This window comes from Diplotaxodon limnothrissa, linkage group LG10, assembly GCF_057381915.1.
Source record: "Diplotaxodon limnothrissa isolate DT_005_m linkage group LG10, D_limnothrissa_male_GT1.1, whole genome shotgun sequence".
NCBI lineage: Eukaryota > Metazoa > Chordata > Actinopteri > Cichliformes > Cichlidae > Diplotaxodon > Diplotaxodon limnothrissa.
The window spans coordinates 23,097,316-23,169,404 of NC_140605.1; the positions used below are offsets into that span (position 1 = coordinate 23,097,316).

The following is a 72,089-nucleotide window of genomic DNA, read 5'->3' on the forward strand; positions in this document are numbered from 1 at the left end:
TTACAAATTGAAATCCAAAGTCCAAATACCTACATTCAAAATTCAGATAAACGCTTGCGAAAAAAGAAAAAAAAAAAAGCACATTTGAATTGAAGAATTGTGTGAGCCTTCAGCATTTGCTTTGTAAAATGAACAACAGCGCCTCCCTATGTTTTCCCTCCCAAGTTCCTTTTTCAGTGCCATGGACATATCCTCGCACAGAGAGGTGATGGAATTAGTGGGTGAAAGGTTTTTGGTTTACAGTTAGTGTAAATGAATGCATTTATGCATGCTGCGCTAGTTTTTCATTTGCATTTGCAAAGTTTCCGGACAGACATTCCAAGGCTTGGATTGTCACTTTTCTGTTTCTGGGGAAGTTTTACAAAGAGGGATCTTTTTTCTCTTTTTTTTTTCCAATCAAATTTTTATGTCATGGGGACAAAAGTAGTCGGCACTATACATGACCATTATACAGAATTCAGTTACTGCATGGTGAAAGTGTTGCAGAACCAAAGAGGGACTTGTATATAAGAAGTCTGGGTGAGAATGATGTAGTCTGCTGGATCTCAGAAAGTCCAAATCATTTTTGTATTTTATTGATTGGTTGATTGATTTACGACCTAATGCCTTCAGCAGCCTTTTATTTTCCTTTGGAGCTCATCTGTCCACTTTTAACCAACCCTGCTGTAAGAAAAACTGCATTTCCAGGCATATTGCTTAACTGTTGTGTCCGCCCTACCACTGAGAAAATGATGCCATTACTTTTCTATTTCAGTGCTAATTCTAATTTTCATCCATTTTAACTGTAGCTTAAAGCAACATAGCCACAGAGGCAATCAAATGCAGCAGATAAATTAAAAAAGTAAAGTCACTAAAACATTTATACTGGAATTGATTCTCTTTCATTTGGTATTAATGCACAATCTCATCCTGCATTCAGTGCTTTTAGTGCTATTAATGCCTTTCTACGGGATGCGGTGTCATGTGGGTTTTTTAAAAGCACTTTTAAACTTTTAATTTTGCTTTAACACAACACCCACACCTCACAGGTTTTGCACAAAAATTACTGGAAATGAAATTCTTAGAGAGAAAAAAGTGACTATTTGGGTTTTTTATTTTTATTTTTTGGTTTTATCGCTTGAGAATTAAGTCACCAGGTTTACTATCAATTTAGCTGTAAAGTCGCACAAAAATTCCTATAAAGTACAATCATGCAAACAGACACACATACACACACGTAGAAAGAGAGGAGGTGTGCCCAGCTGGGACATCAGCAGTCACCCAGAAGTAGGCCATGTCGGCTGCGTCTTCATAAATACATGTGGGCACTACAACACTCCCCACTGTGGTGCTATTTAAAGAGCAGACGATTGACCACCTGTAAGGAGTTGAACCTGCTTGTGCTGACAAAATTAATTTCACCTTAGCTTTCTTTGTCCCCAAAGAGCCCTGGATTCACTGGTGTAGTCTTCCGAAACACACAGCAAGACCGTCACCAGACACATTCATCTATGGTTTGTGCACCGTGCCTGCATTTCCGGTCACAATGTACAGTATCAACATAGGTTTGAATTATTTCAAATAATTTATTTCATTTAAGTCCAGAAAATCAGTTTTTGGAAATTGTCTTTTGCAGGATTCTGAGTTATTCTGTTAGGGTTATAATGTCAAACTTACTGGGTTTTCATAAAACATGCTTGTGCAGTAGTTGCAATTTCCAAATTATGTCCTTGCTCTCCATGTTTTTAAAATCATTTTAGTTTCACATTAACAAATTAAAAATATACACAAACATTCACTCTGCGAGCACAGCGGCAACATTAATAATTTATGGTTTTTCAGAGAGAAACATTATATCACAGAGATTTTTAATTTTTCACTTGAAAAAGAAAGCGACTTGGTGAGCACTCCTCTTCCTTGATACAGATCAACTGGCAGCACAGTTATTTTCTTCCTGTGCAGTGCAGAGAAAACTATTAAAGGGAAATTTTCAGGCCAGTCACAGATGGTTGAAATAAACAGCATACTACTCCCACTTCCATCTCTCATTACAGCCACACCGAATGATGCCAGGCCTTAGATGGGAAATCTGCAAGTACAGCAGGCAGACATTCAATGCATAAATTCAGCCGACTCAGAGAGGATGAGTATTTACCAAGAGTTTCTATGAAAACCTTAGTTATCTCTCAACGTGTACTTTAACTTTTTTTTTTATTTATGTATAGACAGCTATTTATTATTTGCAAAATTTCACTAGGAAAAAACTCAAGCATGTTAGCACGGAATTCTGCAAGAGAGCAGTCATTTCAGTCAGATACACGAGGAAAGTGATTATTGGTGTTCTTTAAAACATTTTAGTGTTAGCATCATTTTTGAATTAATCGTTGCTACCAATAGGGAGCCATCAAGTTTATTGAATCACTGTGAAATTAAAGGGCCTGAGAGCAATGTGTGCAGTTTTGCTTGTATGACTAATGATGTGGGCAAATAAATCTGTGCAGTCACATTGCAATAGCCTGACTTCACTTTAATGACAAGTAAAATCAGGTTCTATGGCATATGTAATTTTTAGGGTTAACATTCAGTTTAAGGTTAGATTAAGAGTTAATCAGATTGTGGATAGGGTTAGAGTTAGGTTAAGTGGATTATACTATATGGAAGCTAATGTCCTCTGAGGTGAGACGTGGCTGTGTCTGTGTGTGCATGAATGATTTTCTTAAAAACTAAACCGATTAGTCATAAAAGTCTGACCACACACAGGTGAAGTGAATAGCAATGATTACCTCTTCATCATGGCAGCTGGTAGTTGGTGGGATGCATGAGGGAGCAAGTAAACCTTTTGTCCCCACGGGGCAAGCATAAGGATTTTGGCGAGTTTGACAAGGGCCAAATTGTATTGGCTGGACAATTGTCTCAGACCATGTACACCCGTATTCCCTGATGCTCGTGACATCTTTCAGCAGGATTTGTGCACTGCCACAAAGATAACATGCTTCAGGAATTGTTTGATGAGCACAACAATGAGTTTTAGCTAATATCGTGACCTCCAAATTCCCCAGATCTCAATTTACTTAAGCATCCATGGGACATGCTGGACAAACAACTCGAATCCATGGCATCCTGTAAGTTGCCCACCTCGTAACTTACAGGATGCCACAGCAGACCTCCAGGGGTCTAGTGAAGTCCATTCCTCATCAGGTCAGGGCTGTTTTGGCAGGAAAAGGAGGACCAACACAATATTAGGCAGGTGGTCATATTGATCCGTGTATGTATGTAAATGTGTGGGAAATGTGAAAAAATACAGCTGGTGGCTTCTATTTTGCATATGACCAGAAGGTGGAATGGCAGAAATTAAGAGCCTGCTAATTGCAAAAACCTTTTATTTTGATGTTGACAATCACCCTGTGGCGAAACACTGCATTAAACAGACTAAAACACTTTTGTCCCTATTAATAGTTCAGATTTTTAAAAAGTTGTTATACAGCTTATCAATACTAAATCATCTAAAGTGGAAAACTCTTTTTTTCCTTTTGTTTGTTTAATTTAAAACCATGGTCCACAATTGTAACAGTCTGAAAAAGGGAAGGCTCTATTTTAGTTAATTGAATTATAAAGATCTTTGTTTCATTATTGTTTTTATTTATTCATACACAAAACCAAAAAACAATAACTTCCTGATACTCCGACTCAATTAGATGATCCATGCAGGCTGACTGAACTCTGTCCTGAAAGTGTTTACTCTCCAACACCTGCTGCTAGGACAGCAATGAGTCATCATTCTCAAATGTGCCTTTAAACATTGCTGAGCAATTTTTTGGCTTGTTTTAGAAGTACACTAATGGACTCATTATCGTTAAGGAATATTTTGTCTCTCTGATATCAATCTTCAAACATCAATTCAATGAAGTCCTTGTGGGAGTCGGTAACAAGTCCCGATGCCCCAGATTTGGTATCTAAACAAGATATTTTTAGCTGGTTCCAACAAACAGATCTAATGTGGGAGTCAGTTGCACTGAAGAAGTAGATTGAACTGTTTGACACAATCATCATATCTCATAATACAATGTCAGTAATGTGACCCACAAACAATCTTGAGCAGAGAGTAATCCTCTGTGGTTCAAAATGTCAAGACTGACAAATTGAGGGCATGTCTATGAATTTTGACAGTTTTATATCCTCTTGCCAATGGAGCAATATAATTTCAGCAACATGGGTTTTTTTTTTTAGTATTATTCATTTCAGCAGGTTAAAAATGACTTTGGTCTTGGTTTGTGTCACTTTGTTGCTCTACTCTTGAAAACCTCTCCTTATCCACTCTCTGCACAAGGCCATGAAGCTATTCCCTGCTAAACTAGGCCCACTGCTCTCCCTGGAGACATGGCTAGTTACCAGGAAGCCCACTAAACATTAAGGGCTCTGGCAGCCAGAGCAGAGTGGCTTGGTGAGGGACAGACGAGCAACTTCTGGAGCCAGAATTAGAAGAGGACTGCAAGACACCACAGAGAGCTGGGAAGTTGAACGCCTCAGCTTGTCTTTTGGCCAGCAACATAGCAGCAGAGCTGTCATCCCACTCACTAACATTGACGCTGCAGGTGTCTTGTGTGTGTGTGTGTGTGTGTGTGTGTGTGCTGCACTACTTTTTGTACAGGAGAAGGCATCAAGGAAGCGGGTGGATCCTTGCAGCCAAGTCTAAACAGAGCATCAAAATCTAAGATCCAAAGATATTTTAGATGCAACCAACTGAGCCAAGGCTTTGTACGAGTGTATCTGCACAGAGATGACTGTAGGTCTTACCGCTAAATTAAGATCTGATCAAGAACATTTCTATAATAGTTTCCTGTGTTTGTTCTATACACCCAGTTGACACACATCCTGTGTGATGTTCAGTGTTTACATAATTGTTTTGGGTTTTAGCTTGAAATCTACTCAATGGGAACACACTTTGTTACAAACAACTTGCTAATACCAGGTTTAACCCCAATTCTGCCTTCAGAACTGCTTTGATTGTCCATGGCATCAATTCAACAAGATGCCTTGGTCCATATCAACATGATAGTATCACACAGTTGCTGGTGAGTGTGTAGATCGTTTGAGTACAGTTAACTTATCGTCACAGTCAAGAAATCACTTTGAGATGAGATGAGCTTCGAAGCAGCCATTAGAAAAAGAGCATGTTGTGGACATAAAGGGAGGGACGTGTTTAAGAACAATACTCAGATAAGCTGTGGCATAAATGGTGCACAGTTGCTACTGAGAGGCCCAGAGTGTGTTAAGAAAAGATCACAAGCCTGAATCATTGATACAAAGCAAGATGGATCCATGCTTTGGTTTTGCTGGCACCAAATTCTCATCTTACCACCTGAATGTCATATAAATCGAGACCATCTGACCAGGCAATGTTTTTCCAATCCTCTGTGACATCCATACAGAACAATGTTGGTGAGCCAGTGTGCATTATAGCCTCAGTTTCCTGTTCTTAGCTGACAGGAATGGCATCCAATGTGGCCCATCTGCTTCAAGGTTGTGCATTCAGAGATGTTCGTCTGCATACCTTTTGGTTGCTGAATTACTTCCCATCAACTCGGAGCAGTGTGGCCATTTTCCTCTAATCTCTAACACGATGCATTTTCACTCAGAGAACTGCCACTCACTGGATATTTGCTCTGTTTCTTTTCTCTTGGACTGCTCACTGTGAGCCCTAGAGATGGTTTTGTAGGTAAACCCCAGTAGATCACCAGTTTCTGATACACTCAGACCTGCTCGTCTGGCACAAACAATGTTCAAAATGACTTAAATGATCTTTCATCCTTATTCTGATGCTTGGTTTGAGCTTCAGCGGGTTGTTTTTACCATGCCTAAGTGACTAAATGCATTGAGTTACTTCCAGGGGATTGGCTGTTTAGATATCAGGAGAGTATACACTGCATATTGTTCCAGCAAGAATTCACTTGTGTGGTTTCTTCTAGACCAGTGTTTACATTTTAATAATAATATTAATAACTTATATTATGAATATATAGGTATTATTGCATCTGCATTTCTTTGTTTATTTCATACATGTGCTATGAGATTAGTTTTTTTGTAGATACATTGTATTTCAAACTCTTAAATGATAGATGGTATTTATTATTGCATTCGGTGTCTCACAGATGCAAATGAGTATTTCCAATTTAGATTTTGATCCATAGTTTTAATTTAGGTGTCCTGCTGTTTTTCTAAGTATTTTAGGGGGTTTTTTTGTTTGTTAGTTTTTTAGCTTTTTTGAAAGTTTGGTTTGTGCTGTCATTGCATAAATATATTTATGTTGAAGGCCTCGTTTTTTAGAGGTCTACCACAGAGAACAAGATGAGATACAAAAGAATTACAAGACTGCGTCACAGTTTGGAGCGCAACACTTACCTTCCATTATTTGTGATTTTCACTCATTAGAATCGGTGTGTTTTCCTCTAACTGTTAAGGGGGACTGTGTTAGAATGTTACATAGTACACAAGTAGACAAGCTAACTATATGCTTCACAAAAAGTGATAAACAATCCATCCATCCATGAATTCACCATCCAACCACCTTCTAAAATTTTTACCTTGTCAGCGTATTCCCCAAGATGAACTAGAGCCAAACCAAGTTGGCCAAGAGGAGAGATACACTATGTTCAGGTCAGCGCTCTATCTAAGGCGCAGCTAATATATATATATATATATATATATATATATATATATATATATATATATATATATATATATATATATAAAATACAATGTATCTACAAAAAACTAATCTCATATATATATATATGAAATATTAACAACGATCAGATATTTAAACATGTCCAATAAATTTCTCAGTTACAATACCCTCCCAAGTTTTAACTTCAGGGATACTGTATCAGACAGATTTCTGTTTTCCTTTTCACAAGATGTGCTTAAGGCAGTCTGATCATAACTGACTGTAGAAATATAACTGAACTTATTAATTTATTAATAAGTTCGGTTTAGAATAAGTTTAGAATAAGGAGTATTGCTGTTAAAAATGAAAATAGTAGCCAGACCTTTCTCCTAAAGTTCTTTTTCACTTCTTGGAACAAATGTAGAAACTTTGCACATGAAGAGATAATCAAACTTCTATGCAGTGTTAACACCAGGAGGTTTTCAGTGTATCTTACAGTAGCTGGCGCTTGATTCAATTTGCACCATGTGGGACTCAGAAAGCAGTTGGCCAGGATCAAGTTGTGGGTGTAGTGAAAGGATGGGAGGGGGTGGAGGATCTGACAGCTCCACAGTGAAGGAAGAAATCTCTGTTCATTTGTTAAAGAAGAAAAAAAAATCCATTGAGTCAGACTGTGTGTAAGTGCATACTCACTCATCTTCCTATGTGGATTACATCAGACACAGATGAGCTTTAGTAAAATGTACAGAGCAGCCATGCAGTCAGGTTGATGCCATGTGCTGTACATCCAAGGAAATTACAAAGGATATTCAGGAGAAAGTTACATACAGTAAAGTCCATATTTCTTAATACAGGCAGCAGTGTGCATAACAAAGCGTTGACAAAAAAAATCAAATCAAAAAAATCTGAAACAACAGAAACAGTGGAAAATAGAAGCAAATGGTCAGTGATCACAATGGCAACATTTTCTCTGTTTTAAGAAGAATATATCCTGAAGGTGAATACTGATACCAAGCAGCTTACGAGAGATATCTGCAATGAGGAGAATCTTCCCACATCTGCACCAGGCTCTGCATGTCTGAGGCAGCTCCTTGCACAGCACAGCAGAGTTCTCCAAGCCTAAAGGGATGTTGACCCTGTTGATTTGGCAAACCATGCAGATGAGATGTTGCTAAGCATCCGCTCTCTCTCTCTCTGCCAGCACAAAGGCCATGGGAACACTGTGGAGGGGTAGCTAGCCCTGCTGGTGTACTGGTGTGGTGTGTATATTTGCCTCTCCCTGTGTGTAAGAGAGTGTGTGTCTGTGTGTTACATCACAATCTCTCTCTCGCTCCTGCTTACAGACTCTTGGGATTAAAGGGTGGTTTCCACAGGTCCTCAGTGTGTGACAAATCTCTTGATAGGGCCAAATCTCCACAAGTCCTTTGAACTGTAAAACCCCTTTAAAGGTATAGCATCCAATTTTGCTCTTCAGCTGTTCATGCTTTGATGCTTTAAATGTGTTTCATTTGTCTTTATATCCAATCCAGCACTATGTAACTTGGATGCAGTTCAATATTACAGTAGAATGGGCGAAGAAGCATTCAAGTAGTGTATGAAGCCCTCAGCAGACACAGTGAAAATGAATCATTTCTGTGTGTGAGAAAATGAAGGTGACAGTTAGTAGAAGATGTGGGTCTCAGTTCGCTTCTGCCATCAATAATTTCCTCAGAAAGACAGAACATCCAGTGGGGAGTCACCCCACACACAGAACAAGTCAACAAGAATTACAAATCTTGGGAACGATTGCAGCTTTAGACGCAGTTTACAATGCAGTTCACTCTCTGTGGAAGTCAGGAGTTGCAGTACAACTTTATTAATTTCATGTTCTTATCTCGTTCTGCTGTTAAAGCACAGACCACGCTGATTGTTTCTGGCTTATAATTCTGGCTTTCATACTTTGTTTTTTTTTTTCATTAATGATGTGAAATCTCATTAAGATATTACCAGTCCAGTTGGTGCTTATTAGCATTGAAGACAAAAATAGTAAGGCTCAGGTTTTTGTGTCCGTCCCTCAGAATGAGCCAGTGTTTTTATCTCTCCTCCTGCTGAAAGTCAACAGTCACACAGAGAGAAATCTCTCATTATGGGACACATATTTATTATTCCATTGGCAGTAATTATAATACTGTGATGCATGTAATGAAAGAGACATGTAGCTGTTATTTCTCCTAAATGACACTGATGCGTTTGAAGGAAAGAAAGGTCTGAAAGGTTAGCTATCATGGTATATGAAGTGGTACTTGTACTTTACTACTATTCATACTGAGCACTTGAAGTGCTTTTAAGCACTTTTAAGCAACAAATAACATTCACACATTTGCAAATATATCCCAGATATACTGATTATTGACTTGGGATTCAGTATCTCGACAAAGGAGACTTTGAAATGTAGGCCAGAGGAGCCGAGGAATTGACCACTGACCTTCCAATTAATAGATGACCTACTATCTCCAGATCCAAAGCCACTGGTCATAAACTTTTCACCATAAACTTCATTACCAAATCCCATGTGAGTAACTGTGGTAACTGGGAATTCATGGCAATAAAGGGCAAGACAGTGAACAACATTCAAATACCGACGTCTCTCCTTTAAGCTGCATTCATATAAAAAGAAACACATGCATCTCAGCATCAGCTCACTGGGCTAAAAATAATATATGTTCATCATATCTCAAAGTGAATGGAATCATCATGCTAAGTAAAACTTACTCCAAGTAAAACTTGGAAGGATGTCTGTGAGGGAAGCATAGAAATAAGAAGGAGAACCAAAGCCATGCAGCTATTCATAATATGAGGTTTATTTTAGAAGCTCCTAAATCTGTTTTGACAGGTAGAACACTCGTGGGTCGAATGGTGCTGTCCCTGTATGCCAACCAGAGACAGGAAGGAAAAAAGCTGGCAAAAGTCCACACTACACATTAAAATGCTTCAATTCTTATCTCTCATTTTGCAAACAAAGGTTTACATTGAACCATAGCTACCTTGCATTTGTGTAATACAGATCAAGAAAGCATTGAGAGCTAACCTCATACTTCATTGGTATATCACAGAAGACATCATATTATTACATATTATATTGAAGATAATTCGTGCTGACTAACTCTCTTTTTTAAAAACCTCAAGAGGGTAAAAATCTCATTTCGGAATAAACTTCTCAAACTCTTCAAGTCTTCTATTGTCATTTTAGTGCTTGTGTAGCTAACTCATAGAATGGAGAAAGCTGCTCCAGCGAACCAGATGCCTACTAATTTATGATCTGTGCAGCAGTCATATAGGGCGGGAGGAAATGAATTCGATGAATTAACTGAAGTTAACCTTGTAAATATTCTCAAGATTCATTTCTTTAGAGCTCTGTGTGCTTTGTGAAGCCCCGTCATTTGCGTTAAAATGTAACTGAGAATGCAGTTTAGCTGTAATGGAAATTAATTTTAGGAGACAGGATTAGTTCTGTGCTCGTTAAAATGTTCAGTATGCATTACTGAATAGGAAAAATACCTACCATCTGCATAGTTTTCTTTCAGGGGAACATATTATAAGATTTATAAGTTTTTCCTTGCTTGATGCAGGTGAAATCTTAATCGGGGGTGTAGTAGGTGGTTGAAGACGAAGGTTTGCTTCAGTAGAGGAAATTCAATGGTTTTAATCCACTCATCCAGGCAGGCAGTGACAGCAGGATTACAAGAGAGACTTTTTATAAGAGGGCAATTATGACAGCATATGGCAATACAGTACCCTAAATTCAATTACCCTCTCTGGCACTTTTCAATTTTCTTTAATTAAGTGGATTAAAAAGAAAGGCATGTTCCTCAAGTTTAAAGATGATTAAAAGTCTAAAGAAAGATGAGAGGCAATGAAGGGGAAGCAACTCATTTCTGCTTATGATTAGTCATGGGTGTTTGCTGTAAGAATTCATGTTCCCTGCATCAAATTGATTTTGTTCTTCATAAGACAGAGAAATGATCCATGCCAGGGCTGCACAGCATGAGAAGGGTTTTTAATGAAATTCTTTTGTTGCTGTTTTTTATGCACTTTGGTTGATTGTTTTTTGGGAAAGGAGTTGACCTGTTTCTTGCACAAAAATAGCCTGTAATAGATTCATCCTGGAGCAATCTTGAAGCAAGTGATGAAAACATACACTGACCAGTGACTCTGTTAGGTACGTTTGTTCAACACAAATGTTTAATCAGCAAGCAAAGGTTGATTGGTGGCAGCAATTCAATGTATTTATCCATGTATATATGATCAAGATCGCCCTCTGAGTTCAAATCGAACATCAGAATAGGGAAGAAAAGGTTATTTAGGTGATGTTAAAACTTTAAACGTGGCAGGGTTGTTAGTACCAGAGGGGGAGGGGTTTAGTATTTCGGAAACTGCTGGGATTTTTTTCCAACGCCACCATCTCTAGGGTTTACAGAGAATGGTCTGAAAAAGAGAAAATATTGAGTGAACAGCAGCTCTCTGAATGAAAATTCCTTCAAGCTGAGAGGATGATGACAGTAACTCAAATAACCGCTCGTTGCAAACAAGGTGTGCAAAAAAGCATTTCTGAATATGTAAGACATTAAACCCTGAAGCAGATGGACTACCACAGCAGAAGACCACACTGGGTGCCACTCCTGTCAGCAACGCACACGAGTATTTAACGACTGAAGACTGAATATTTGTTGCCGGGTCTGATGAGTCTTGATTTGAGCTAATTTTAGGATCAGAATTTAGTGTAAACAGTATGAAAGCATGACTTCATACTGGCTTGTGTTAGCAGTTCCTGCTGGTGGTATAGTGGTGTGGCGGATACTTTTTTGCTCATTTTAGACCCCTTCACACCAACTAATTATTGTTTAAACACCAAAGCCTAAATGAGCATTGTTGCTGACAACATGCAGCAGTGTACCCATCTCCTGATGGCTGCTTCAAGCAGAATAACCATGCCACTTCACAAAGCTAAAAAACAGAAAAAAAGGAAATGATTTTAGCATGACAGTGAGTTTACTGTACTCTAATAACTTCCACTGTCAGCAGATCTCAGTCCAATAGAGCACCTTTGGGATGTGTTTCATTGTATCGTGGAGGTATGGCAAATGCTGGGATCTGAGCATTGTTTTTACCAGGGAGATAAAATGTGACAGATGGTACCAGATCAGTAGATTTCTTCCGCACAACCTTGGCTAGACAACAGTTTTGTTACAATATTGACCAAAAAAGGCTTTTCTGTATATTATTGCCTAAAGACAGAGGGGACTTGCTATGTCTGCCGTGAATAATGATAAATCTCTGGTTCATGCACTTCTGTAGCATTTTTATCATTCATCATTCTGTAAAGAAGAATGTAACTCTAGGCTAGGTAGGGAGCCAGGTGTAATTCAGCTGCCTTTCACACTGCACCAGTTAATTTATGTCAAAAAATTCACATATTTCCTATTATGATTGCCAGGAGTGTTTTTTGTGTCAGTGAAGCAGAAATAATCCAGTTTTAATAAGCCCTGGGTAAGAGATCAAGATAGTAGTAATGGAAGGAGACTGTTTAATAACAGTCATCTGAATTCATATCAGTTTTATTGTTCCTGTTGGCTTTTTCTGTTGTATTAATTCACTATACTGGTCTTGACCACTCTAAAGATAGAGAGCACTGGAATGTATAGGCACCAATAATGTGTTTTTCTTCTTACATTTCTACATTTGTGTGTTTCCATGTCCCACATGTCAAACCCATGTGCATCTGCAATGTTCACTCAGTTCCCATTTCCTCCCTTCTCTATTTCCTCTCGGCAGAGGTCATCAGCACATTACTTTCCATTATCTGCCGTCATCATCAAAGAGGATGGGTTCGCCGGAGTATTTCTATAGCGGTGCAGTCCTCCTGCATAAGCATACTGATTGATCTGTTTCTCAACAAAACCTGCTACCTTTGTTCTTACCATGAGCTCAGTGCTTGTCCTCTTAAATTATCTCACACTTCCTGTCTCTATTTGGTATCACTAGAGAATCATTTACTCAGGATATGAGTCAGAACCTAATAGGGTTACATACCAGATGTAAGTACAATAAGCAACACTTGAATTCATAAGAAGTAAAATTCGTTGTTTGTGAGACTTTGTTAAGCAAAGCTATACAAGGAATTTATCATTTTACATTATAAAAATGTGTTCCTGCTCTATTTCTGTGCACACTTCTAATTCTTTCCTGCAGCTCATCTTCCATTTTGTATGGGTCACTATGGAAACACAATTCATCAGCTTGTTCCCATGATATTTGCACCATCATGTTTCAGTATATATATATATATATATATAGTCAGGACGCCAGGTCAGGGGGGCGATATCATCACCCCCACCCGAGATTGGGTACATAGCCCCAAGTGCGATAGGAGAAGGACCGTTGAGTGCGAGAGGAACTGACCTGAAAAATAGGATCATGGCCAAGCTTGAAACCTGGATCCCCCGTAGCCGGTTACCAAGATTACGTGAAGTACCCTCAGAAGGTCTGCTAGATGATGTTAATGCAGCACTACGGGCAATACCTACAACCACGATTACCGACACTAACAAGCTGATCTACAATACGGCAGCAGTGATCAGTGAGATGCTTGGCTACAAGTTGAACAGCGACAAGGGGCAGTACCCTCCATGGAGAAGGAGGCTAGAGGGCAAGATCAAAGTAGCACGGAGGGAGGTTAGCCAACTAACGGAGTTGCAGCAAGGTGCGACAAATAAGGTGCCTAAGAAATACAGCAAGCTGTCCATACCTGAGGCCTTGGAAACTGCCAAGCAAAGACTCACAGCCTTGGCCAGCCGCTTGAGGAGGTACACCAGAGAGATAGAAGGCAGGAGAATAAACCAGCTGTTCTCCACAGAACCAGCAAAGGTGTACTCTCAGTGGCAAGGGAACAATAAGAGAACAGCACCACCAAGGCTGGAGACGGAGCAATACTGGAAGAGCATATGGGAGAAGGACACAACCCATAACGGCAATGCTCAGTGGCTAGTGGATCTGAGGGCAGACCACAGCGACCTCCCTGAACAGGGTCCAGTAACCATCACAGTGGCAGATATCCAAGAAAGGGTCTCCAGTATGAAGAGTTGGACAGCACCAGGGCCCGACATGGTTCACGCCTACTGGCTGAAGAAGCTGACTGCACTCCACGAGCGTCTGGCAGCACAAATGAACCAGCTGCTAGTTAACGAGAGACACCCGGAATGGCTAACTGAAGGCCGGACGGTCCTGATCCCCAAGGACCCCAAGAAGGGACCGGTCCCCTCCAACTACCGACCAATAACCTGCCTCAGTACTACATGGAAGCTCCTGTCAGGCATCATATCGGTTAAGATGAACAGGCACATGGGTCAATACATGAGCAGGACACAGAAAGGAATTGGCAAGAATACCAGAGGCACAAAACACCAGCTACTGGTAGACAGAACAGTCAGCCGAGACTGCAAGACCAGACTGACCAACCTGTGCACTGCCTGGATTGATTACAAGAAGGTCTATGACTCAATGCCCCACAGCTGGATACTGGAATGCTTAGAATTGTACAAGATCAATGGGACCCTAAGAGCCTTCATCAGGAACTCAATGGGGATGTGGCGTACAACACTAGAGGCCAACTCCAAGCCCATAGCACAAGTCACCATCAAGTGAGGAATCTACCAAGGAGATGCTCTGTCCCCACTGCTGTTCTGCATAGGCCTGAACCCCCTCAGTGAAATCATTAACAAGACTGGCTACGGATACCGACTACGGAACGGAGCAGTTGTCAGCCACCTCCTGTACATGGATGACATCAAGCTGTATGCCAAGAGTGAACGAGACATCGATTCACTGATCCAAACTACCAGGCTATACAGCAATGACATTGGAATGTCGTTCGGACTGGAGAAGTGTAGTCGGATGGTAACAAAGAGAGGGAAGGTAGTCAGAACTGAGGGGATTGAACTACCAGAAGGCAACATTGCAGACATAGAGGACAGATACAAGTACCTGGGGATCCCGCAGGCGAATGGGAACCACGTAGAGGCCGCTAGAAAAGCTGCAACCACCAAGTACCTGCAGAGGGTCAGGCAAGTCCTGAGGAGTCAGCTGAATGGTAAGAACAAGATCCGGGCCATCAACACGTACGCCCTGCCCGTGATCAGGTACCCTGCTGGGGTAATAGGCTGGCCAAAGGAGGAGATAGAAGCCACTGACATAAAGACAAGAAAGCTCCTTACCATGCATGGAGGGTTTCACCCCAAGTCCAGCACCCTGAGGCTGTACGCTAAGCGGAAGGAAGGGGGCCGGGGACTGGTGAGTGTCAGCACCACAGTCCAGGATGAGACAACGAACATCCAAGAATACATTGGGAAGATGGCCCCAACTGACCGAGTGTTCAGTGAATACCTCAGGCAGCAGAAACCCAAGAAAGAGGAGGGATACGAGGAACCATCATGGAAGGACAGGCCCCTGCACGGTATGTACCACCGGCAGATAGAGGAGGTGGCTGATATCCAGAAATCCTACCAGTGGCTGGACAAAGCTGGACTGAAAGACAGCACAGAGGCACTAATCATGGCAGCACAAGAACAAGCTCTGAATACAAGATCCATAGAGGCTGGGGTCTATCACACCAGGCAAGACCCCAGGTGCAGGCTGTGTAAAGATGCCCCAGAGACAATTCAGCACATAACAGCAGGGTGCAAGATGCTAGCAGGCAAGGCATACATGGAACGCCATAACCAAGTGGCCGGCATAGTGTACAGGAACATCTGTGCCAAGTATAACCTGGAAGTCCCGAGGTCAAAATGGGAGATGCCCCCAAGGGTGGTGGAGAATGACCGAGCTAAGATCCTGTGGGACTTCCAGATACAGACGGACAAAATGGTGGTGGCTAACCAACCGGACATAGTGGTGGTAGACAAACAGAAGAAGACGGCCGTAGTGATCGTAGCGGTTCCGAATGACAGCAATATCAGGAAGAAGGAACACGAGAAGCTGGAGAAATACCAAGGGCTCAGAGAAGAGCTCGAGAGGATGTGGAGGGTGAAGGTAACGGTGGTCCCCGTGGTAATCGGAGCACTGGGTGCGGTGACTCCCAAGCTAGGCAAGTGGCTCCAGCAGATCCCGGGAATAACATCGGAGATCTCTGTCCAGAAGAGCGCAGTCCTGGGAACAGCTAAGATACTGCGCAGGACCCTCAAGCTCCCAGGCCTCTGATAGAGGACCCGAGCTTGAAGGATAAACCGCCCGCAGGGGCGTGCTGGGTGTGTGTGTATATTATTTAAAAATAAATTGATAATGATAATAATAATTTACTAAGAGGGAAAATTGCATGATTGTTTGACATTTCAAACTGACTGAATTTATCAGATAGCCACTACTACACACTTGATCTTTGGATATGGTGCATATGTAAATGCTCATATCAATACAGCAACAAAATCATTGTGTATAAACCTCTTTAATCCCTGAGAAAAAAGTCACCGCAGCCCAGAAAACACAGAAACTAACAGTAATTGCCTTTATTTGCGAGGTGTGTAAACCGAGAAGTGACTGAAGTGTATACAAAGTCAAAATATGTATTCCTTGGTCTTCTGTTTTGTTTGTTTTTTTTCTTCCTTTTGGTAGCAAGTGATTTTTATGGACGTGTAGTACCATCAATCGCCGGCAGGATGCGCCAGATATTCTGCGAGCAGGAATTTGTCAGTGGTCCCAACAATTTCCTGTTAGCGACGGCTGGTCCCGGAAGATTTACCTTTCTCCTGACACGTAGCAGCCGCAGCGAAGTTGGCAGGGCTCTGGGCAGAGTTATCACACAGCACAGGTAAGAGTTTGCATGACCGTGGTGTTTCATAGCGTGAGAATAGTGATTAAGTTTGAAATGTTGGATTGAGTAGTAAGCCGTCGCTGATATTTTGTGTAAGTTAGGTCTGTGTCGGCTATTATGGCTAGCATTAGCTAGCCAATTAGCTGCAGAGTTAACGGTACGTTAGCCTCCCAAAGATTAGTAGCTCAGTGTGTACCGAAAGCACCAGTTATTCATCTACGTGTCCGTGGTCGTAGCTGTTGAACCATTTTATAGATGGAACAGTTACTAACAATAAGCCAAGAAAATGCTTGAAGCATACAGCTTACGGAATTGGTTTGTTTTGTTAGCCGCTTTAGCACTGATGCGTTTAGGGACCCAACTAGCGTTAATTGTTGTGAGGCTTATTGTTATATCTTATTGTTAACAAACAAATGGAAGGTAAAAATTTTGTTTTTTGTTTTTTTTTTTTTTTAATATGACTACTACTGTCACGTGGCGTTGTTTGTGCATTTAGGCTTGAAATTTGGTCGCTGCGCATTTGTGTACGATGACGTGTTTAAAGGTGTCAGGTAATTAACACAAAAAGATTAAACGCAACTAAATGCAAAGGTTGACATTTCGGATAACAACACTGAGTATTTCTAATTGATATTGATAGCTTACGAAGGAAGCTGGCATTGTTAAGCGAGTCTATGCTGTGCAGTGTAAGAGTGTTTTATCTGTATATAGAGCAGACGCATTAAAATAACTTTTCACGCTGATCGACTGTGTTTTCTTTTACTTTCAGAGTAAGAGATGTCGGGTTTTGACAACTTTAACACAGACTTTTACCAGTCCAGCTACAGTGTAGATGACCAAAGCCAAGCCGGCTATGGCTACAGCAACACTGACAACCCCTACAATAAGTAAGTGTATGAAGCCATTTTTAATTGATAATTTCTCAGCTGCTGGTACACTATTACTGGGCCATTTCAGGTGCTCAAAACTAATCTCCAGATCTTTTGGAAACTTGTGTATTTGACATGTAGTGCCATGTAAAAGTATTTTTCGCCTTCCTGATTTCCTAGTTTTTGCATATTTGTCACACAAATCATCAAACACATTTTAATATTAGACAAAGATTACCTGAGTAAATACAAAAGAGACGTTTCTAAAGCTTTTTTTATTTATTTTTTTTTAATTAAGTTTCCAGTTACTTATTATTGTGTATTTCCCAGGCCATATGGTCAATATGATTACTCCCAGCCCATGGGCTACTCATCCCCAGGAGTAATGCAGCCCCAGCAACCATACACCGGACAAATCTTCCAGCCCACACAGACCTACACACCATCAGCATCACAGTCCATGTACAGTAACAGTTTTGATGACGAGCCACCGCTGCTAGAAGGTATGTCAAGCACCAAGACTACATGCCGATGTGTTATGTCTGTCTGTCTGTCTATCAGCAAGATTGAGCAAAAATATTTCATTCCAGTCTCAATACTATAGAAAACCAGAGCAAAAGAGTAATCCATTAAATTATCTCGATTGCATTCTGTGAAATGTATCTCAATAGTTCTTCCAGTTATTCTTTCTTTTTAAGCAAGAAAGCTGACTAGTATGGTTGTTATCATTTGCTGAGAAAAATCATTTTACTTCTTGTTTCATAATACTATAAATTGAATGGCTTTGTTGAATTAAATCAGCTACTGCAAGTACTGTTTGTCAGTCTTTGATATGATTTCAAGGCAGTGTAGGAGGAGCTCCAGTTGAAGTCCCAACATGCAAAAGTTTAGCATTGTTGAAATCAGCCTTCAGTATCATCTCTGATATTCAGCAGAGAAACTGTCTCTCAAAGCATGAAATTAGAGTTTCACTCGCCTGTTGCAGTTGCTTCCAGACTCAGAGAATTTCATGACTACAAAACGATTTGATAGAATAAAAGCATTGATGGATCAAATGATGGAGTTCGGCCAAGTGTCTGCGTAACTGGCAGGCTTGATTTTTCTGACTGTTCTTGGCAGACCTATTGTTTTATTTTGCGTCTACTTACATGCTTGAGAAAGACTGCAGACATTTATTTATTTATTTTTAAGTGTTTCTGACTGTAGTGTTTGTAGATATTTGGTTCCAGTACTGTCTGTAGTCTTACAGTACCTTATCCCCAAAACAAGTATAAGTATATAAATCTGTACTCTGGGAAATCAGCACATTGTGTTTGACCGGTGTCAGTTGAAATTTTTGGTGTTAGTTTATCAAAATCCGGGTTAAAGACCTGAACTTGCATCTCTGCATTCAGAAATATACTTCCGTTATCTGTCATTTGACAATGATGATAATTTGTTTATGTGTAGCTGCTCCACAAACGCACAATATGTGCACTTGCCCACCCAGATGCATTTATATTGCAGTGTTGCTTATATGTGGAGATGCTTACACAAAACTATAAAAAGGCAGATTCAGTCTAATACAATTTACTCTGATGACTGATGATTACTCTGACCACCATCGATCCTGAACGTCGACTATTGGCACTACTTTACTTGACTTTGTCCTGCAGTTAAAACTGGATTCATCATATCTTCTCTGTACTCTTCTGTAATATGATCAGAATTCAGGGTAGAAAAAAAATAATACTGAACTGGTAATGTTTCATTGTGAGTTTCGTTTTAAGACTGAGCCATTATTTAGTTGGAAAATCTACAATTACGATTCAGATTTCAGGTGTGAAGACACACCTGAAAGCATTTCATCGAAGAAATCCCCGGTTGAGTATTTGTGGAGGACAGATGTGTTTGGAACCAATAGGGCCTGGTGTTTTTATAGAAAATAGTATAGTATAAATATCTGAAATGTCTCATCTCTTCTTCTCTTAGAATTAGGAATCAATTTTGACCACATCTGGCAGAAGACTCTGACGGTTCTCCATCCAATGAAAGTAGCAGATGGCAGCATCATGAACGAGACAGACTTGGCCGGGCCTATGGTGTTCTGTTTGGCCTTTGGAGCAACACTTCTTCTGGTAAATCATTTGGTTGATTTTTAGGTGAAAAATAAAAAGAAGATAAACTGGTAAAGACGAGTAATAGTACTTAAAAATAAGAAAATATTGGCTACTACATTAATAAAAGTGCCAAGTCTTAATTATAATTTGGGTAGATTGGTATCGATGTGTCAGAGGCTGTGTAGTCTTTTACATTACAAACTGTTAGCACTATCAGTAATGAAATTATCAGTAAAGTAAGTGTTCTGGTTTTGTTCAGTTGAACGTGCTCAAGTTATGAGAAAACTATGAATCTTTGTTTACCATGCACCATCTTTTTTTATGAGACTTATGCACAAGGCCTTCATCATGAGCTTCTGCTTCATTAGACTGTACCAAATTCATAGCTTTGATATCCACAGTAATTTTGTTTTTGTTTTACTTTTTTTAGTTTGAGTCTCATTATAATCTTGTGATCACAATCTCCTAGTGTGATCATTGAGTTAGATCTCAGTGTAAATGGCTGCTTCCAATCAAATCTGAGTCATGCAAATGGCTTTTTATTTATCAGCTATAGTTGAAACGGCACACAACTGCTGTGTAGTCAAATTATTTTTGTGTGTTCTGGCAATTAAATTACTGTTAAAAAACAAAAGCACAGAGCATATAACTGTACAAACTCAATGTGTGAACTGTTGGTGGGTGTAGTCCATATCTAATTGTGTGGATCTTTTTTTTTCCCCCTCCTCTCTGTTTACAGTCAGGTAAAATCCAGTTTGGTTATGTGTATGGCATCAGTGCAATTGGCTGCCTTGGCATGTACTGCCTACTCAACCTCATGAGTATGACAGGCGTGTCGTTTGGCTGCGTGGCCAGCGTGCTGGGATACTGCCTCCTCCCCATGATCATTCTCTCAAGTTTTGGAGTTCTCTTCTCTTTACAGTGAGTATACAGGAAAACAAAAAGGTTTATGATTGTTAATGTAGCCTGCAAATCTGGCAAAAGGACTTTTAAAAAGATATAGTATTTATTTACTAGATTAATATACAATCTACTAGTTTAAAATAAAGAGTTTTGTCGTATTATTGTAGTACAGCCCGTAAATAACATCAGTTATTAGTAGTAAGTCTAACTTTCTGCTTATTTTTGTGTCCTCTCTAGAGGCATGATGGGAATTATACTAACAGCAACAATTATTAGCTGGTGCAGTTTCTCAGCCTCGAAGATCTTCATCTCAGCGTTGGCCATGGATGGGCAGCAGCTGTTGGTTGCTTACCCATGCGCTCTGCTTTATGGGGTTTTCGCACTCATCTCCGTCTTCTAAAAACCGCAATTCATCAACAGTTTCAAATAACTGTTCCCCAGTTTCTGTAATGTCGGCCTAATTGGCGTAAGTGTAATTAGTGAAATTATTGGCTAATAATGCTGTTACTACAGAAAAGTGGGCGCTCCTGCCTAAATTGGTACCAGGATTTTTTTTCTGTCTTCTTTTATTGGCCTCCACCTTTCCCCACATTACAACTTGACCATTCGCAAGCTGGACTATATGGTGTCACACATGACTCCTCGTCGCCTTCCTCCCCTGATATGCGTCTTACAGGAGAAGACTGTCAACAAGCGTGCTGGGAGGGGGGATTTTCTGTGGACCGAGTTGAGCCTTAAATGGTCTTATACAGTCCTGTGATTTTTAAGGACATTAAGGGAACAAAGTGTTTTGGACACAGGTGGGAAAAAAACTGCAGTTTTCAAGAATAAAAATGAACCCTGCAACCTAATCTGAATTCAGCTAAAATCCCATTTGTCCTGATTTTTGTAAAAGCTTTTATGAGCGTTTTCTGCCTCCCATATATTTAGCAACAACAAGACTAAGGGAAACACCCACTTTCATTCTGCACAGGACTACATTAACAGCGAAGGGGTCGTCTCCTCCGCAACATCGCATTTTCTTCGCAACCGAAGAACCACAAACTTTATCAAGTGTGTCAGTTTTTGAACAGAAAGACAGCTGCTCTGCTACATCTAATGTATTTTATTATATTCTTTGGAGATTCCTTTGAGTTCTGATGCCTTTTCAGGAAGACAACAACAGTTTGCACAAAAACACTGCTCCCAAACCAAACCAGTTTGATCAAATGCTCAGAATTAATATTGGTAGAGATGCTGTATGTCTAGGTACAGAAGTGTCTCTATAGGTTTTCGTTCTTGTATGTATCCCTTTTCATCTCTTAAATCTTTATTTTTAGAGACGACTCACTTAATGCTTTGATGTGTCATCTGTTGTTCATGTCTTCTTATGCACATTAAAGTTGTTTTTGAAGGTTACCTGCTGTGTGGGTAAATGTTTCGGTGGTCACCCTAAGAAATTCTACGACCTCTATGAAGACTTAAAAAAACATTTTATTTGGGCCACGGACCCACTGTTGTTTGTTGGCTGGCAGAGAAAGAAACATTCAACATTCTCCTACAGTGCTAAAGCTTGGCCAAGTGAGGGCACTGTCAGCCTACAACTACAGACCCTCAGCTTCAGGTGTAGCCCATCTGCTATGTGGTGTGTGGAGGACATTAGAAAGATTACACTGAAATCCAATTTGTTCTGAAACAATGCCACATGTCTGCAAATGCAAGAACCTGCAGCTTCCTATTGAAATAATGGGTTCAAACCTGTTCTTTTCTTCACTCTTTTAGCTTTTCTTTGTTTTATACACACGCATACAAAGAGCATCCTTAAATGGATAATAACCCACTTTAGATAGATGAATAATTCAACAATTTAAAAAGGACCCTTTTTTTTCTATTCCAACAAACTTAACACCAAAACAAACTTAGCATTTCAAGAAGACCTAGTGGGAGAAGTCTGATCAAAGGCCCCTTCATATAGACATTCTGTGTATGTGTGGTCTTAATTTGAGTGTCAATTTCAACCTGTACTTTCATAACGTGTCAAAGCTATTAATGGATGGAAGACTGTAATGTTGCACTTTGATGCAGATGTTCTCAGTTTCTCGATTAATAAAAGAGTCATTTCAGGAATTTTTAACTCATGTTCACCGCATTGAGTGTCTCGGGTGCTCCAAATTATTATGCAGTTATGCATCGCCTCAGCTCTGGGGATCAATGAAGCCTTCTCTGTACGATAGAAGCGAACAGGATGTTGACATTCAAACATTCTAACGTACAGTATTTGCTTTCAGGCGGTTTCCAGAGCTCATAGATTTCAGTGCCTTGCATCTCCATTCACTCAGAGGTTCACTGTTACATTTTCCTCTTGGGCTTAGTTTTTTTTTTTCCTTCTTTCTGTCAGTAGTTGCTGTGGGAATACTCTGCGCCCGTGGCAGTCCTGTGGTAATGTTAAGGAAAGGAAGTTGATACGTCTCATTTCCTATTTGTAAAGTAGTTCCTCAAAATCATTTTAGTCACAATTTAACTGTTTTGTCTCTGTTTTTGAACATCAGTTCACAGATGGATACAGAATTCACTGAGAGGCAATAGTCACTCTTCTAAATACATTTCTCTACAGTTTCCCAATTGCAGAATTGCAACACTCTGGAACATCGAAATTCCTCTGGAAAACCCCCAAAATGTAAAAAAATAAATAAAAAATTAAGTGTGTATCCAACAGAGGCAAAAAATATTTAAACACCACAAAGTTGAGATTCCTAAAGTCTAATAGTTAAGAATTGTCAACAAGATCAAGTACTGTTTAAAAGAGAATCCAGCTTTTCCCTTTTTCTGGACTGGACTGGACTCTCCCAAACACGTCACTATAAGACTGGACTCTCACACACGTCACCACACGCACCACCACACATTTCCTATAATCCTATAATTCCTATAATTTATAATCCTTATCTTTATAATCTCTTCTGCTATTTGCACATTCTTTACTGTAAATTCCTAAGTTAATTTGTAAATTTTTGTAGTAAATTGTAAATATTGTAAAACTTTTCTTCTGTCATTTAATGGTCGGGCATTGTACAGCTACAAGCATTTCACCCCCATGTCATACTGTGTATGGTTGTGTGTGTGTGACAAATAAAATTTGAATTTGAATTTGAATTTGAATTTTTCATCGCCTCCTGAATATTTACACTCAGGCGCCTCCAGGTGACAGTGTTGAGTTACTGTCCGTATGACTCACTGGATTTTGTGTTTTTCATGTATTCACTGGTTACAATATGAAGTATATATCCCCTGGAGCAATGACTGCATTGTCGCTTCTTTTCACATTTAGTCATAAAATTTATGTCTCACTCTAGCCCAAGATCATCCGGTAGCCAAACACACCCATCCCATTTTACTCTGTACTCTGACTTTTTTTTGTTCATTTTTCGTTTTTGTGATTGGCTTTTAAACTTTCGGTTTGTTTCTTTTGTAATTACTTAAGTGCCTCAAGTAGGAGAATATATCGAAATCCAAATCTTTTTCACCCACGTAAAGTTCTTATGAATAAATAAATAATTGTTTGAAATCAAAACCATTTTATTTTACGACATGGGCGCAAAGTAATATTAATCTTTGTATTCACTGGAATAGATATATAGTGCCACTTTTGCTGCTTCTGTTGTGCCAGTACTTGTACAGCTAGTAAAATATTACTAATTCTAAAATTCATCTTCACCTTCATGCTGTTTTAGGAGTAGCTTATCATTCTGTTTGTCTCTGAGGAATAAGGCCCACCATTATGTCATCTAATGTTGGATAATCTCACCTCCATCTGGCTGGCCTGGGACACAGTCTGTTCTACCCAGCAAGCATGCCTGGCTGACCAGTGAGCTGCAGATAATATTGAAACTGTCCCCAAGAAAACACCCCATTTTACACAGAGCTTGAGAGAAATACATAGAGCGATAAAAGCTTCTGAGATTACGAAAGAAGGGGAAGAAACTATTATGGGGAAACCACTTAAAGCTCATTGTTTCAGAAAGATTGTGATAATATTGCGGGTCGCTTGCAGGCTGAATTGCTGTAAATCAGGATGCATGTGGCATTCGTGCAGCCTTGGAAAACAAAAGTCAGCATTTCAACTTTTTCTTTTAAAAAAAGCCACATTGGAACCTGGAATTTGTTTTCCATTTCCTTCCTGCAGTTAACTTGGTTAGCATGTGCAGTGCCTTCATGGGAAGATTTTCATTACTCAGAATTAAAAACAAAAGGAAATCAAAGAAGCCACAAAATTGTCATTGTTGGATTTTTTTTTTTTTTTTTGGGGGGGGGGGTGCAAAGTTAAAGTCACTGTGTAACTCCTAACTCTATTTATTGAGAATGTCATTTCTTTTCTTGTCTAAATGAAAATGTTCATACATAATTGAGTTCATGCATCTACTTCTATAACAATTTTTTTTTTTTTTAAATATGTTTAAATATCATATTTTATGAGAAATTATTTTTATTTTAAGTCACTGACAGCAGCAGATTTTACTGGATAAGAGGTGTAGCTTGTGTAAGCAATACACTCCAAAAGGCCTTGGAGCAGTGAGGCTGATAAGGATGTCATCTTCAGTGAGGTGCCAGAGAAGCGACGGGTGGAAATGTAACAATTTGTATTCAGCAACGCAGTGCTGCCTTTTAATGCATCTGCAAAGCCAACAGCACATGAATATTCACTGAGCAACTGTTAGCACAGCACTGAGTGTGATATGCTCCTGCACTTCATTAGGCTAATTGTACCCCTCATTGTACTGTGGACTCTTCTAACAGTTGATTCAGAACTCAATGAACTAATGCAAACACTGCAAGGCCCGATCAGCCGAGTCTGGCTAAGATGAAATATGGATGTGTATGTGAGCGCGTGCATGTACTTCAGTGCATGCTCCTGTGTATTCATGAGTCTAAGTGTAATTTGTGTACAAGCACTCCTGCACAAGCATGTACTTCTGTGTGCATATTGCATATTTGTGTATTCTAAGCGACATGCTCACAGGAACTCCTAATTCTTTATGTAAAAAGATCTTTTTTTGAGAGCAAGGACAAATGCATGCATAAGCTAAACATATTTTAAGAGACAAATGCATTTACACATCAACATACACTCACCACAAACCTTATTAGGACTCCCTTTGGTCTTCAGAACTGCATTAATTCAGTTCATGTTGCAGATTCGACAAGGTGCTGAAAACATTCCTCACAAATTTTGTCTTATTTAATGAATCATTTCAATGTAAACAGCCATCTCCTGGAAGTTTTCAGTCTTTTGAATATGTGGCTTTACAGCTGAAGGCCCCATCCAAAGTTGTGTTTCTTAATGTTTACATGTTTCCCAAATACTGCACAGACTTTTTAATGATCTCAGTGAACTGCTGTCTGTGATCTGTGTTGATTTTGACTGTGTAATTATTGTTGGGGTTTTTAACATCCATGTGGACATCCCTCAGGACAAAGGGACTAAAGACCTGAGTAACACTCTGGGCAACATTGGGCTGACTCAGCATATAACAGAGGCCACACATAATAGAGGACACACTCTTGACCTACTGATCTCCAAGGGCCTAAGCATTTCAAAGGTTACTGTAGGGCTGCTCGATTATGGCAAAAATGATAATCACGATTATTTTCACTGAAATTGAGATCTCGATTATTTGACGATATTTATTTAACCCTTTAAGACCTACCATAAAACCAAGTCCGCCAGAGCTTTTTTTTTTTTTTTTTACATGCTGTAGTGCCATTTTTGGGAGCATTTCAAGTTGTTATACATCAATACAACTGTTATAGCCCATATTTTAATAATATGTATGCATTAAGTCCATAGTAATTACATTAATTACAAAAAAGTGCAATAAACTACAAAAAAATTGAAAATCGTTTTTGTTTTGTTTTTTACATATATTTCTACTTGGGGAAATTTAAGAGGCTTATCCCTCAAAACTTTAAATACAAAAAAGTTGCAAAAAATAGTTTCCCACCACAGTAAATTTATTTTGAGTGTCTTCATAGTTTTATTTTGGAGATACAGCAATTTTTATATACTGCAGGAAAAACAAAAGACAATCCTATGATGCAAATTTGCAAAGAAAACAGCATGTGCATCAAAATAAACTATTTCCAGCAGTGCAATTCGAGTTCTAAGCATCACAGAAACTATTCAGAAAAGTCAAACATGACTTATAAAAACACCAGTATAGGCTTTTAAGGCCTACAAGTAAAAAACTACATTTTCCGTGAAAATGACGTCGGTTTTGGACAGGAAATGGCGGACATGCGATAGTTCGCGTTGACATCTAATCTCTAAGGCTAAACCCTACATACCACACAAAGATATGGAGAAACTCATTCATGCTTTCATTATGTCAAGACTGGACTATTGTAACTCACTCTACTTGGGTCTACAATCTTCTCTTCTGCAGCGTCTGCAGCTGGTCCAGAATGCCGCAGCACGTCTCTTGACCGGCACTAGAAAGTTTGACTCTATCACCCCTGTTCTGAAAAATTTACACTGGCTTCCTATCAAATATCGAATTGATTTTAAAATTCTATTGTTTACTTATAAAATTTTGAACAATATGGCACCTGACTACTTAGCTGATCTCCTCTGTCTGTACAGCCCTCAGAGAGCACTAAGATCATCGGGCCAACTGCTCTTGGTGCAACCTAGGTCTCGGCTGAAGACCAGAGGAGACCGTGCCTTTGCCGTTGCTGCACCCAGGCTATGGAATACTCTCCCTCTTCATATTCGCGCGTCAGATTCCATTCAGTCTTTTAAATCACGTTTAAAAACGTATTTGTTTGATCTGGCATTTAAGGCGAATTAGGGTAATTTACATCTGGCTCTGTATTTAGATTATGTAATTATCTTATTTTATATATTTGTAATTTATATTTTATTGTGATTTTATTTGTACTGCGATTTTAATGGAAAGCACTTTGGTGTACTTCGGTCTTAAAAATGTGCTATATAAATAAATTTTGATTGATTGATTGATTGATTGACATCTTTTTCATTGTGGGAAGTGTTACGAACAGCTGATCGGATTGGCAAACCGTGTTTCTGGAATATTATTTTTTTGTTCCTGCAAGCGCTTTTTATGCAATTTTTGCAAAGCTTTATGTGGAAGGAAACCGTGACCGAGGACAGGCTGATGGCATAAGATGTAAGTACAACTCCTCTGGCGTCATATGCAAAACAAATTATTGCGCTAGCTTACGTGGTTCCGGTTCTACAGGGATTTAAAGGGTGAACAATAACAATGTATTGAATAATGACTTTAAAAAATAATATAAAATAGTGTGCAAATACTGATAACAGTGCAAATGTTTGCAATATAAAAAATAAATGAAAAATGTAAACATCTATGTCTAGTGAACTTTGCAGTGTTGCTCTGTGGTTCAGTTACGACACTGTAGCAAAGTGTACACACTATGTCTACTTGATCCACGTCAAGTAGAACCCATAATGTTTCCACACCACTGAAGTTTTTTTTTTTTTTACCTCTCTTTTCAACCAACGGCAGTCACTCTCCTCCCCAAATAACTTCTGCTTAGCTTTCCGAGCTTCCCTTGGGTCTTCTTAATTGTTGTGATACGTGTTGGAAATGCAGAGAGGTGCGCTCGATTTGCCACACGGAGCAGCGCGAGAGTAAAGCACGAGGGAGGGGCTAATAATCGGCTCAGTCATTTTTAATGATCGTTGAAAGCCCAGATCGTAATCGTGATTAAAATTTGATTAATTGAGCAGCCCTAGGTTACTGTGTCTGATGTGGGCCTGTCTGATCATTACTGTGTTTTCTTTGAAAGTAAAATTTCAGCCCACACAAATATATCAACAGCAGTGATCACAAAACGGTGTGTAACTGAAAACAGTAGTGAGATATTTAACCAGGTCTTCCCCTTAACACCTGACCTGTCCAGAGGTTCGGTCAATGAGCTCGTCAATAGCTTCAATGCTAAAATGTTAAATCTCATGGACACCATTGCTCCCATTAAGGTGAAGGTTATCTCTGGAAGGAAAAAGTCTCCATGGAGAAACTCCACACTGGTGAAAAATGAAAACGAGAGTGTAGGAAAGCTGAGCGCAGATGGAGAAAAACAAACCTCCAGGTTCATTATGACATCTATAAAGAGAAACTTCACAATTATAATTTACAACTGAGGATTGCAAGGAGGTCCTACTTCTTTGACATCATCACCAAAAACAGTCTGTCTGTGAAGGTTCTCAGTCATCCAGGTCATCGTAGTCAAAGGAGCTTGCAAAGAAAAGGTCACCAGAGAACTTCAATCTATACACCCAAAAACCACAAACCAGGCGAGAAATTTGGGTGTAGCGATGGATGCAGACCTAAACTTAGAAAAACACATTAAGACAATAACAAAATCAGCTTACTATCACCTCAAGAATATTTCAAGGATAAAAGATTTGATTACTGTAACAGCATCTTTACAGGTCTACCTAAAAAATCAGTCAGACAACTACAGCTCATTCAGAACTCTGCTGCTCGAGTCCTCACTAAGACCAAAAAAGTGGACCACATCAGTCCAGCTCTGAGGTCTTTACACTGGCTGCCTGTCAGTCAGAGGATAGACTTTAAAGTTCTGATGCTGGTCTATAAAGCTCTGAATGGTTTAGGACCAAAATACATCAGTGACCTCCTGACCCAGTATGAAACTTCCAGATCCCTCAGGTCATCTGGATCCGGTTTTTTATCAGTTACCAGAGTCAGAACCAGACACGGAGAAGCTGCATTCAGCTTTTATGCTCCTTATATCTGGAACAAACTCCCAGAAAGCCTCAGATCAGCTGAAACACTCAGTTTATTTAAATCCAGGTTGAAGACTCACCTATTCTCAGCTGCATTTGAATAAAACACCAAATCCACACTGTTATGCTTAAATTTCAAAACTTACATTTTAACTACTGATTTTATCTACTGTTCTGATTTTATCTACTGGGTTTTTTTTTTTTGTTTTTTTTAATCAATTTCAAATCATGCTTTTTATTTGTTTTTGTTCTTTAATGTCTCTGTAAAGCACTTTGAATCACCTTGTTGTTGAATTGTGCTATATAAATAAACTTGCCTTGCCTTGCCTTCCATATTGACCTGATAGAATCGCACAGTTGCTGCAGATTTGTTAGCTGCACATCAATGATGTGAATTTCTCATTCCACCACTCCAAACGTCCTCTGTTGGATTGTCATTGTCGTGTTCAAAAAGCCAGTTAAAGATGTTAGAAGCAGTCATCATTACACTGCGGTCATAAAGGGATGGACATGGTCAGCAACAATACTCAGGTAGGCTGCGATGTTTAAACTATGCTCAGTTGGTACTAAAGGGCTCAAAGCGTGTCAAAAAACACTATTACCACCAGCCTGAATTGTTGCTACAAGGGAGGCTGAATCCATGACTTCATGTTGTTTATTACACATTCTGACTCTACCTTCTGAATTTTGGAGCCTGTTTGAATTGTAGCCTCAGATTCCCTTTCCTAACTGAGAGAGTGTTCCCGTCAGGTCCACTTAATGGCTCTGCAATATGTGACAGTTGCAGGAAAATCACTAATAATTTCTTAATTCATTAATGAAGTTTTCAGTAAATTGCCATTCTAGTAAACATACAAAAAATTCAGGTTATTTCTAGAGATGGCACGATACCACTTTTTTATGTCCGATACCGATACCGATATCATAAATTTGGATATCTGCCGATACCGATATGAATCCGATATAGTGTTGTTACGAACTTGTATGTCCATGTGTTTGTTTGTGCAGGTGTTGTGTTTTTTCTATGTTAATTTAGCTGTGCCAGGGCCCTGTTCCGATTGGTGCGTGGATATACTGCCCCGGCGTGATTGGATCCAGCTGGAGGACCCGCCCATTAAAAGGAGGCTGGAGTGCTACAGCGGGAGAGGCCCTCGCGTTTCTCCTCATCACCCAGCAGTAGTCCTGTGGTAGCCGCTGGCTGCAGTATACGCTTGAAAGTTGTGGAAGTGGAGTGGGTAGGGGTGAGCTGCCATTTCTTTTGATCACCCGTTTTCTCCTGTTTTGAGTTAGTTAAGGAGGTCAGACTCTGTCTTTATTTTTGACTTTGTCTTGGTAAGGTCAGGGGTGCGGGATTTGTGTAGGTTTGTTTTGTTTATTGTTTTGGCCTTGGCTCACCCTGAAGTGTTGACACTCCCGTTTTGGTTCTCTTTATTCACATTGTAAATAAATCACCTCATATCTAACGGATTGGTTTCGTGTGACTGCTTGGGTCTTGGGGGGGAAGCGAGTGCCTCGCTCATGTTATGGCCTGGCCCTAGACGGGTCGCAACAGTGTTTTTTAATCAACAAAACTGTTTTTTTAAAATATCTTGCTGCATTTTGTATAAGTTCATACTCAAGTTTAAAACAACAACTACACTAAAGCTATTCTGTTATACCTGTATGCAAAAAAAAATATTTCATAGTTCAGCAATACTGATCAATCTAATAAACTTAAACCTACACCATCCTCCCTATTCTGGTATTTTAAAGAGTACTTTGCGTAAATATTAAGCAACCTAACTAATAGGGTTCCAACTCCCAGCAACAAAAATAAATAAATAAAAAATAGGGAACCACCCCTCACGCGCCACCTCATGATGCTTAATCGATGTAATCAACCTTAATTTGATGCAGTGTGAAAAAAAAATGCACAGAAATCAATTATTTTTCAAGAAATATTAAATAGATTCAACATCTTTCTTCAACAGAATTGCAGACTGCACAGATGCTACCTTCCCAAAGGAAAAAGTACTATAGCTTACTAGGGTATATTAGACTTAACAGTTACTATATACAGTAATGGACTTCTATACATTTTACATCAGATTAAAACTTTGGGTGTAAGATTCAGATAATTATTTAATAACAGTCAGACATTTTAAATGAAAATAAGAAAGAAAAGTATGTCTTTGTGCCCCCTTTTCCCTGTTAATGCCCTATCGGCCCCCCTGGCTAAACTTTGCTAGATCCGCCCCTGCACAGTTACAGCCGTCAGCTGTGTAGAAAAGGATCCTGGTGTAGAAAGTAATATTAAATAAATTCTAACAACAGTTTATCAAGCTTAAACGTGCTGCTGTTGTTCAGCCGCTGGTTTCCTCTTTCTGGTGCAAAGTGGGCCAAAAACAAAGAAGAGAGACGGACTCCCGACAGAAAAGCCGATCAGCTGATCATTAAATAGAGGTTGTAACCTCAACTCTTTTCATTGTTGTTTTTCAGTTCGGAGCTTATAGTTGCAATTCTCACACGTCTTGACAAAAGGTTTTTAAAAGTCCCTGAAGTCATTGCTGTGATATCATGCTTGGGTTATCAAAGAAATACTCTTCATCTTCGATGAAGACCATCATTAGAATGATGAAGGCTTTGAGCCTAAAAGATGATCCAACCCAACAGCCAGTGTCTACAAGCCAAGTACGGAGCAGTTTCTCCACTGGAGTGCAAAGTCCACCCAGTGTGATGAAACTATCATTGGTTGATCAATCTGCTTTAACTAGCAACAAACTTGCATCAAAAAGAAAGCGATCTGAAGTTGAGGATCGACTTGATGACAAAAGAAGCTTCTCCACAGCAAAGAAGCAACGGCGTTTCTCAAAAGAGAAACCCTGCAGTCACACTGAAGTGAGCAAGACACAGAAGAGGGTACCTAACATATGGATCATCGGCTCAAGTTACATAAAGCGAGGAGAATGGGCAGCACGCCACGTGTTTGGAGAAAACTTTGGACTTGATGCCAATGTTCATTGGTTTGGAAAAACAGGGATGCGCTGGGATGGCGTCCTTCTTCGTTTTGATGCAGAGTTGATGTCCAGAAAGAGTCCACCTGATATTTTGGTCATTCATGCAGGCGGGAACGACTTGGGACTCGTATCCGCCCAGGAACTTTCCTCTGCAATGACTAAAGACTTGACTGAACTGCATGCAAGGATCCCCTCCATGACAATCCTATATTCCTGCATCAACAAACGCCAAGTGTGGAGGTACAGAAATCCAAAGTACATTATGGACATGGGCGAAAAAACTGTAAACTCAATCATGAGAAAGGCAGTTCATTCCTTTGGAGGCTTCATCATTGAACATCCCTCCCTGAAATATTATGACGAAACCCTATTCGGACAGGACGGAATTCACTTCAACAAGAAGGGAAATGACGTGTTTCTGACCAGCATCCGCTGTGCCATCGAGAAGATCCTTTAGAATTTGTCTCACAGAAAATAGACTTGAGAAAACGCACGACCTCTGGCAACCCCAACCTACCATCTGACATCAGGAGCTCTATCAAAACTGTCTTTATTTGATTACTTTAATGTAGTCAAATAAAAATGAGTACAAATCTGAACACTTAAAGTAAACTTCATTAAAATAAAATGATAAATAGATAAATACAAGCTGAATAGTTCAATGTCTTGGCTTCGTTTTAAAGTTTTAATGGTGTCTCTATGTGAATGTGTATGGAAGTAGTTAGAGTTGAAAGACGAGTAAGGTGAATGAGAATTTGAAGATCCTCCCTTTGAATTACATGGAAAATTTTTGTTGAATAAAGTTGAATAATTTAAAAATTATAAATGTTAAAAATGAGAAAAATACAAGCAGTAATGTCCTAAAGAAGAGGAATCTAATGGTGGTTGAATGGGTTTTCTAAGTTGAACGGTGTTGAAGAAGATAGATGCTGAAAACGTATGGAATATATAAAATGGAATAATAAAGATTAAAAGAACAATACTGTGAATGCTGATAAACATTCACACTAATTATACATGAAACATTAGTGAATATGTATAAGTGCAGACATATTCACTGTAAATACCGTGTACATTTTATTTAGTATGTACTTTGTAAGAACAGCTGCAGCAAGTAAAGTTGGATTTCAGTTCTTCTAAAGCCTAAAGTCATTTTACAAGGCCTTCAGGCAGAGAGGCCTAAACAGAAACTGCATGAGGACAGAACTGTCAGTCAGTATTTCTTAGTAATCTTTATGTCAAAGCTAAATATGACACCATATTACAACAACAAACACACAAAATTGCTATACATAGTTTCTTTTTCATTGTTAAAAGTTTTTTGTTCCTTCTTTCTCGATGTCGACATAAAAACTACTGTAATGACGGGCCATTTAAAGCCTGGTAATTGTCTCTGGCATCCTGAAAACTCCATTTTGGCTCAGAGGAGAGCACTTTCACAAACACAGTCCCAAAGATGCATTACTACTGCAAACACACATTTTGTGAATAATTAAGAGAAGGCAGGAGAAAATTAGCTCTTCTTCTAGACTGTGGATGGTTCCCAGCTGTACAGATGGTTTCAAAAAGAAAGCATGGTTTGAAGAGTACAATGGTGTCTCAGGAGTGATTCATTATTTCTTGCTCAGAGAATGTGGAGTGCCTGAAAATCTTTCTTTGGTGAAGGGATCATGGCTTCACATATGTGCAGTTGTTTTTTATTCTGATTTTTGTCTAAATAGTTTTTCTAAGTTACACATGTCTTTTGTTTGTTTGTAAGTTCTTTTTTTTTTCGCCTGTCCCATTTGGTTCTTTAGCCATCAGAATTGTTGTCTGAAGACCAACAAGGATACCCAATGGATTTACTTTGCCAAATGGATCATCGTGGCATTGCCGTATTGGTCCATTTGGTCGATCTTTGTTTTTATTATTTATTATATTTTATTTTCAGATGTTACAGACGGGACAGACATGAGTGAGGGATAGGAAAGGGAGAAAGAAAGAGGAAGGAAAGGAAAAACAGAAGGGGAGAGGGACAGTGAGAAAGGGGGGGAGAAAAAAAAATAAAAATCTCCTGGATCACCTGTTGAGAGAAGAATAGAAAACAAGCAAAAAAAGACAAAAAAAAAAACAAAGCAACATACTAAACACAACACCATCGCATTAATCTAGCTAAGTGTAAACAGCAGTAAATACTAAATATTCAATGTTGTTGTGCAGCACGCAGGACAGATGTGCTTCGAAGTAGCAGCCAAGAAAGGTGTAATTTGGGTCTACGAGCAGTGAACACCCGTGTGCATACCTGTGTGGATCAGCGCGCTTGTATTTTAAAAGGTTTCTCCATGTAACGATCTGCTAGGGAGTGTGGGGGGGCCACAGCCCCGTCCTCCAGGGTGTGAAGCAGGTATGGAGGAGATCAAAACTCCAGACATCCAGAGGCTCCCAGAACACAAGAGACCATGGAAGACCAACAGAGGGGCAGCCGCGCCACTGTTCCAGTAAGAGCTGAGGAGAGTCCCAGATGAGGGTTCACTCAGTAGCCGCGGAGCAGAAGCCAGGGGGAGTTGCAGTGACGCGCCCATGAGCTCCGCCGGCCGCCAGCTGTGCCTGAGTGACCGAGCCCCAGGCCGAGAGGCCGGGGGCACCCCACCCCCGAAGGGGCACCCCACCTCCGAAGGGGCCCGAGCGCTCCAGGCCCCGATAAGCGGCCGCCAAGGAGTGAGCCGGTGTGTACCTGGACGCCCACCCCCAGACACAAAGAACCACCAACGCACCGACACCTGAGGGAGTCCGCCACCGGCAGGGGAAGTGGTGGTAGGTGGAGATAGGCCTCCAAACCTTGGAGGGCCTGAGGTGTCCCCAGAGAGGTGGCGTCTGATACCCAGCCTGACATATAGACACAGACATACAGGCACACACAGATACAAACATCCATTCCCCCCCTCATGCTCTCATATGCACTCACTCCACACTCAACCAACGTGGAGACAGACATAAAGAGACGCTGTACACACGATCACACTCCCCAAGCGTACTCTACAAACCGGGTCTAGGTACCCTTGCCCCTGGAGGGGGGAACTGCACCCAGACCCAGGTGGTGTTACCCTTTTCCCTGCGGTGGGGAGAGGCAGACCACCCCGACTCCGTAGCAGCAGGGAGGCCCCACACTCCAGACCGCAGTTGGACGGCCAACTCCACCTAGCCCTCCCGCTCCAGCAGGCCGCAGAGAATGGGGGTGGGAGAAGACTCCAAACCTCCCTCCACCCGCTCATTGTAGTGTTGATGCATGTGTGTTCTAAGGTGCAATTAAAACCCAGGAGGGCATGGAGCTACCTGCCAAGGAGCAGCAGGTAAGCGCATAGTCCCTCCTGATAGCCCTCAATGTCTAAGTGTATTTAAAATTGAGAGGTGGGCAACGACGCCAGGGGTGAGGTGTACACCCTGATGGTAATTTGGACTCCGTGATTGTGCCCACCCCCAAGATCCTATATGTATGTGTAATGAGAGTGTGAATAATGTGAATGTCTAAGTTGTGGGATAAAATTGAGGCAGAGGCAGCCAGAAGGGGACAGAGGGGGGGGTAGCCTCCTCTGCACCCTGGTGACATACCCCTACTCCAAGGCCCTGGAGTAGTTTGTTTGTAAGTTCAAGTATAATTGTATTATTTATTGTTTCCTCTTATTTCCTTTCACATAGAGGAGTTTTGTTCTCAAACATACATATGAGACACAGCTGATTATTGGAAGAAGGCAACACAAATCAGTCTTACTTAATCATAAATTCAGATGTTATTTCATGGGCCGTGCACAGCTGCTTGAGATCAACTCTGGCACACTTAAGATCGATTTCATCTCAAGTGGCTCAGTCTTGAGGTTTTTGCACTTAATGAAGGATTCATTGTGAAAACAAACGATGAGCACCATGAGATGTCTTAAGAAAAACAAATTCAATGCCCGCTTTCAATCAGTTACAAAACTTTAAAACTTTAGAGTTTACATTAACAGTACAGTTTATACCAAGGCATTGCTTATGTATGGAATTTGGGAAGTAAACCACTTTTATAATTTACTTATTTCTTTTTCAGATAATGGTAAGGTCTAGAAATAACTAGAGATGGACCGATCCGATATTACGTATCGGTATCGGTCCGATACTGACCTAAATTACTTGATCGGATATCGGAGAAAAATAAAAAATGTAATCCGATCCATTAAATATCACGAAAGCACCTCACAAAACTTGCAACACGCCATAACTCACCTCAGAACGTTAGCACGTTGGAGCAGTATGCATCAGGTGATAGAGCGGCTGTGGCATGCGGGACCTGTGGTGGTCTGGATAGCATTTGGAGCTTCGCTAGCAACCTGACATTTCATCTCCGACAAAGTTATCCCGAGAGAAGTAAAGCAAGTGTGTAAGTCCATCTCTGAATGTTTGTAAAGCATTCCTGCGTTAAGCTTAACAAGCGACTGCCTCTTCTTGCTGCTACTTCAATCATGAAACTGCTTAAGGGGTTTTGAAGGTCTGTCATGTGGAATTCCTTTAATGTCATCTGCACCTCTATGATGTCACAGAGTAGACCCGCTTTTTGTATGCTATTTCCTTTATCACCATCAGAGATGGGCAGTAACGCGTTACTGTAATCCGATTACTTTTTTCAAGTAACAAGTAAAGTAAGGGATTACTATTGCAAAAATGGTAATTAGATTACCGTTACTTTCCCGTAGGAACGCTGCGTTACTGCGTTACTAAAACCGTGATTTTTTTTTGCGAGAATGTCTCATGACAGTGATGTAACCAAGTGCGACGTTCGTGACAACAGCTGTGTGCAGCTCAACAATGGATAATATATCGAGTGCAGGAGACAGTATGAGCGTGCAGCATTTAAAGTGTGGAAGTACCTACCTTACTTTGAGTTTGATTCCATAAAAAGTGACAAAAACATTAGTGTCCGTTGTGCGTGGGAAGAAACCTTCTTTTTACAGCGAAAAAAACCCCTAAACTTCCAAGCAAGCACCGAGTGCGCAACGACGTAATGGGAAACTCACAGAGAAACTCGCGGATTCTTCCACTGACCGCCGTGGCACACCTGCACCAGGGTAAACCTCCGCCTGCCCCACTCCTGCTCTTTCTGTTTGTGATTTTGATTTCTGCAGCAGGCCTGGATTCTTACATAACATCCAGACAAAAATCAAAAGGCTTAAACAGCATTTGTAGCTTCAAAACTTAGACACAATGCCAGGTGCAGTTGTGCACATTTTCAGTATATTTAGATATAATATTTATTTATTTAATTACCAATTTGTGTGTCATGCTGACCAAATAACATCAAAATGTGCACAAAGTTTCACAGGAAAATACAGTAATGGAGTATAAATAAACTCTAATGACAGTCCAAATATGATGTCAGCTGAGTTGCTGCTTGCTGTGTTAGGATAATGTTTTGAATTATGATGCTTGTGCCATGCATTTTTAATGCTCTGGATTAGAATAGAGAACAAGCATTTTACTTTTTTTCTCTAACAAAAAACTGTTTATTATATTATCGTTCTATTTAGTTTGGGCCACAGCCGGGCTATCAGTTGGATTTATTATTTATTGTTTAGTGAAGTAGAGATAAAATCACCATCATTTTAGGACTTTTAAACTCAGTAGTCCATGCTATGTCAGCAGCTGTGTCTTGAACCACTCTTTTTTTATCCAGGAACCTGGAAGTAATTGGCAGCATACTGGAGAGCTGCAAACAGCTATGGACTTTAGTGCAAGTCCAAAGGGAAGAGCTCAGGCAGAAGAAAAATTCTTCACATGGTTGAATAACCTTGTGGTTTTAATTATTTATAAATGATCCAGTGACTAGAATGTTGGGTTTCACGCACTTGACCAAAGGGTGGAGTAAGGAAAAAGAGAAGCTAAAAAAGAAAAGAAAAATGGAAAAATGCATCCATCCATCTTCTTCCGCTTTATTCGGGACCGGGTCACGGGGGCAGCAGCCTAAGCAGAGAATCCCAGACCTCCCTCTCCCCAGCCACCTCCTCTAACCTATCCGGGGGAACACCAAGGTGTTCCCAGGCCAGCCGAGAGATATAATCTCTCCAACGTGTCCTGGGTCTGCCCCTGGGCCTCCTCCCGGTGGGACATGCCTGGAACACCTCACCCAGGAGGCGCCCAGGAGACATCCTTGTTAGATGCCCGAACCACCTCAGCTGGCTTCTTTTGTTGTGGAGAAGAAGCGGCTCTACTCTGAGCCCCTCCCGGATGAATGAACTTCTCACCCTATCTCTAAGGGAGAGGCCAGCCACCCTTTGGAGGAAACTCATTTCCACCGCTTGGATCCGCGATCTCATTCTTTCAGTCACTACCCACAGCTCGTGGCCATAGGTGAGGGTAGGGGCATAGATCGACCGGTAAATTGAGAGCTTTGCTTTTACACTCAGCTCTCTCTTCATCACGATGGACCGGTGCAGTGTCCGCATCACTGTGGCCGCAGCACCAATCCGTCTGTCGATCTCCGGCTCCCTTCTCCCATCACTCGTGAACAAGACCTCGAGATACTTGAACCCCTACACTTGAGGCAGGAACTCATTCCCGACCCAGAGTGGGCACTCCACCCTTTTCCGGCAGGAAAAATGCCACTCTAAAAATGAATATATAAATAAATAAACAAAAAGCTACAACATATACAGGCCACCACAATGTCAGTATATGACTTTGATTTATCCATCCAGACATCCATCAATTTTATCCCACTTATCTGGGGCCAGGTCACTGGTATTATAGCCCGATTGTAAGTCTCCTTCTCTCAAGTCACCCTCCAGTATATCCTGGGTTTGCCCTGGGGCTTCCATCCAGGAGGACGTGCCTGGGACACCTTGCTTAGGAGGAGTCCAGGAGGCATCCTAGTCAGATGCTTGAATTCCCTCCACTGGTCCCTTCCAATGTGGAGTGCTTGCCTCCACATTGGAAGGGACCACTTTTTTTTTTGGAATTCCCACTTTTTCTCCAACTTTGGTCTTGCATAAGTTGTCTTGTTTGGGTGCTTTGTCTGATTTACTGACCAAGAGGTTTTGGAAAATTACACTTTGTTTGTAATTTGGTCTCTGTACACCACTACAGTGGATTTAAAATCACCCAATTAAGATGCAATTGAAGAGCAGAATTTCAGCTTTAATTCAGTGGGTTTATCAAAAGTAGTCCATGAACTGTTTAGGACTTACAGATGTTTTTGTATATATACTACTCCAGTTTTAGAGGCTCAAAAGTAATTGGACAATTGACAGACAAGTAATTTGATATCCAGTTGGAGCCTATTTAGTTGCTATTCAGTGACAAAAAAGACAAAATACATAAGTGTTGCACTTGCATTTGATAGTTGAGATCCATACAGATAGAAGATGCACTATCATGGTGGCTATCATTGGGCTCAAAAAAAAAAGAATTTGTTGCAAATCACATCTAAACAAGCCTGCAACGCTATAACAAACAACTCGTTAGACAGATGAAACTTATAGCAGAATGATAGGAAGAGAACAGTATGAAGAAGGAAAGGAACAGTGATCTGAATTGTACCACATCAAACATGGCAGAGGCAATGTTATGACATGACATGGCTTATACAGCCAAATGCTGCAAAACTGATTGGAATCTGCTTCACAGTGCAAAGGACCCACAGCATGATGTAAAGGCAACCCAAGAGTTTATCAGTGCAAAGAAATGGGATGTTCTTCAGCGGTCACTCAACCCAAAGCATGTTTTTTTGGTTAAACAGTTAATGCAATGCTTTTGTAAGCCCCCTTGAGACTTGAGAAGTCGGTACTTTAATCACAAAGGCAAAACAACAAAAGTTGTGTCATTTCCCAAAAACTAGTTTTAAGAAGCATTATTTTCTCCTAAAAGCTAAAAACTACATTATGCAATTACAGGATTTTGGTAACTATCTCTTTAGGTAAAGCAATAAAGAAAGCAACATTTAATACAGATAGCGATGTTTCCTCTTCCATTATGCAATCAGATAGGCATTGTATTGCTCCCAAATTCTCAACTATTGTAATGTTCCCAACATGCAAACATCACAATAATAATAAGCATAATAAATGTTTTCTGTTCACCATGTATGTAACAGTCAGTTTGCATATAGTTTATCCCACAAAGGCACCCAGATTTAATGCAACAGCTAAATGTAGTATTCACTGTGAGATTTAGCATGGTAAGGTATGGTTTCTAATCTTGTACATATGTTTGGAAAGAGACCAGGACCCAGATGTTAAATAATAAAAGAAGCATTGTGTTAGTTCACTGAAGTTGCACTTTTTTTTGGCTTTTTCATACCATCTGTTTGCAGTATGCTTTAAAATACCTAAATCATTTATCACTGTGGGGCTAGTAACATCCTATCCAATAAATCCTGGTTCCCAGGGCAGGATTAAAGTCATTCTCGTTCTAAGACAGTTTGTTTGTTAAGTGGTATTTTGTACAGTCCATTTAACAATAGATTAAGGTTTTGTTTTAATGTATGTTCTTAGTTGGGATATTCACGCATAAGCAGTAGTTTATTTGAGTGGTTGTAATTACTACGAGTTCACATAAATAGCAAAGCCATATCATGTGTACAGAACCCCAGTAGGCACCCCCATACTCCGCGACCCACCAGGGAAAGGGGGCCCAGGCCCATCCAGACCGGGGCCCAGCGCAGCAGCGCCTCCCGGCCCCACAGAGCCGAGGACAGTCCACCCAACCCCACCACAGAGAAAACTGCACCCACCCCACCATCCACTCTTCTTCCAGACTACATAAGACAATAAACACCCAGGCTGAGATCTTCCTCCACCTCTCCTGTATCTCCCCCTCCTGTAGAGAGAGCCCCTGAGGAGAGGAAAGCTCCTGCAAGATGTGACAATCTTCCCCACCAGTTGAAGAGCCCCCCAGGTGGCTCGATGCACCGGCGGCACCCTGCTCCAGGGCTGGGCCCCCATGCACCCACCCGCCCACAACCCCGGCAACACACCAACCAGGACCCAAGCCCCCGAGGCCCGGTCCGGGCCCCAGCCCAGAGACGGAGCGCCCCCAGAACCTCACGCCCATCCCGGACCCACCCAGGGGCAGCCAGGCTACCAGGTCAGTAACCCACGTCCGTCAGCACAGACCCTCCCCTAGTCCCGCTGCACGCAGCCGCGAGGAAACAGTCACCTGAGAGCCAACAGAGCACCTAACCGGACATGACCGCTACCCCGGGTTGAGCCCCCCAAGGAAAATGCCTTGGGGGGCTCAACCCAATGCATATTTATTTATTATACAGGCTATACAGAACATAAAACCAAAAATTCACGTTTTATGTAACTGAGATTTTTAATTAAAAAATACAGACAATAATTAAGTTATAGACAATATTTATATGGCAAACGTGCATACTTACTGGATTTGAATAATTTTAGCCATATTTAACACCTTTATATGTGTTTTTAAAAAAAGGCTCTGATTTTGCCACCCCATTTGATTTCCATGCTACCCTCATGCCACCCTAAGAAGATTTCTCTAGGTCCACCCCTGCAGCTTGCTGTTTTGGAGTAGGTGTGTGTCACAATGTCACAATCTTCCAGGACAGGATGTCCCAGTAAATTCACTCCAAGGACAGACTGTGTAAAACCCAGGCCTCCATCTCAAATTCTACAGGCCTTAGTTTGTATGTTAAATGTTAAAGTTCATGACAGTACAGTTAGAAAAAGACTAAGCAAGAAAGGCTTGTTTGGAAGGTTTGCCAGGAACATGGCAGCAGAGCTTAGGTTTGCAAAGCTGTACCTAAGCACAACACAAGACTTCCTTTGAAGACGTCCTTTGAAGTCTTGTGGTTTGTCTTTTGAACAGATAAGACCAAAGTGGAAATTTTTAGCCATAACACAATGAAAACAACACAGCATATCAGCATAAACACAAATATCAAATGTCAAGCATGGTAGTAGGCTACTGATTTGAGCTTGATTTACCTAGGACCTGTGCACCTTGCAGTCATCGAGTCAACCCTGAACATTATGCCAAAATATTCTTTGTGAGGCCATCTGCCTGACAGCTGAAGCTTGGCCAAAAGTGGGTCATGCAACAAGACAACAATCTCAAGAACAGCAGCAAATCTGCAAAACAATGGCCTAAAAAGAAAAGAAAAAAAAAATCAAGGGCCCCTTTAAAATCTAAACTTCAACCTGACTGAAACTCTGTAGCAGGACCATAAGACAGCTGTACATAAATAAAGCCTGCAAGAGAACTGACGCAACACTGTGGAGAAGAGTGGGCCAGAAATAATTTTGTTTGTTTGTTTTTTATTTTTTCTCCCACAGGACCGCACAGTCATGACAATGTTCTTCTTCACGTGACTGTATAACTGTTTTCTATGATTGGCTGATTCCTTGACAAAGCTCTGGCTGTCTGGACTCTATATTCTGTATTCATATACTGCTACCAAGACACACTTATTTGGACTAAGCACTAAAATATATTTTCTGTTCTGTGAGTGGCCAGGTTACGAGAACTCATCCCCCTCTGTCTTGGGGCAAATTGTGCAAAGTATCTTTCATAAAAGCTGTGCCCAATCTGGAGTAGGCATGGGAACATTCTTTCTGGCTGCATCCTAATGCCAGATTAAAACGCCATGGGCCTAATTGATGCTTAATGACACATCTAATTACTCCTCCTAGATAAACAAGCTTCTCATTAGTGCAACAATTACCAAGGTAATGAAACCCTTGTTTGGGATGACTTCTCAATGTTATAAATGATAAAACAGGAAGTGAAAAATGCTTAGGAAACAGGGACATTTTTGTACAACGGATGCATGAGAAACCTTCTTGAGGCTATTGTCTTGAAAGGATGACTTGTTTTCTGTGTCTCATTTAATATGAAGTCATCTGTCTGCAAAGTCTTTCTACTTAACACCTTTTTTTTCTTACCTGATTGTTGTTATATGTTTGTGTTTAGCTAGAGCTAGTGTGTTATAACTTACCTCTCCTTGTTAGAGTAATTATACAAAGAGCTATTTTAGTTATGTGCGTGCATGCCTGCCACCTCAAATAAATATTATTCTTCTAAATGCTTATTATTAACGTTACTGCTGCCAAGACATTTGGCAGCAAATTAATATGTAAGGTAGTATCACAAAAGCTTTAACCCTAACATATCATTTCAGCCAAATCTGGCAAGTTAAGACTATTTACAGAGGTCATAAAGAGGTCAAAGAGTGGCATAGACACAAAGTGGCATAGACACAGATTCTGCACATGCAAGTGCAAACATCTAAAATGTAGCTTGAGCTACAACCTAACCCTAACCTTGTAGCTCTTATGTTTTAAGTTCTAAGGGTTAATTAATTAATGTTGCACTAATATCGATAATTAGTTATGAGGATGTTTTATGATAAAGCACTGAGGACAGTGTCTAATGGTTGTAATGGTTTACATGGTTATTTATGAATTTATAACAGTTCCAGAATGCCTGATTCACATTCACATTCTGAAATCCTTATTGTACTATTATAAGTTTAGAAAACCTAAAAATTACACTTTTGCTCCTCTCTAAAACAGCAAGTGAAGTCATTAGAAGGATGAAATACAAGCCCTATGTTCTTTTTTTAACTTCATTGATTTCTGTTTGGATTACTTTGATGGCTTTTATTATATTTTTTACACTATGGCAAACGCTATTTTCAAATGAACTCAAATAAAGTCCTAATTGTTTTACTCTTGTAATTTAAAGACACAAATTAGCTGTTTTTGCATAGGCAGTTTAAACTGACATCACTTTGTAAGTGAGTTTTTATTTTATTTTATGTAATATAGAAATATTCTATCTACCCTTGGGATGTGATGGAACTCCGGTACTGTGGTTAGCATTGTTGTCCCTATGCATATCGGTTAGGTTAGGGATATGCTGGCTTCCTGTCCTGGTCAAAAGTCAAAATACTTTTACTGGTGACTCTAAATTGGCTGCAGGTGTGAATGGTTGTTTGGCTCCCTGTGTCAGACCTGCAATAGATTAGCAACTTGTCCAGTATGAATCCCACCTCTCACCATATGAAAGTTTGAATACACTTCAGCGTAACCATGGCCTTGAATTGGACAAATAGGAGAAAATTCCTATTTGTCCAATTCAGGGATTCAGATGGGTGAATCTGATGGACAGACTCACCCAAGGACACACCAACCTAAGCCAAAACAACACTAATTACATTTTGTGTAGCTCTTTGTTTTATTAATTAAGTTAATTTAAATATGAAGAATGAGGAGGCCTGTAGAAAAACTGAAGGTCCTGAGGAAAGCTAAACTGTGAAAACACTCAGACTTCTAGCTTATGATCTGCATATTGCAAGCTAGCATACAGCTAACACGTGCACATTTTTAAAGCTCTTTGGAGTGAAGAAAGAAAACAACAAAGTACCCACACACAACAAAAGTAAGGAAGAAAGAGACAGATTTAAAAATGAGTGCCAAACTAAGTCTGAAAGATATAAATGTGTTTGCTTCATTATCCTACCACGTCAGATGAAAAAAATGTGTCCATGATTTTAGAAGCATATGAAAAGCATTCTGATCCATGATGGAAACTGTTTAATGTTTCAGTTGGGGTGAATTTACTACTGTGTGACTCATTGCATCAGATCACCCTCCGACCACACAAATGTTTCCCGACTTGGGTGTGTGCATGTGTGGATCTGCCAACCACGACCAACCCCTTCCTCCAGCATGAATCTTACTCAGTCTTTGATGATTAATATATGAGATATGCACAATCATTTAGGAACAGATAGCATCATCTTATGCAGAGCCATAAGTTGAAGTTGAAAAGGACTCCTAAAAACGGCACATGATGAGCCATAATATAAAAACCACTGAAAAGTGAAGTGAATAAAATTGCTACACTTTAAATATTTTTGTGAATCCAGACCAAAGAGACCCCATAATGGCAGTTGCATTATGCTGCATCAGCAGCCTCCCACTCTGCTCTTTGCAGAGTTAAGGAACGAAAAACACAACAAATAGCCATCTTGATCAAATATCCATGTGCGAGAACCAGCTCTACCCTGCATCCCACAGGACCTAAAAGATTCAGTGCCAACATCCGGATGCCTGACACCACAGGACACCTTTAGAGGTCATATACTGTATTCATCCCCTCATCAGAGTTGTTTTGGTGGCTTTTGCTTTCAATGGCTCAAAAGAACTAGAATGAAGGGTGTGCATTTCTAAAGAACAAAAAAGCTTCCTCCATTTCTCACAAACTAAATATTTAATCAATTCTTATTTTGTTATAAAACATGTATATAGAAGTTAAAGAGCTGATGTTAAGAGTTGTTGAAACTAGATTAAGAAGAGAGGTGATAATCAGTGAGCATCAGTAGGGCTTCATTGCTCTTGCACTACAGATGCGATGTTTTCTTTGAGTGTTGATGGAGACGTCAAACCTGGTCAAAAGTGCACTGTGTCTTAATGGATCCAGGAAGCATATAATGGGATGCCAAGAGATGAACTGTAGTTCTGCATGAGGAAGTCAGGAATGGCAGAGAAATATGTGAGGGTGGTGCAGAACATGTATGAGGACAGCTAGACAGTTATTATTTATTTATTTATTGTATATTTATTTTATTTTATTCTACTGTATATAGTATTTTATTCTATTCTGTACAGTTGTGTACTGTATTTATTCTTATTGTATTCTAATTTTTGCCTCATAACTTTTGCACTGTCCACTTCCTGCTGTGACAAAACAAATTTCCCACGTGTGGGACTAATAAAGGTTATCTTATCTTATCTTATCTTATCTTATTATGTGAGGTGTGTGGTAGCAGTGACAGATGGGGTTCAAGGTCAGGGTGGGAGTGGCCCTGCGTTCCTTCTTGTTTGCAGTGGTGATGGACAGGCTGAGAGATGAGATCGGGCAGGTGTTTCTGTGAACTGTGATGTTTGCAGAGGACATATGTAGTGAGAAGAGGGAGCAGACAGATAGCCTGGAGAGGTGGAGGTATATTATGGAGAGAAGAGTAGAAATAAGTCAGTAGAATTTAGACAGAAAACATGTGTGTGAGTGAGAGGGAAGCAGATTAAAATGTAATGATGTAAAGAGCAGAGGTAGTGAAGGTGGATGAGATTAAATGTCTGGAGTCAGGCACCCAAGGCAACGGGCAGTGCACAAGACAGGTGAAGAAGAGAGTGCAGGCAGAATGTAGTGGGTGGAGACAAGAGTTAGGTGTGATTTATGATGCATGGATAACACCAAGAGTGAAAAGGAAGGTTTACAATGTGGTAGTGAGACCTGAGGCACTGCTGAAGGTGGCAGAGTTGAAGTTTCTCAGATTTTCATAGGGAGTGATGTGAATGCACAAGATTAGAAATAAGTATCAGAGGAACAGCTGACGCTGAGCAGTTGGGAGACAAAGTTCGAGAAGTGAAGTTGTGATAGTTTGGACATGTACAGAAGAGGGATAGTGGATATATTAGAACAAGGATGCTGACGATAAAGCTGCCAAGCAGAAGGAAAAGAGGAAGCCCTTAAACAAGCCTCGTGATGTAGTGAAGGAGGACATGGAGGGGGTTGGTGTGGCAGAGGAGGTTAGTTAAAAGTTCCAAATCAATATTTATTTGTAGTGGTGGTCGTGACCACTCTTAAATTTAAGTTCTATTCGCTTTCTTTCAGTTCTATTTAGATCTTCACAAATCTGCTGAAAGAGCCAAATGGGTCATGGATGTGTTACTAATAGCTTCCTTTTTTTTATCTGTTGAAATTTTACTCAAGTGACATTTTTTACAGGTATTGACATTATAGTAAGAAGCATGATGTGTGCTCTGAATGTAGTGACTGCTATAAATGTTAATAATAATAATAATAATAAACTTTATTTATAAAGCACACTTAAAAACAAGGGCATACCAAGGTGCTTAACAAGTAACATAGAGAATAGAAGGAAGATAATAGAAATAGGACCAAAGCAAGTACTAAGTATGCAAGCAGGTAGCTGTCACTGATACATAGGAAAGCAACAGGTACAGAGCAAACAAGAAATTAAATGAGCATAAAAGTGCATAATATAAAATCATAAAAGAAATATTAACTAGAGGGAAAGGCAAGATTGAATAAGTGGGTTTTTAGTCATGATTTGAACAGTGCAATGGAATCAGATGCGCAGAGGTCGAGAGGAAGGGTATTCCACAGTACCGGGGCAGCCAGAGCAAACGTACGGTCACCCCGGGACTTCAGCCGAGATCTGGATTGGGTCAGAAGTAGTTGAGTGGCAGATCTAAGTGTTCTAGCAGGAGTATGTGATTTGAGAAGTTCACTAAGATAACTTGGCGCTAATTTATTAATAGTTTTGAATGTAAGGAGTAATATTTTAAATTGAATACGGTACTTTATGGGCAGCCAATGCAAGCTAGCTAGAACAAGAGTAATAGGGCAAAATTTCCTGGTACCAGTCAAGAGGCGGGCTGCTGCATTTTGGACTGTTTGCAGTCTAAGAAGAAGAGAAGAGGGAAAACCGTAGTACAAGGAGTTACAATAATCCAACCTGGAGGTCACAAAAGCGTGAATAAGCTTCTCCAGGTCCTCATGCGGAACATAATGCCTAGCCTTATAAGGCGCAGTTGGTGGAAGCTAGCTATCCAGCGAGCTATCCAGCAGTACACCCAAGCTACTGACATAGTCACAAGAAAAGCTAGCAAAGGAACCCAGGGCAAATGTTCCATTGCTTTGCATCATCCATAAAATGTTTGGCACGCACCTGAGCCAGATGTGACTTTTCTGTTTTCATGGCAGTCAAAGCATATTAAGTAGTTTCCAGTAGGCTGTAACTAATGAGTAGTTGTGTACCGGTAGTGGACTAGTAAGGGCCAACTCTTTAGTTTTGCCCTCTCTGTTTCATACAGCTCTTGTATACACCTCACACCTGTGACTCTGAAGGGCAACTTGCTGTTGAGTCATTGTAGGCAATCTAAATTGTGTCACGCTGGCTTTCCGTCTCGACTATGTAAATTAGTCTGCATGCTGTTGCTATCCATCTGGCAAATGACACTGTTAATTTCCTGGAGGCTGATTTATCCATTGTTTACCACCAAACACTAGCGTGCATGGTCTGCACGTATGACCAGGGCTAACAATATCACCGTTAGCTGCGTGCTGGGCTTGCGCGCACCCTGCATGCATTCAGCTAGCTTTCAACTTCTGAAGATGAAACTTCCCATTCAAGAGGTCATTTTATATCATTCACTGTGAAACATTAATAACATTAATTGCTAAAGTGATATTGCAGTAACATGTTACTATAGTAATATGTTACTATGGCTACATTATTATGTCAACATTAGAACTCCTTTAAAAAGCTCACTGACTAATCATTTCTGCCTCTCTTTAATGTTGTTAAACGTCTATCTGGCTTACAATATTGTAGCCATACATACAGATATACTGCATTGATAATTATGTCTAAACCAGCAGACACTAGGCAATCTTTTTAAGACTGCTGCAGGTATATATTGTATATGAGCTTTAGTATTTAAATGTGTAATGACTGTTAAAACAACATAAAGGTTGAGGCCTGATGTGTCTGTGCAGCACTTTTGGTTGTGTGAGTAAGTGTGTGCTTGTGGGTGTGCTACTACAACCCTGCACAGCCATGTCCTCAGTGCTTAGAGTATGCTAGCCACTTTACCCATCATAAGTTGACTCCAGAAGGTCACAACAGAACATGTAGCCATGGTGACAGCTTTGCCAGTTTAAGAAATGGAATAATCTAGGCGCTGGGCTACAAAATGAAACCAAATCTGCTCAGAAATCTGTGTGTGGTATTAAATAAACACACAAAATTCATGCATATGCACACTCAAGGAAATCATGTTCAGGAAAAAAATATGTTGCAAATGAAGGAGAAGGAGCATGACGAATTATTGTTTAAACTAAAAAGCTAGCTGAGATGTGCTATTCGTTCTTCACTTTTATCCTCACACGGCACCAGAGAATGCCAGGGACACAGATGTGTTCATTTCACGAGTGTACATTTTATTTTGTCATTTTATTTTTTAAATAGATCTTGACGATTTAAAAAAGCATTCCAGTTCTTCCCCCAAAAAAGCTTCTATATATAAAAGATTTTGCTATTTGTCAAGTGATTTCCACAGCTGGTTGAGTTTGGGCGCCAGCCTGAATCAGTTATTGCTGAGACAAAAAGAGAAATCAGATGAACCAGACTTTTCAAGGTTACTTTGCAATGACCAAACATCAAGTTATTATCTGTATGGTTAATCTGTCACTTTAGATATTCACCTTTCATCCAAAGATGGTTTAAAACTAATACAGTTCCAGTAAGCTACAGCTATATCTTCTTATTAAGTGAACATATTGTCACCTCCTATGAATGTGCTTTACAAATATTTCACACCAGTGTCACTTTGGCCTACTAGTCATCAACACAAGACCCTGCTCTTCTCACTTAATCTGAACTCATATTTATTAACTTCTTTGTATTTGCTGGAAGGCATATCCTCTATAAATGCTGGCATATAAAGCTGCATTGGTTCACACTCTCACACAGGAAGTGCTTACTTTGTTGTCGCCTCACACCAGCAAAATCCTCCTACGATAGAAGCAAAGCGAAAGTTGTTATGCATTGGGTTAAACAGTGAACAGAAGTCGCACAAGATGTATTGTATACATATACAAATAATGTTTCTGCTTTATTTATTTATTTTAATCTCTTTTTGTTTTATGAGGTGGGTGTTTTTGAAAGGTTCTTTTTTTAGACATAGCGGCTGTTAAACCTCCCAAAATCCATTTACAAAACTGGGGATTTGTTACCTGATCATGTTTCACTCTCTTTCTCTCTTCCATAAAAGAATAAGAGAATGGGATCTGTCTCTGTATGTCTCTCCGGCACTCTGATTGCCAGGTGAGTAAGTCACCCTGTTAAATAGAACATCTGTTTGCCACGTGTCAGCTGTGAAAACAACAGCTGGCTAAATCCTAAAAACAAAAAAGCAAAGGACCCAATGAGAATTGCACACATGAGATAGAATAGTCACATTTTAAAAACTAGGTCAACCTGTCCATATATTCATACGCATTATGCCGATAGTGACAGATTAAAGGAAAATGTTCATGCCTTATACACATTTTTAATACATTTTCCCTTTAGAGCAGAGATGTCAAACTCATATTACATCATGGGCCACATAAGCCCAATTTGATCTTAAGTGGGCCTTTATGTCAGTGTAAATAAGTTTAACTGCACATTTAAGCCCTGAGACATCTTAATATAAGAAAAGAAGTGCAGTTTCAACAGATAAAGGAATCTTGCTCTAATAAATTAAATAAGTCTTTCGGCACAACTCTTTGGGCACAAAATATAAGAAATGAATGTGTAAAATTACAGAAGTTTTGTTGGCTTGTTGCCCAGACTGACCTGCAATTATAAAATAAATATTTTAAAAGTTATTCCTGTTAATACACAGAAAATGTCCTATTTGTTTCCGCTGTGGATTGATTAAAAAAATCTATAGTAGATATTGAAAAAAAAAAAAAAACAGGAGCTTTTCTGTCATTTATTAATTAATCTATTACTTTATTACTTTGGCTCAGTATGAAAAGCCACTGGGGAGGACTTTGTCAGTAAGAAAATCTGTAAATGTTGTGAAAAATCCGCTAAAAGTGCAAAATTTATGATCTCCTTCACATTTTCATATTCTTTAAGAGGCCAGCGCTGTGCAGCCTGACTCGTATTCATTAGATAACACCTGAGTGGTGCCCTGTTCTCTTCACAGATAATTCATGCTTTGGTACTCAGTATAATTTAACCGCACCCTTTAATGTAATAGGTACTTTAGAAAGAAATCATTCTGACTCAGACACAAAGTTGCTTCTGACTTGTTCCCTAATCTCTTATCTACACGTTTTCCCTGATGTTCATGATATAAGTATCCTGTATAACTCAAAAAGACTGTTATCTAAAAAATTACTTCATACTTTTGACAGCAAAGTTAGGACGATTATAATGTGACAAAAATAAAAAAAAGTTATCCACAAAAAGAAGAGTACTCTCCTATATGGCACGTTATTAACCAAACAACAGAATAGCGGTGAGAGAACTTAATAGATCTGGATTTGGCTTCGGAGTTCTCCGAAAAGACACACATCATTGTACAGTTCTCGTAACTGACTCTAGATTTCTCAAACGTGGTTTGATTTGGTGTGTACTGGTTGCTGTGTTGCCAAAATGCTAAAACCCACATTTAGTTTCATGTTCATCTTAATGCCTGAAGCTGGAATCAGACATTGACTTTGTTTAAACAAAAAAAATTGACCTACAATAACTGCATGTGGGTGTAGAGTAGACCTAAAAAAAATTAGATTGTTCTTTGGAGGAACATTGGTCCGTGGTTGCCTTGAGATTTGTGAAACAGCCGCATAGTTGCTGCTGATTTCCTCAGATAACTCAAGGGATATTGGTTAGCTAAATTTGTGCTGACAACATGAACAAAAATATAAATGCGCTATGGAGGCAGCAATACAAATGGAAAACTAAGCACAGCGAAACATCCAAATAGGTTATCAGATGATGGAAACAACGAGGAACATAAAGTTACTGAAGCTTTCGATGAGCCAGAAAATCAAACGAGGTTAGGGTGACATCGGGTTTCATTTCTTAATTCACTGCTGCTCAGGGTGAGCTTTAATCCACAAATTAGAAGGTCAGACAATCAGTCTGAACAACATGTGCACTCAGTTTTTAAAATGCCCTACTGTGGAGGTTGTTTATAAAAGCTGCGTAAATGCCATCAAAAGATGTGTTTGTCATTTAGTTCTAACTCAGAAATGAATCAGATGCATAAAATGTGTGTAAATGTTGAGGACGAACAAACTGCAAAACACTGAATTACATGGAAAGGCATTTAAGCTTAGCAATATATATCTTTATTTTTCAACATTTTGAATATGGAGTCAATTACTATTTTATTTATTTTTATATAAGGAACCCCATTAGCTTCCACAATAGTTGTTGCTAGTCTTGTCCACATAATTTGGCTCTTACATCCACAGTAAGGTTTTACAGCTGTAATAATATAAGCATGCAAATATCAATAATATTGAGGCACAATACACAAGAATCAAACAGGTCACAACATTGCCCTCTTACAATATTTACAGTAATGAAAAACTGTGTAAATAGGCTTTTAAATGTTTGTTTTTAAATTGCTACTTTACTATAGACTTTAAGGTACTGTAAGATCTTGTAAAACATATTTTTACTTGCATTAGCAATATAGTTTCCAATTATTATGGATTGGAGGCTTAATTAATGATAATCAGACATGGTTTTTAGATTTAGTTGTGTCTGGCCTTTCAGATGATTTTATGTGTTGTTTTTTCAGTTTTATTTCTAAAAATAAAAAGAAATGAGGATCTAAAGGAGCTATAAAAACTGCTCTTGCATTATTAAAGTGGGTGCATTATTTAGCGACGTTAAGGGCTGGCTCGTCTGATTCTGCTGGGACAAATACAGGCAAGCCTTTACAGTAAGGTCTGCATTCCACTCTTAATGACTGTGCTTCTGTAGAAAAGAATCATCCCGTCTTTTGTTTTTGTTGTTGTTGTTGTTTTCCCACAAAAAAATCACGTGTGCTCAAGTTTTTATGGATTTTCTTTACTTTTCTGTTTCGTATTAGAAAATGCATCGTAATAGAGCATCGATCGCATTAATTCTCCTTCTGACTGCACCACGACACGATCCTTTGGGGAAACTACAGTAACAGTCGCTTACTCAACTGTCTCAACTGTTTTGTGTATGGCAGCAGTGGCAGTTGGCTGGTTTTTTTCCCCCTCCGGATGTTTGTAGTTGTACATAAAGCATAGCAGACTCATTCCTCAGCCTTATGTTCTGTTTATATGCTCACACATTTACTGTTCTGTGTCATCCTGACTGTCTGTGTGTGTACAAAAGCCATGTGTCACATTTGCATCTTTGTGTTTTTCGCACGCATGTGTGTATAAGTGAGTGTGGAGAATACTGAGTTTAGAAATGACTGGACTAGATGCAGGCTGCAGCTTGTGCAAAGTGTAAGTTTGGTGGTTCCAGCTGTCGGAATTTGTTGTTCTGAACGTGAGTGGCACACTCTGTTACTCAGACCCCAAACAGTTGCCATCATTTTAAAATCAGATATCCCAGAAATCCAAATTGAGTTATCTGGTCTAAGAACAAAATAAAATGAACAGTATGTTCCAATCTTGCATTTAGTACAAACCCTTAAAAACCTGGTTTCCTGTACTAGGTTAGATAAACATCCACTTTTTACTTTTTGAGTTCTTACTGGGGATGCAGGAAACAATAGGCTTCAATGTGATGCCACTGTTACTGGCATCGTGCATGATGTGACATGGAAGGCACACCAAAGTGAAACTTTTTGTTCTTCCTGCCTGTATCGCTGCCTTTCTGTCCTTCTTTTGAACTGTCTCTTTCTGTGTTAGCCACAGGGTACATCTGATAATTAGCAACACCAAAAGTGAAATTTGTGGTTTGCTCACAGAAATGTAAACAGCACGTCGGCTAACCTAACGGCATAGTTGCAGGGAACTAAGCAACTAGTTGTCCAGATAAAGTGCTTAAAGAATACATTTACAGTTTGAACAACAACAACCGTTATCTTGTCACTCGGTCTTCTCTTGAGACCTTTGTCTTTCCTTATGTCAGGTTCTTCTTACAAGTAGGTTTGGTCTGGATCTTTGTCCTCCAGGAGATTCTAATTTTTCTTTTTGTCCCTTTCTTTTTCACGTCCACCTCTCTCCAGTATGTTTATTTAATTTGTGAGTGATGTGATGTCAAGTTTGGCTCTTGTTTGTTTGTAGTCTGTTCTTCCTCAAGATCTCTGTTGTGATCATGTGTTCCAGGTCTGTTTTGAGGGTTCTGGAGTTCTACAGTCCTTCCAGATCACATTTCTCATTCAGTATACAATTCTGTAATTTTATCATCTTAATTGTTATTACTGTGTTTGCCCATTGTGTATACACAACATCTATTTTATGTCTGTCTGTCTCTTCTGGAAAGGCCATGTCCCCTCTGTTATTCTTACTGAGGTTTATTGCATTATTCGCCTTTATTTTGTTGTGTAAGAACAGAGGTTGTTGTATAATCTGTATATTATAGAAACAACTAAACTGACTTGCTTTGAATGCAAAATCAGTTTTCTTTTAAACGCTACTTGTGCATTCGACATATTGAATTTTGTAACATTAATAGCTTTCAAGTCAGTGTTCTGATTTGTAAAATTCGAGCTTTGAAAAACCAGATAATGCTACTAATAATGTTATCATTTTGCAAAGCTAGTCACAAAAGAAGAAGAAATATCTGTTGGACATGTTTTAGATTTGTGCTGTGACATTTCTGCCTCTGGGGGAGTGTGAAAGTGGGTGTGAGAATGCAACAACAAAAGAAACAAATGAGCAGGATGGAATCAAGTCAAAACAAGGTGTTCTATCCCAAAGTTTAAAACTTCTAAAGTTATTTTTGTTACAGTAAAAAAAATGGCCAAATGTTGCTAAATGATAACTAAGTGATGAGTTAACAGTAGCTTATCTAGACAGTATGAATGTTCACAGATGAGGACGGATAAAAGAGCACATACTTTGTTAAATGTGTAATTTTTTTCCCAGCATGGTAGTTTCACTACACAAAAAGCAACTTGAATATAATGTTTTCCAATCATACAGCTGTGTAGATGTATAATAAATGGCTTCTACTTTTGACTTTGACATGCACTCATCGGTCACTTCATTAGTTAAATCTTCTCAGTATTGGGTTGTACCTTTTTTTTTTTACCTTCTCAACTCCATTAATTCTTCATGGCACACATTCAAAGTGCCGGAAACATTCCTTTGAGATTTTGGTCCACATTGACATGATGGCATCACACAGTTACTGCACATTTGTTGTTGCACATCAACAATGTGAATCGCTTGTTCCACCACATCCCAAAGGTCCTCTACTCAACTGAGATCTGTTCACTGTGGAGGTCATTTGAGGACAGTGAACTCATTGTCATGTCCAAGAAACCAGTTGGAGATGAGCTGAGCTTTGTGACATGGTGCTGGAAGCTCACTGTGGTAAAAAAGCGATGGAAACGGTAGGCAAGAACACTCTGGTAGGTGGTAGTGTTTAAAGAGTGCGCTCAATTTGCACTAAGGGAAAGAGTGTGTCAAGAAAATATCCCACCTCCTGTGACCAACAACCACGCTACATTCTAATGCTCAGTGTGAACTTCAACAGGTCATCTTGACCATATCTGCCTAAATGCATTGAATTGCTGCCATGTGATTGACTGATTAGATAATTGGGTTAACTAGCAGTTGAACAAGTGGAATACATGAATTGGATAGTGGGTGTTTATTAAGGGTTAAAATGGTATCATTTTTAATCTTTTTTGTTTAGAATAAAGAATTATATGTTCATGGAAAATTCCTATGCCACATCCTTGCACTTTCTGTATTCAAAATATTCACTACACTTGAGTTCTGGGCTTTGAGGTATACTTTAGAGTAGTGTTTTGATGCAAAAGCATCACTTTTCATCTGAAATGTACTATCAAGTGGGATCAATTCTTCTTTATCTCTTCCGATGTTTCCTGTGCCATTGACTCAGATTAAAACATGACATTTTCTCCATTAGTGCAAAACAAGTTAGCAACATGTTTTTTTTTAATCAAATGCTGTTCCTGTCCTTTTTTCCAGTATTACTCTGACTCACCCAGATGCCACTTTGCATACTTCAGATATAGACTTTTCTAAAAGGTTATACGTTTGTGGTCGTGGTTAACTAGTGGAAAAATACACTGCCACTTCTATGCCAGTTCATCCACTCTACAGGTCATATGGTGGTGCTTTGTCAGTTTCATTTAGCAGTTTTCTTTCACAATTTGCAAACTTCCATTTCTTAGTAGTTTCTTGGACTGACGTAATGGACCCAGGGCTCCTTTGACATGTTTCAAAATTATTTGACATTAAAATAATTTCACTAGGGATCAATAAAGTATTCTGATTCTGATTCTGATTTCCCATAGTCCTCACTTTATAGGCTGTTGTCATGTTTTGATCAGTCAGATGCTGTTGTTGTTGTTGTTACCACATAAGAATGAGGCTGAAATACTTGCTGTCAGTTCTTGACCTTGCTCTAAAAGTCCTGTTGAGTTTTACAAGGTCTAATCAGTTCATTAAAGTCTGAGTCACTCTGCAGATTTCACAGTATTTTTAACTGTTTTGTAAGATCGCAAAATAAAAGAAAAGTGTACTCTAACAATTGAAGAAATTACATTTTAGCTCATTTTTATTTAGGGTGTATTTCTTTAAAAGATAAGCAAAGGTTATATTTTATCCAGTTAGTTCCCAAATATTATTGGCTGACTTGTGAAGTGACGTGTCTTTCGGTGTGACTGCTTTGTAACTTTCTCCTTTCCCCTGAACTTTAATTTGAAATGTGCCTTTTTATTGTGTCCTTTGTGTCGGCCCATGTACTTAATGGAGCCTAATGGACAATTAAAATCACAGGGCAGATGTTTATCAAGGTTTTTGCACAATAAATCCCAATCGCTACAAAAAAACAAAAAAGCAAAACAACAACAACAACCAGCTACTGCCAGTAGTAGTAATAATGGTATACCATTATTACTACTACTGGCTCTAACCGCACTGGAAACCTAAATGATTAACAAACCATAAAGAAGAAGATAAAAGGAGACACTGAACTCATTCACAGAATAATGAACACGAACACATCTGATGGAATGCTAGATAATTAAGCCTGGCCGGCTTTCATCACTGAAATAAATAAATAAATAAATAAAGGAAAGAAGAAATAAACAAATACACGCAAATACCAGTGACACCAACGATTATTCTAGTATACAGTGGAAGACACAAGCGAGCTATATTACACAACCACGATAGCATACTTCTACATGTATTCCGAGTTGAACATACATGCACATGGAGCACGGCATGTCCAATGTTTTTATTGCTTATTGGTGAATAGGATCACCCATTGTTACCCAGCATTAAAAACTCACTGTGTTCCCTGTGATGTTTTGAGAACAGTGTGGTTTTCTCAGGCCCTGGGGAGCTCCTGCATCTCTCCAGCCACACGCCCGTTAATGAGACATCTGCATGCACTGGACACACTTTGCTCCTCCTAATAGGATGACATACATGGACGGCAACGCCTGCTACATCTTCCCATTTTCCTCCCGCCCCTTTAGCTTGTCTGTCTTTCTTCTTTAGGTTGTTGGTTTGGATCAAGCTATCCTATTTTATTTCTTCCCACCGGTCTGCACAGACTCAGCTGTCCCCCCCCTTTCCTTTCCTCACCTTGTATGTCTTGCTGAACAGTCATTGTTGCAGTCCACTGAATAAATGGGAAATAAATGTCAAAAATAAAGGCTTTTTTCTGGTAGAAGTGACCAACAGAATCATATTGCTATGTTATTCTCACTCAAGACTCACTATTACACTTAACTGTAAAGAATGATCAGCAAGAGTATTGCCATAATTACTAGCTAATGCTTTCTATAAAAACTTATGCATTTCCTCTTAATGCCTGAATAAGGTAAAAGTAGACACTAGTTTAATTTTCTAGTGTCTACTGAAATGTGGTTTTTTTTAAGATACAAGTGAAATGACCAGGCTGCAGTGCTATCAACTTGCTCAAAAAAGATACAGATCTGTTGAACCTTCCTAGTTCTTGAAATAGACTCAACCATTTAATTTGCAGCTATTCTCCTGAAAAATGAGTCACTGTAACTGTGCTTCTTTTAAAATTCTGCTGCATTGCCTGCCCGGGTAGTTTGACCTCTTATTTGTTTTGGGTTTTTTTACAACTGCCATTTACAGATGTCCCACAAACGCAACGCGTGCGCACACACCCACAGACACGAGACATTGTGCCTGTTCAAGATGTGCTTGTGCAGAACAGCTAGATTGTGTGTTGCAGCTTTATCAAGACGCATTCGTCCAAAAAACATAAGTGTTTGAAGTCATTTATAACAGGAAACCAGATTTATAAAAAAAAAAAGGCTCAATAAAAACATAAAGCAATATAGTGTGAGTTTTATCCAGTTATCTCTGGGAGCCTGTTTCAGCTCTAATAACACGACACGACAGTGATACAAAATTAGGGATAAATTAGGGATAAAACCTGATAAAAGCACTAACGTGGCCGTGCATGAAGGGGGTGTGGTTTGACTCACCGCTCACTGGTCTTTGCCTGTCAGTAGATTTTAAGTTGCTTCAGGCAAGTCTACACTTCATTTGTTACAAGAATTTCATAAGAACCCTCAGCAGTCTGCTGAAGGTACTTTTGCAATTTAAGACGTTTCATAGCAGAAAAGATTTTGCGATATTTTAATCAATCTCTGACATGAACTATGAAAGGCGAGTCTTTTAATAACTAGGCTTTTAAAGGATTTGATCTGAGATTTTCTCCTTTATTATTTTCACCTTAACTCTAAATAGAACCCCAAGCTCAAGTAATTGTTATTAGCAGCCTTGATTTTATGTCTGAGGAGCTGTAGCAGGACATAGGTCATATGGCCTAAGAACTGTCTGCTTAGTCCTGTGCCTGGTGGATATAAGGGGCCGATGAAGACACGTTTTGACAGCAGTTTTCAGTGGGCAAAGGGGCGTTCACCAAGTGTTAAACCAACTGCGTCAAGGTGGCACAGACAAACACGGGGATATGGGAACACACGACATCCTGCCTTACACTAAAAGCGAAAAGGTTTGATGTGGAATAAACCTTAATAGAATAGTATGAAAAGAACAAAAGCTGGTGCGTTTCAATCTGTAAAAAGCGGATATTTATGTTGATTAGTAAATACCTCGGCAGTCGGCACACATTTTCATTTAATGCTAGTAAAGACGATTGCAGCAAAGAAGGCTTTTATTTTTGAGAGCTAAAGGAAGTGCGCATCGCCTTCTGTTTTAGCTGTCACCATTTCACTAAACGATCGCCCTGCCCTGTGCCTGAGTTTGCAGTTGAGTGCGCTAGGGATCGCGGCTCTATTATATAACTTTAGAATACTGGCGCTTTTAATGGCGCATAAGCAGAACATTGCGCCACAGATATGTCGATTTCCTGCGGATTTATCCCGAGTTCAGTGAGCGATCGATCACTTTTTTCGCCCCCTCCTGCCGGTGGTGAGCATTAAAAAGTTATCGAGTGATCCGTGAAACGGCGCACACGGCGGATCTCGCCAGCTCGAGCTAGGTCAGCGTCGGGCTGTTGATTTTACAGTTAGATATATTGCGGAGAATGTTTTCTTGCCATACGGGCACAGAGGCAGCAACAAATACAGCTGATACTTCACCACACAACAAAACTGCAACGAAGGGGTTTTATTCAAGCGCTTCACCTTGTGGACGTTGCGGCATTTCTTACATTCTTTTCAAGTTGGACTACTAAAAGATGACCTAACCGGTGGAGTACAGGTCAGGTACTCATACTACAGGTATGAGATCTTTTCAAGTGGAAACACTTGTCTTCTCGTTTGGTCACTGCAGAAATGTTGGCAGGGGTGAAACGGGCTGTTCCGTGGAGTAGGCCGACGGTGAGGGTCGTGCGCGCTGACAGCTCTGTTTGACAGATCGCCACGAGCGCTCGAGGAAAGCGTCTCTTTTGGGTCGGAAGAATTTGTTTAAGAAATGGGAAAACGTTGCACAAACTTCAGCCTACCAGCTGCTTATCAGGCTTTGCGGCTAGCAAGCGTGTGACCTGTGCAGTTTCCCATATAACCAACAGGTTGCACTAATGGTGTTGTCATGCTTGGTGGGAGTACCATGTAGAAAGTCAGGAAATCCCAAAGTTCTTTTTTTTCATATATATATATATAACTTTAGCATCCAACTGGTATTTATTGGTCAAAGTGAAGTTGGAAAGAAATGCATGATCTCATTAGCTTCAGTTTTGAAGCTGTGCATGACAGCTGGCAATAATGCGTTGTGGGTGTGGAAAAGTTGTTGAACCTTACGGCCAAAACATAAATCATTTTTTGCATTTTCTGTAAGATGCTCAATAAAACAAAGGAAAAAAATAATCATGTGTGCACGGAAATCCTGCGCAGCCACAAAAACCCCTTCATAAATCATTGGACTTCAAGCACAATACTGCAGTGCTATGGCTATTTTAGACGCTTTAAAGTGTTTATGAATGTTATATAAAGTATTCCGGAGGAAGAATGTCACCGCTGCGGCTCAAGAGCTGGAAAAGATCTAGCAGAAAAGACCCCGGCGACTTGCATTGATCAAAACATCACCGGAAATTATCCGGTCGTCACGCACGATTCGGCAGTGCGTTATTTTAAGGTTTTGACATTTACAGCGTATCAAATGGTCGACGAAGTTTACGAGCTAATATGCTGGCCTATTTGTGTTCCCTCTTTATTTTTTAATATATAGTTTATTCAGGGACACCGCTGCGAAACACTCCAGACCGACCCTTGCTTTAATCGGTTTAAAACTTCTAAATTGGACTTTGAATGTATTATTTACTCGCTCCTTCTTGCAAGTGGGCAGAGGCAGTCGTTCGCGCCAGATGCCTAACGTGGTTTAGTGTCTCCCGAGTCCAACGGATGCATGTTGTTACAAACGCTCAATGGGGATCTGACGGTGCGGATACCAGTAACGCAAGTTGTCCGGGCATGTCTTAAACTTCTTTTCCCTGTTCACGGAGGAAAAGACACAGTTCCTAGAAATAGCACTCATATTTTAGTCATTTATTTCACGCAAGCCTAATAGCCCTGGTCTGATTTTGCAAGTCGGTTTTAAGTGTTCTCCCATTTGTGTGTCTGCCACATTGTTGGAGTGTGGGTGTTGGGGGAGGGGGTCATTCAGCTGCTGTCATTTATATAAAGATGAAAAATAAATAAGTAGAAGCAGAAGAGCGTAGGCAGAAGCACAGCAGCGGAACACTGCTTTTAAAGAGCGCCACTTTGTAATGCAGATGTTTTCAAACACCTGTCAGCATCAGTGATCAGTATTTCAGTAAGATTTGCTGTTTGTTTCGCTTCTTCATTATCTACTGTATGGGTCATCTCATTCAAGGCAAATTTTGTCTCTTTAGTGTGCATGTGTGTCCTTGTGTGTGTGTGTGTTGTGTTTTTGATTCACCCTGGCTGTCCTCACTGTTACCCACAGGACAAAGAAATGGATCAGGGTGGACTGAAGCGCAATGGTAATCGAGACGACGGCCTGACATTTGCGGAGATAGAAGGTACTGGTGACACACCTGGTTCACTGTTCCAGACTGCAATGCATCTGCCTGGGTCTCTGCCCCCTGCCACAGTGGCCCCCAATAGACAGGGTGGAACCAATGGCCAGGGGGAGCTTGGAGGCTTGTTTGAGTCTCATCAGCATCATGTTCTGGGTGAGGGGACAGACATGAAGGAGGGTAAAATGATTCGAATGCAGAAACAACAACAACAGCAGCAGCAACAGGATATTGGTATATTCGGCATGGGGGACAGCTTGCCATTGTTTAACCAGTGTATTTCCGATACACCCACATCTGTCATTAACACCTCAGACACTTCCGTCCTAGGCAACCTTCCTCTGCCTGACCTTTTTTCCCACCCCATAAAGACGGAAAGCATTCTTTCTCTGGACAAAGACTTGGGAACTTATAGTGGGCACACAGGCACTGGTCCATGCGATTTGGATGGCAACAGTGGCCGCCTGATTGAGGATACAGAGATTTGGCAAGATCTGGACCTTCCCAGCTCACTGCCAGAAATCAGTGCTTTTGAGTTGGATTCAGAAGTGGCACACTTGGATAACATTCTACAAGAGAGCACCGGTGGTGGCTGTCCTGTCGGTGGCTTGCCAAAGGAAATAAAGCCTCTCATGGGTAACGGAGAAAACTGTACCAGTGTTAATGGCACAAAGCAGCAACACCATGCCCTACACCCCCATCAACAACAGCAGCAGCACCACCAACTAATACATCACCAGCAACATCAGCCCCAGCATCACCAGCCTCAGGCCCTTCTCTCCACTATCATCATCAAGGAAGAGAAGGATCCTGATGAGTCTTTCATCCAAATCTGTACCCCTGGTGTGATAAAACAGGAGAAGCAGGATAATGGTTTCTGCCAGCCTCAGTGTCTCCAGAGCGGCATCAGCTCTCTCCACGGAGGAGGACCACGCCCCATGTCCTCACCTGTGAGTGTCGGCGCAGTGCCCGGCTACCACTACACAGCCAACCTGAGCTCAACAATGGACATACAAGACCAGAAGCCTTTTGACATGTACTCAAACATGCCTCTGATGGGGGATGGCTGGGCCCGGGGGAAAAGGTATGGAGAGACATCTGGGATTCAGAGCAGCGATGATGGGCCCACTCCTGTCGCGTCCTTGGCACCTTTTTCTGTTGGCTTCTCCAGGTAGGTTGAACTTTATCCCACTATGTTTGCTTTTGACTTCATTGCAACGTTTGTCGTTATTCTCAGTCATCATATGATTGGCTTTGTATTGACTCAGGAGAGTATGGCTGTGCTTTGAAAAAAGAAGTTTAATTGTAAGGAGAAGGGAAGTTGATAATGCGTTATTTGCTGCAGTCTTAGGTGTGAATTCTCTAAATACAAACTTTGAAGACTAATTACTGCTCTTTAGTCCACTAGATGGTCAATTAACTTTAGTAGTATATAAGCACAATGATTGCAGCGTTTCCTTTTCCACTGCGCTACAAAAATGTTTGTGCTGCTCACTTAGCTCCTGAAATGCTAAGTTCAGTCTGGCAACTTGACATCTCAGTCAGTTTTTTCATAACATTTAACACAATGTCCTCTAGTGTGATGATTTTTTAACACAAAAGCACTTGAATAAGTCAGAAAAGATGCTCAGGAGCTGTTGTATGCTTCCCTGTGACATTCTTAACAGCATTTGGATGCAGGGCGTCTGGTGCTCATCACATCTGCAGACACTGCAGAGCATACTCTTAATACAGCCACTTTGCAGCACATTGTAAATCTGAATCAAGTGTAAATTAAGAGTAAACACTACATATAATATGTATGCAAGAATAGGAGACTGATATAAGAGAAATATTTTGCTGTTTTTGACGAGGCGCAAGGTGACAGTAGGGAAAGTAAGCGGTCTAACTGAAGACTTGATATGAGAAGGTGTGTGAGAATAGCCATCCAGATGAGATCTTATGTTTTCCAGTGTCACAGTATTGTGGATTCTGGATTCCAATATCTGACTAAGCTATATTGCTTAACTGTTCTCATATACGGTATCCAAGAACTATTCATTTGGTATTTTTCCTCTATTGTTTTGTTTTTGTTTTTGTTTTGCTTGTTAGAGAGCAATCGCAAAATAATCTAAACATGTCATCCCACCACAATTTATTAGAAAACGTGTTATTTGCATCTCTAAAAATGCAGTGTGCTCCTGTTTAATTTGATGGAAATGAGCGCTGTGAGAAAGATGTGTACGTGCAGCTTGGTGAGCATGAAAAGTGTCTGGTGGACACACCTCGCTTCAGCTTGGAAAGACTATCTGATAACTGAACCAACTAAGAGCGTGACATTGATAGAGGTTGAATTTTTAGTTTTATGAGTCTACATGGTTATATGTGAAAGTACAAAGATGGTGTTTGATTAATGTCTAGTAATAATGTGAGCCCGTACTGGCCTTCTTAAAGACCTGTTAAGGGATTTAGCTCAGGACAGCTGTAAACAAGTTGTATATGAACGAGTTTCAGCTATCGCTAGCTCTTTTCCGTCAGTCTGATTTTCTGTTGATCATATCTCTTTGTTCTGGTAAATAGTGCAAGTCTCAGTCTTCCCAAGCCACTGTCTTTCTCCTGTATAATAAACTGTAGTGAACTTTATTGCTAAACACGGACACAGGACTTTTGTAACCGACTTCCTGCTGTGTTGATCCCTGTTGCACCAGCATGAAGTGTGATAACGTACTGTGATGCTCTTCGGGACCTGAACACTGCAATGCAAAATCTCTTACAGTACAAACAACTTAATGCAAAAACAAACTCACCTAACAGTCCACTGACCATGCAAGTATAACTGGACTATACGATTTATATATCCTTATTTAGCAGTTAAGCTGTTCCCATGATGTATAAATTATTTAAATCAACACTTCAGATTTACCAATGAACCAAGTGTGAAAGGTTAGATTTTTTAGTAGTGACACTTTAATTGACACTAAGCTGATTATTTTGAATGCGATTTCACATAGATGGATGATTATTTCAAAATAAAACTTTTAAATCATACACGGCTAATAATAATTCAGTATATGAAATCATTAAATATTTAAAAAAAATGTTTCATTTTGTGTTAAATTGATTTATTTTTTTTATTTTTTTTTAATATGAGCAACAACCCGAAAACAAAATGAATCAGCTTTTACATGAAATAAAGTAAAGCATTAGATTTTCACAGTCAGAAGTTAAAATACTGAATTTTGAAAAATTGTTAATGATTTTATTTAGCTATATTATACAAATTTCTTTTTAGGGTCTCTGTTTTAGCTACAGACTTTCTTTAAGGAATTATACACTGCGAATTATAAAAGTGGCAGGGATCAACTATAAAAAAAAAATTAACAGTTATGCAACACAACAAAGAACAGCATAAGAAAAAAGGAACTGGTCATTCTGACTGAGTTGTTTAATACTTTAGAATTGAATAAAGATGCACTGGATAAGATAATCAAGCAAAAATGAACTTTTAAACAGTGCTGAATTTTATTTTAATAATAAATTACTAAACTTTACAATCTGCACCAAACTGCAGCAAGTCACAGGACGACCTCTCACTTAAACAACTGGAAAGAAAGTGCTCTGCTACTGGAAGGAGGTACAGCTAATTCACCAAAATGTTTTATATATTTAACCTTATTAAACAAAACCGAGTGCAGAAGATTTACACTACAAAATTTTCAGGTACTTCATTTTCCAGTAAGCTTGGCTCTAAGCTCTGGCTAGCCTTAGCCACTTTCCATTTGTTAGCTTCTTCAAATTGGGCATGTTTAGCTGGGTCTAGGTGATATAAGAGTCTCATAGGTTTGTTGTTACGAATGTTTTCATGGTGGTTCCCCTGTGGTTTACTTTGTCTTCCTCACTTACAGTTAAGAACTCGGCTCAGTCTGTGAGACTGTGAGTGTGAGAACAACTATTTGCCTGTTCTGCTGTGCATGTGCTGTGCATGCATGAAACACACTGGCTGGTAATCAGACATATGCGTGATTAACAGGGTGAAAGTGCTGAAATTTGTCCATTTCAGGTCCCTGGCCAGTCGATCGATGCGTCTCTGAAGCAGAACTGTATAGAAATGTATAGTGTTGCTGTACGTTACAGTGCTTTTGCATTAGATCACATTATACTGTATTATTTCACAGCTATGTGTGTGATACATGCCATATCTTAACGGAGGGATGAAAACAGTGACTGGTGGCTATATCATATATCACATATATATCATATCAACTACAACCTTCATATCATTTAAGCCATCTAGCTGTTCTATGGGAATTTTCGACACCGTTTGAATGCAGTTTGGCCCAACCACATTTCTTGGCACAGGATTTGTGTTACATAACTGATAATCAAATAGACAAATGTTTGTTGCTGCATGCCCAGGGTAAAAGGAGGCACTTACAAGATTCATATCAATTCTAGAAATAGCATGACACACCCTCTTATTAGGAGACATTTGTTTTAACTTGTTTTAACCTCTTATACCTCCCAGTCTTCTTATTTGTGTGGTGCTAAGTTTAAAATGTTGTGAGACATGCAAAGTAAAAAAGGGTTAAAAAGCTGATATCAACTCTTCTCTGTTGCTCCGTTGCCTGCGTCAGTGTGTGTAAGAGCACGGCTGAGGATAGCAAGCTGTGTGTGTGTGTGTGTGTGTTTGTGTATTTGTGTGAATGTGTGTAGTGTACACAGGGAAGCTGGGAGGCCACGTGTACATATCTGCTATGGTGTGCTGCTGTCTCGCTCTCCTTACCATGTCACTCAGTCACTTTTTTTCTCTTCACCTACTTACCCTCGCTGGCCCCCTCAAAGCTCTTTATTTAACAGAGGCATGCAAATGCTGTACACACACACAGTTGTCACGTAAACACAGACACACAGACACACGACCACATTCATTTTAGAAGTGCAGATTGTGGTAAAGCTGAGACTTTTTTTTTTTTTTTTTTTTTTTTTTAACAGGAAAATTATGCTTTTGTTCGACAGTTGGGTGTGTTGCGATTTGCATCATAAAGTAGTTGTTACTGTTACTGAGGACTGCAGATGCTTTGTGTTATTGTTAAGTGGTTTTCAAACTCTGTTTAAAAAAAGAAAAAAAAGTCAGCATATGTCACAGACTGTTATTTACATTTTTTTAGAAAATATATTCTGGAATCATTGCAGCGCATTATATAATATAAACTTTAAGACAAGAGATTAGAGAGACCACATGTTTGACAGCATGTTTTGCAACCATGCCTTGCACACACAGTTCTGGAGCATGCATGTTAGATTTCTCATAAACTGTCAAAACCACTGTTGCTAATGCAAAACATATGTGTTACAGGGTCCAAAATAAGTGATATCTGCTATAAAGGTTGTTAGGCACAGCAATATACTGTATAGTATATAATATACCGTGCTGTGCAAAAGTCTTGAACCATTCCTTATTTCTTTATATTGTGCAAGGACAGTGGGAAACATACATGGAAATACAGAGTGTTATGCCAAAGCGTTCTCAGCCAATATGACTCCATACTGCTTCAAAAATACTGAGGTCCACCTTTTGGGAAACTCTGTTCACAACTGATAGTGATCCACTGTGGGTTTTTGTTGGGGTTTTTCAGTGTCATGCTGAGAAAAAGAGCTTTTAGAGTCAGATGGTATTGCATGGTGTATCAAAATCTGATGTTATCTTCTGCATTCATAGTTTCATCAATTTTGCATTTCAACACTCCTGGCTGAAATGCAACCCCAATCACGACAGAGCCTCCACCGTGTTTTACAGATGGCTGTAGACACTCACTGTTGTAGCTCGCTCCTGACCTTCTCTGTAGATATTCACGATTTGAACCAAAACATTCGCATTTTGATTAATTACTCCGTAAGATCTGTTGCCATTGAATTTGAATCCAGTTCCTGTGTGATTTGGCTTAGCTTAGCCTTTTCTCCAAGTTTCCTTTCCTTAAAAATGGCTTCTTAACATCTTCCTTTGAGACTATTTCTGATGAGGCTTCAGTGAAAACTAGTTAACTGAAGGGCCAACTACATCACTGTGGTCCTGTGTCAGGTCTTTGTTGGATATTTTTCCAACTTTCAGATGCTGTTTATATGCTGTACATGGTTTTTACAGGCCTGCCACTTCTTCTTTTCTCTTCTACTTGACCGTTAGGTTTAAGGGTTCACTGCACACCAAGTCAAGTTTTTGGCTAATAGTCCTTTGAAAATAACATTATTGGTGCAAAAATTCTATTTTATGTCTGCCAAACTGTGTTATCGTTGGCATTTTTTATGGTTTCAGCTGAATAAATGTGACCAAATGAAGTGTCTTTGCAACAAACGGCTTCAGACAAAGTGCCTAAAGATAAATTTTAAAATTGGTTCTGTGCTAAGTTGTCTTGAGTTAGACGCATTTTCTATGATTCATAGGTCAGTGTTAATGACCTTCAGCATGAAGAGTATTGTAAGCTATAGCAGCAGGGGAAAACACTAAATGATACTTAACCGTGTTCAAATACAGTTATTACTGATTTTTTTTTAAACCGTAATTAGTGAACTTAAATACACAGATGTCACCCGAACACCTGAAAGCAAAAAATGTTTTAAATCATACTATTAGTCTGATACTTTTTTTTTAAAAACTATTTCTGTAAATTCTTCCATGCATTGTTTATATATGTAACAAGGAGAATAATAAGATGTATTAGCTCAGTTATCTGTAGTGGCTTGTGTCTAAAGATAATAATAATTATCATCATCATTACTGTAATTATCAGACTTAGGCCCAGAAAAGGGGTAACTTGAAACTGAATGACATTGATCACTTATTTATTAGCATTTGCAAACATAAGGAACTGTATGCCAAGATTCACCCTTGCTTATTTACAGAATAACAATAATTGCGCTGAGCGTGATCAGTTTCTCGTACAGTATATTATCTTAAATAGAACTATACATTGCAAAATAACAGGATTTCTTTGTATTGCCTTGCTTAGCACTATTTACCTCACTGCAAGAAGGTTCATCTGAGGCTTTTCTGTGTCGAGGTTGCATGTTCTCCCTATGTCTGTGTGGGATTCCTCCCACAGACCGAAGACATTCTTGTTATATAAACGGCAGGCTGGGAAACTCGAGTCAAACCGAAAACCTCTATAATTTTTAAAACGGGAACTACCAACAAAAGGTCGCTAAACTATGGCAAATACTAGGTCAACTTCACATCTGTTGTGTCAGTTCCTGTATTTCTAATCTCCGAGATAATGCCACCCTCAGTCAGCTTTGTTTGTTCAGGTTACTTAATATCTGTACAAATAGCTGTTTGATGAGCTGTATAAAACATTGCATTTCTCTGCAACTTACTGGCTGATTGATTTTAGGTACTTAGTATTAGCCAGACAGTTCATGTGGGATCCAGATATCCAGGCTGAGTAATATGAAGTGTGTTGAAATGTTCTGTGATACGTTATATTAATTCACGTTAATGTTTTACAATTCTCCTCTTTCTGTTTGTCTTGCTATCTGACACTTTCTTTGGTTTTGTTTTTTCTAGTTCCTATTGTGAGTCTTTGAAGCACAGGGTCAGAGTGGTGCAAAGAGCTAAACTGAGGTGTAGTCCTGTTCCAGCCAAGCTGTTTCCTTTTTGAAGACTATTTTGGTGGCTGCCAGCTTGCTGCTGTTGTCATCTTTAAATGCCTACATAGATCTTAACATGTATTAATCACTGTATATGGGAACTCTCATACAATGTCAAAGTTTTGTTTCACTTTCTGTCTCTGAAATGACTAGTCTGCGCTGGGAAATTCAGATTTTTCCTTTGAGTATTGCTTCCTTCTCTTCCTGTATTTTTACATTTTCTTTTTCACAAGAACCGTTGTTGAAAAGGCTTTTGTTTCAGCCAGATTTATTTGGAAAATGTTTGTGGGCTTTCCAATTTATAATAGAATTTTTGGATGATTGGACACTCACTGACTTCTTAGATTTACTTTTAATCTGAGAAGCTTTGTATGCACAACACCCACCAACATACTTAATTGATCAGACAAAGACTCAGAAATGCCTCGTTACTCATTGTGAGATGATTGTGCATTGTGAACAAAGCTAGCTGGGCAGGGGAACATTTTTTGGTATAGAATACCTGTACTCCGAAAAGATTCTTGTCGTATTCTCAATAACCTATTCTTAGTAATGTAATGACTATCATCACCGCGATTCAAAATTCCTGAGAGTGCATAGCTGTCTCTGTCACATGTCTAACCTCTCCCTTCTTTTGATGACTAACCTACCAATGCAAACTACAGTAGCTGAACCTGGAAAAACTGGAGGGAGATGGTAATGGGGCTTGTTTGTGACACTTTATGTCCTTCTTGGCGATGCTTTCGCGAACGTTTTAAAATCATAATACATGCGAAAGCACCAGGTTCTGGTAACCGTATGAGACAGACCAAATGGCAAAAGCTATAGGCACTGGAAATGTCTACGTGCTGCAAATAGAATCACAAGGTTTTCCACAGGAAATTGGTTTGTGGAGGTGGTGAGCAAAGTCCCACCACTTCATTTAGCACCCCCGTCACCCGCACACTAAAAACATCCCCTAGCATGCAAGTATACATTTGGGTGACAGGTTAGAGAAAGAAGCCAACAGTCTTAATGATAATGACAGTGGGAGTGCTGGGTGGTGGCTGTCTGATATAATGCTGAATCTTTCAGGGTGATTTGAAATGCTGCATTAAATCGTTTTATATAAATTTTTGTGCTCCTTACGCATATCCTAACTTCTCAGCTGTCAATTGACTTTACCAAACTTTGTACTGCAACATAGGATTTAACCTGTTGTTCAGAGCCTGAATCACAGAAATCCTGATGCATTTCCTCATCCATTTCTCAAAATCAGATTAGTAACACATTAACTGCATACTTTCCTCAGTTGCGTTATGCTAGCTATGTTTCCCGTTAAAGGGGAGTTCACTTTGTTTTGCATTCCTAAAAAATCTCAGCATTTGATAATGGTTTGCCAACACAAATGTCACAGGCATTAAAAAAAAAAGTTGTATTTTTGACTGAAGCTGAACGTTGACAATTATTAAACAAGTATTAAACATTATGACATCATCCCTATCTACTGCATCTGTTACCTCTCTCTACAGTCTTTGTGCATTTTTCTCTTTACATAACTCTGTCGCCTTCAAATTGCAAAACAAACACAGGAAAATTGGGGAATTTTGGAGACCAGTAGAAAGTTCAGCATAAAAATTATAATTGGACTTTGTAGGCATTGTAAATAGTAAATGACGTGTCATAACTTGTTTTCTTATTGATGAGTCGAGTTGGAGGAATTTCCTGCTCGTCGCCGAATAAAAAAAAAAAAAAAAAAAAAAAATCCTCAGAGCAGTGTGGGCACTGTGCCATGGTGTGCTCCTTCGGTTCTGAGAGTGAGAGTTATTGGATTTGTTTGTTTGTGAGATATTTTTGTAGCTGTGTTGCTTTTGTGCTGCCTGTCTGCCTAAATGTGGGTCATCTAGTCTGCGATAACCTTTACTCCAGTCTTCCTGACTCAACGAGAGGCGGTTAAACTCTAGAGGGAATACAAATGTCTCCTGTGTCGACACAGTTGTTTTTTCAGTGTTACTGCCCGGATTAAAACTCGCCTAGGTGCAGCACGGTTCGACTGCCAAATTTCTGTTAATTTTTTACAGCAGAAGCAAAAGGTGGAGCACGCTTGAAGTTTGGGTTCAGCTTGGTCAGCGTTTTTCTGACTTGTGCTTTATTGATCCTTCTTATCTTGCATCGTAAAAATTTAAGGGTAATTTAAAATCTGTATTTCAGCACATTTATATTTCACTAGGAATAGGCTTCAATTTTGATAAGATTTAAACTGAATTATACGTCATTCAACAGGGTTGAACTGGATCTCTTGCTCCTTCTTTTGTGTCTCTTTGAGGATCACTTTTCGAGAATGCTGTATAAATAAATTAAGACTCCTTTTGTTTGTAACTGTATATTTAGTATTTATTTATTTATTGTCATTGTCAAGAACAATGAAATTGCGTTTGGGGCTTCCATACAACCCCAAAAAAAAAGAAGAAAATAATAAATACCCCTTAAAACCCAAGTGTACATATTTAACCCAGTGTGACTCCAATGCAATAAGACAATCCTTAGCAATAATGTTCGTAGAAATTCAGACAAAGACCTGAGAAACATGACAAAATACAACAATGCAACCCATTCAATATTATTGTACTGTGAGATATGATATCAGATATGATAGTTATCTATTTAAGAAAGAGGGGGGGGGGGGGCAGGAGGGGGAAGAGAATAAAGATATGATGCACCAATGCAGACCAGTTCATTGCTATTAAGAAGTTGGATATGGTTATTGTCCGTGAGAGGGGGGCAGAGAGTTCAGGAGCCTCACAGCCTGTGGATACAGGCTGTTGGCCAGTCTGGATGTTCTGGCCTGTATAGACCTGTACCTTCTCCCTGAGGGCAGCAGATGGAAAAGGTGGCGCGCAGGGTGATGTTGGTCCCGCAGGATACTGTGCACCCTCCTCAGACAGCGAGTGGGGAAGATATTACTGATCTCTGGCAGACTTGTTCCAATAATTCTGCCAGCTTCTTTCACCACCCGCTGGAGTGCTTGCTGATCGGCCTTGGTGCAGCTGGGGAACCACACTAGAAATCCATACGTCAGAACGCTGCTGATGGCACAGTTGTAGAAGTTCAACATCAGAGATCTGGGAAT

The 72,089-nt window shown here is 39.8% G+C and overlaps 3 protein-coding genes across 4 annotated transcripts in view; all 3 read left to right on the forward strand.

Moving 5' to 3' along the window:
- The first annotated feature begins 16,412 nt into the window (after positions 1 to 16,412).
- Positions 16,413 to 21,910, forward strand: yipf5 (Yip1 domain family, member 5). Its single transcript, XM_085363958.1, has 6 exons — positions 16,413 to 16,481; positions 17,254 to 17,371; positions 17,684 to 17,856; positions 19,325 to 19,470; positions 20,192 to 20,373; positions 20,593 to 21,910. Exons 2-6 carry the CDS (start codon positions 17,262 to 17,264, stop codon positions 20,753 to 20,755), a joined length of 774 nt encoding a protein of 257 aa, XP_085220084.1. The 5' UTR covers positions 16,413 to 16,481; positions 17,254 to 17,261; the 3' UTR covers positions 20,756 to 21,910.
- A 9,804-nt stretch (positions 21,911 to 31,714) lies between these two features.
- Positions 31,715 to 32,575, forward strand: LOC146624481 (uncharacterized). Its single transcript, XM_085363450.1, has one exon. The coding sequence runs from the start codon at positions 31,715 to 31,717 to the stop codon at positions 32,573 to 32,575; it is 861 nt and encodes a 286-aa protein (XP_085219576.1).
- Positions 32,576 to 59,117: 26,542 nt separating this feature from the next.
- The window catches only part of LOC146624482 (glucocorticoid receptor-like), a 68,719-nt gene continuing 55,747 nt past the window's right edge, over positions 59,118 to 72,089 (forward strand). For both annotated transcript variants that reach the window (XM_085364613.1, XM_085364614.1), the window contains exons 1-2: positions 59,118 to 59,603; positions 61,288 to 62,531. In XM_085364613.1, the coding sequence (XP_085220739.1) occupies positions 61,297 to 62,531 (1,235 nt within the window). In that variant the 5' untranslated portion in view covers positions 59,118 to 59,603; positions 61,288 to 61,296. The remainder of the gene's footprint in view (positions 59,604 to 61,287; positions 62,532 to 72,089) is intronic.

Bases quoted from the DNA above. Each gene is read 5' to 3' on its own strand.
- yipf5 (XM_085363958.1), top strand. From the start codon at position 17,262: ATGTCGGGTTTTGACAACTTTAACACAGACTTTTACCAGTCCAGCTAC. The intron at 17,372-17,683 runs GTAAGTGTATGA...TGTATTTCCCAG, and splicing joins ACTGACAACCCCTACAATAA to GCCATATGGTCAATATGATT. The intron at 19,471-20,191 runs GTAAATCATTTG...CTCTGTTTACAG, and splicing joins TTGGAGCAACACTTCTTCTG to TCAGGTAAAATCCAGTTTGG.
- LOC146624481 (XM_085363450.1), top strand. From the start codon at position 31,715: ATGAAGACCATCATTAGAATGATGAAGGCTTTGAGCCTAAAAGATGAT.